We start from the raw sequence: 72,089 nt of genomic DNA, 5'->3' as shown, positions 1-72,089 counted from the left end.
GAGAGTTTAGAATATGTAATCATCTTTGGATATAAGCATATAGTGTGTTCGCACATTCCAAAACCGGGAACCAAATGTATGCATACTTGTGTGTGTACTAAATGGTTGATGGAGATTGGGTAAGTATGCGTACCCGTACGCATACTGGCGGAAGTTCACGACCGTGAATTTATGCTGAGTTTGGAAATCAAAACCAACTCAATCAGGTTACCTAAGTATGCGTACTCGTACGCATACTAGCGGAAAGTTAATGTCCGTGAATTTCTACTGAGTTTGAAAACCAAAACAAACTCAAATCCGGTTACTTAAGTACGCATACCCATACGCATACTTAAGTGTGTTACTTTATAATTGGTTAGTTCATGAACTAAAACATTTATATAATAATGAATGCAATTTTCAAACTGTGGGCATAATGTTCATGAATTGATTCGAGTTAATCAAAACCAATTTTGCTTCGATTATGTCTTGTATATTTCTATAAGATCTAAACAATTGAACAACTCTCAAACTAGTTCATTTGAGTCATTTGGACTAGTTATGATGAAGATTAATATGGTTGATATGAAAGTACCCATATGGCTAACCATTCGGTTAACTACTGTTGAACCAACTAGGTGTACACGTTTAGGTACGGTTACACAAACCTAAATGAACGTGCATTTCATTTGTGTATAATAAGCTAGAGTCGATTCTAATTTAACCTTAGGTTTATATCGAGACCCTGTAGGTTAACGACTTGAAGACTTCATCGGGATATTGAAGCCAGACCCAACTATTTTCTCTATAGTTGCGTGATTTAATCTTGTTGTTTCTATCGTATTGAGTACAATTGTAAAATTGGCTTGAGATTAATTTCTCCGATAGGAAAGATAGAAAAGTAGTCACAAACATCTTCGTCTCATCGTTTGTGATTCCGCAATATCTTATTTCGCTAGTCGATTAAGATTATTGTGAGGTGATTGATAATTCTAGTCTGTTCTTCGGGAATATAAGTCCGGGTTATCGATTCGTTCCTGTTCACCTTGATTTATCAAAAGACGGAACAAAACGCGTAGGTATTTCTGTGGGAGACAGATTTATCTATTCATGTAGACTTTTCTGTGTGATACAGATTTGTTTATTAAAGTCTTCGACTTTAGGTTTAGCAACTCTTAGTTGTGGGTGAGATCAGCTAAGAGAATCAAGTGCGTAGTATCCTGCTGGGATCAGATACGTAAGGAGCGCAACTGTATCTTGGATCAGTGTAAGATTGATTGGGGTTCAACTACAGTCCAGACCGAAGTTAGTTTGGAGTAGGCTAGTGTCTGTAACGGCTTAATACAATGTGTGTTCAATCTGGACTAGCTAGGTCCCGGGGTTTTTCTACATTTGCGGTTTCCTCGTTAACAAAACTTATGGTGTCTGTCTTATTTCTTTTCTGCATTATATTTTTGTTATATAATTGAAATATCACAGATTGTGCGTTGAATCGATCAATTGGTAAATCCAACCTTTGGTTGTTGATTGAAATTGATTGATACTTGAACATTGGTCTTTGGTACCGTTCAAGTTAATTTCTCTTGTATTCAATTAGACTCGCAGATTGCTATTTGCTTGAGTAAGAATTGAATTGAGAAATTGAGATATAACTCCTTGATATACTTTTCTTAAGATTGAGTCTGACTGTCTAGTTGATTCTCTTGAAAGTTTATTGGAGTTAGTCCATACAGATTGCTAAGCGAATTATTGGGTGAGGTTGTTAGACCCCCACTTTTTCAATTGGTATCAGAACATGCAAACACGTTTAAGACCTCATAAGTCTGTGTTTGTAGCAATCTGACTCTATGGATAGTAAAGTCGTTATAAACGCTTCACCAGGGATAAATTCTGATCATAGAGAAAGTTCTGAAAAACTAGTTATTCTCCAGAAAAGGTTGGATGAACAAATCCGGATCAACTCCGATCTAGTTGCAGAAATTGCACTGTATAAGGATTTGAAATCTGTCAAAACTCCTTCAATGGATTTGAATAACTTTGTTTATTTTTCTTCTCTGAAGAATGGTCATAAGTCATATGATAAACAAGATCTAGGCTTTGTGAAACCTGATAGGACTCAGAACTACTCAAACGAGATTAAAGATGTTGGTCCATGTATGTTCTGTGACTCTTACAATCACTTTCAACATACTTGTATGTCCTTCCGGAAAATCCTAAACATTGCAAGTAATCTTCATAAGAAAGCTGAACAACTGTTTGTTTCCCTAAAAGGATGTAAAAAACTAAACAGGATAGTAGTGTTAGTATGGGAGCTTTTGCCTTAAAATCAACATCGCCCTTTCAATGGTTTCTTGATAGTGGATGTAGCCGACATATGACAGGTGATTTCACGTGGTTTGTTTCTTATAACGACTATGAAGGAGGTCCCGTGACATTTGGAGATGGGAGTTGTTGTTACATAAGCAAGAAGGGGACGATCAAACTTCCCGACGTACCTGAAATCCATGATGTGGTATACGTAAAAGGTATGATTGCAAACATTCTTTCTATTAGTCAAATTTGTGATAAAGACCATAGAGTTGTCTTCAATGCGAATGGATGTGACATTGTAGACAAAACTGGGAAAGTAATTTTTCAGGGAACTCGTGATAAAAACAACTGTTATCTTCTGGATACTCAATTCAGTAACTGTTGCAATTTGACTAAGGTGGAATCTACACATCTTGGCATGAGCGTTTTGGTCACATAAATTATCGTCTTCTAACTAAGATCATTACTAAATAACTTGTTAGAGGTGTTCCCAAAATCAATGCAAAAATTGATGGTGTATGTGGTGCCTATCAAAAGGGTAAACAAACAAAAGTTCACCATAAATCATCTCGAGATATCCTCACTAAAGCTCCACTTTATTTAATTCATATGGACCTCTTCGGACATATTCAACAACCCACGGTTGCTGGTAAGAAGTATGTTTTAGTTATGGTAGATGATTACACCAGATTCACTTGGGTTGCATTTCTATCTCATAAGAATGAAACACTTAATGAATTCAAGATTATTGTTAAGAGAATCCAAAACGAACAAGGTCGCAAACTAAAGAAAATTAGAAGCGATCGTGGAACTGAATTCAAGGACACTAAGGTGTTTGAATTTTGTTACGAACTGGGGATTATGCAACAATATTCACCACCAATTACTCCTCAAGCTAATGGAGTTGCAAAAAGAAAAAACAGGAACATTCAGGAAATGGCCCTGGTAATGCTCCGTAACAAAAACTTACCGTTACGGTTTTGGGGAGAAGCTGTCTTCACAGCATGTTATTTGATCAACCGTGTCTACCTACGGTCTAGAACCCTAAACACTCCTTATGAGTTGTGGTACGGTAGAAAACCCAACTTGCACTATCTCAGAGTGTTTGGAAGTAAGTGCTACATTCTAAAAGATCGAGAACAGATAGGCAAATTTGATACTAAAAGTGATAAAGGTATCTTCCTTGGCTATGCCTCTGATAGTCGTGGTTTTCGAGTGTTTAATCTCAGAACCCAAGTTATGATGGAGTCTGCTAATGTTATTATCGATGATATTAGTAATTTCCATCATGATAATCCTCCTGATGAATTGCCTCCAACTGAGACGATTGAGAAAGTCAAAGAAATTCCAGAATCAGTTGAAGTCATTCCAACTATTATTGATCCTGATATTTCTAGTGACGAGGAGAAGAACACTGATTAGGCTACTCCTATTGAAAAAGAGTGTGTACCTCCTCGACACCTCTGGGTTCAAAGGAATCATGATCCCAACAGTATTATTGGAGGTAGAGATTCTACTGCTAAGACAAGAGGACAACTTCAAAATATTTGCAATTTTGGTTGTTATCTTTCACAAGTAGAACCGAGAAATATTAATGAAACTCTTAGGGATCCCTTTTGGGTGAATGCAATGCATGAAGAGTTAAATCAATTTCAAAGACAAGACGTATGGGAACTAGTACCTTGTCCCTCCAATATCAATATTGTTGGTACCAAATGGATATTCAAGAATAAGTCTGATGAATTTGGCATAATTGTCAGAAATAAAGCCAGACTTATCGCTTAAGGACACAGATTGAAGGTATCGACTTTGACGAAACCTTTGCTCATGTGGCACGCCTTGAGTCCATTCGGTTGTTATTAGCTCATGCTTGTTTTCTTAAGGGTAAGCTGTTTCAAATGGACATAAAATCTGCGTTCCTAAACGGAAAATTAAAGGAAGAGATCTATGTCGCTCAACCTAAGGGTTTTGAAAACCCTGATTTCCTAGATCATGTTCTTAAGCTTAAAAAGGCATTATATGGGTTAAAACAAGCGTTTCGTGCCTGGTTCGAAAAACTTACCACCCCTCTTCTTAGGAAAGGTTTTCGAGAGGCGGAGTTGATAAAACCTTGTTTACCAAATGGAGTGGGAAAGATGTTTTCATTGCTCAAGTTTATGTAGATGATATCATCTATGGTTCAACTTCTGAGAAACTTGCAAAATATTTCCAAGTCTCTCTTGGCAAAGAATTTGAAATGAGCAATGTTGGTGAATTAAAGTTCTTCTTAGGATTACAAATTCAGCAACATAAGGATGAAATTTACTTATCTCAAGAAAAATACGCTAAGGATCTTGTCTCAAGGTTCGGTCTGGATAAGTCAACTCCAAAACTGACACCTACGCCCACCACTGGTAAACTACATAGAGATGAGAAAGGAGTAAATGTGGATAAAAAACTGTATCTATCTATTATTGGTAGCCTTTTATATCTTACAACTACTAGACCTGATATTGCTTTTAGTGTTGGCTATTGTGCTAGATTTCAGGCTAACCCAAAGGAATCTCATCTTGCAGATGCAAAAAGGATCATACGATATGTGAACCACACAGTCAGGTATGGTCTATCTTACACTTTTGGTACTAACACTGATCTTTCTGCTTATTCAGATGCTAATTTGGCAGGATGTGTAGAAGACGTAACAAGTACATCAGGGGGTTTCTACTACGTAGGACTGAATCTTGTAGCTTGGCATTGCAAGAAACAAAATTCACAATCCATGTCCACATGTAAAGCAGAATATATTGCTGCCGGCTCATGTTGTACTCAACTTATCTGGATGAAACAAATGTTGGATGATTATGGAATTGATACTGGAATAATGAAAATCTTTTGTGATAACTCCAGCTCGAATCACTGAGAATCCCGTTGAGCACTCAAGAACAAAGCACATTGATATAAGGTACTATTTTATTCGAGATCTCTATGAAAATGGTATCATAAATATGAAATTTGTCCCTTCCAAACAACAGTTGGTTGATATTCTTACCAAACCATTAGATACCGCTACATTTCAACACTTATGGCTGTCTATTGGTGTTGTTTTGGTTCATTAGTTATTCCTATTACTCTTGCCCCTGTGCTTATCTCGATCTTTTGGGAAATTGAGTTTGGAACTCCAAAAGTGTTTACTTCAAGTCTGAATTTGTTTCAGTAAGTTGATTTTTCAGTCAGGTTTCTTAGTGTAATTTCCAAAGAAATCCTTCTTTTCTTGTGAAAGTAAGGTCCTAGTTGTTCTTTCGGGAATGACATTTTATGGGGGAGAATTCTTAATTGAACTTGTGCTTAATTACCAAATCTTTGTAGGGAGTGCGGCTGTGGAATATTGTAGGGGTTATCTTATATCTTTATAAACTCCTTGATGAATGCATTTAGTTTCGGCTATATGATTGCATCTAAAAAGTTGATATGTGCTTTCTTTTGGTCATGAAATGTCTCTATGGAAATTTCATTAGGATCCCACTAGTTTTCGTACCTTTACCAATTTTATTGACAAAAAAGGGGGAGAATTAATGTGTAGTTCACACTACAAATACATATGGTTTTCGGATCATTATGTAAGGGGGAGTGGTTTCCATGTGAGATGGAGTATTGACTAAAGGGGAGTGATACATATCACCATAGTATTGTTGTCAAATTTGTGATACAATTGAACTTTGATACTGTGTAATGATACTATGACACTGTGTAACAATGATTGAGAGCTTTTGTTTTCTCATTGTTATGGCTACGGATCTTCAACAACGCTGATGCTGCATTGAATATCTTTGGAATCATTGGAGTACTTGGAAGTGACGAAGATTTCGAGTAAAGTTGAAGAACCAAGGAGATCATGCATGTGGAAGAGAAGCTGCAAAGTTTATTTATTTTGTATTTCATATGTATTGATAGTTTTTTCACTAAAATTGACAAAGGGGGAGATTGTTAGAGCACTGCTCAGTCGAACTCGCAAGCGTTGCTATCTCAAGCTTGTTTGTAAAGTTTAGTTGCCAAAACTATAAGTCTTGATTTCTAGTATACTTATAGCTAAGTCTCGGACTAGGATAGAAAGTGTAGTTGAGCTTTAGACTCCACGGCATTCATCATACAAAGACGAATAACTACTCAAGGAACTGGTGGAACTTCATCGACTAAAAGGTATGTGGAGACTTGAACTTATCTATCACTCAAAAGTTTATCTACTCTATCTCCTATCTTGAAACAAAAGTCGTATTGTTATATACACTTCGATTATACACATTTGCTATTTCGAGCCGAGTTTATCTCGCTTATCTATTTCTCGAAATATGTGTTGGTAAGCTTTCTCTTTGTCCAAGTTCATCTTTACAAGTAACGAAAGTCATGTTGATTGTTTCAATATTTTGAAAATTACTTTGATGAAAAATAGTGTGTGAATAACCGTTATATAACATCCTTTAAGAATGTTTCAATGATTGAAATAAAGAGTTTAGAATATGTAACCATCTTTGGATATAAGCATATAGTGTGTTCGCGCATTAGTGTATAAGTCCAAAATCGGGAACCAAATGTATGCATAATTGTGTGTGTACTAAATGGTTGATGGAGACTGGGTAAGTATGCGTACCCGTACGCATACTGGCGGAAATTCACGACCGTGAATTTCTGCTGAGTTTGGAAATCAAAACCAACTCAATCCGGTTACCTAAGTATCCGTACCCGTACGCATACTAGCGGAAAGTTAATGTCCGTGAATTTCTGCTGAGTTTGAAAACCAAAACAAACTCAAATCCGGTTACTTAAGTACGTATACTTAAGTGTGTTACTTTCTAAAATTGATTTGTTCATGAACTAAAACATTTATGTAATAAGGAATGCAATTTGTAAACCGTGGGTATAATGTTCATGAAGTCGTTTCAAGTGAATCAAAACCAATTTTGCTACGATTGTGTCTTGTATACTTCTATAAGATCTAAGCAATTGTTGAGTCATTTGGACTAGTTATGGTGAAGATGAATATGGTTGATATGAAAGTGCTCAGATGGCTAACCATTTGGTTAACTACTACTGTTGAACCAACTAGGTGTACACGTTTAGGTACGGTTACATAAACCTAAATGAACGTGCATTTCATTTGTGTATAAAAAGCTAAGATTCGATCTAACGGTTGAAAGATATTAGCTTGAATCTAATTAGGATTTTATCTAACGGTGAATATTGAATGCTTTGTTACCATGGTAGCATCGATTGCAAACCCTGATTTGAAGACTATATAAAGGAAAACTCTAGCAACTAAGAAACCTAATCCCCACACCTCATGTGTGATACTAGGTGTATAAGCTAGAGTCGATTCTCCTTTAACCTTAGGTTTCTATCGAGACCCTGTAGGTTAACGACTTGAAGACTTCATTGGGATTGTGAAGCCAGACCCAACTATTTTCTCTGTAGTTGCGTGATATGATCTTGTTGTTTCTATCGTATTGAGTACAATTGTAAAATTGGCTCGAGATTAATTTCTCCGATAGGCAAGATAGAAAAGTAGTCACAAACATATTCGTCTCATCGTTTGTGATTCCACAATATCTTGCTTCGCTACTCGATTAAGATTATTGTGAGGTGATTGATAATTCTAGGTTGTTCTTCGGAAAGATAAGTCCGGGTTATCGATTGGTTCCTGTTCACCTTGATTTATCAAAAGACGGAACAAAACTCGTAGGTATTTCTGTAAGATACAGATTTATCTATTTCTGTAGACTTTTCTGTGTGATACAGATTTTTTTTATTAAAGTCTTCGACTTTGGGTCGTAGCAACTCTTAGTTGTGGGTGAGATCAGCTAAGGGAATCAAGTGCTTAGTATCCTGCTGGGATCAGAGACGTAAGGAGCACAACTGTACCTTGGATCAGTGTGAGATTGATTGAGGTTCAACTACAGTCCAGACCGAAGTTAGTTTGTAGTAGGCTAGTGTATGTAGCGGCTTAATACAGTGTGTTCAATCTGGACTAGGTCCCAGGGTTTTTCTGCATTTGCAGTTTCCTCGTTAACAAAACTTCTGGTGTCTGTGTTATTTCTTTTCTGCTTTATATTTTGTTATATAATTGAAATATCACAGGTTTTGGTAAATCCAACCTTTGGTTGTTGATTGAAATTGATTGATACTTGAACATTGGTCTTTGGTACCGTTGAATTTAATTTCTCTTGTGTTCAATTAGACTCGCAGATTTCTATTTGCTTGAGTAAGTATTGAATCGAGAAATTGAGATATAATTCCTTGATATATTTTTTTATTAAGATTGAGTTTGACTGGCTTATTGATTCTCTTAAAAGTATATTGGAGTTAGTCTATATAGATTGCTAAGCGAATTATTGGGTGAGGTTGTTAGACCCCCACTTTTTCACAAATAACAATATAAAATTTAAATTTTTAATGAAAAGAAAGTCGGAGGGGATTGTTCTGTTAGACATAAATGTTGATTAGTGGAAGCATAACATGTTATGCAGTCTCAAAATAATGTTGTGCAGCAACCATAATGGACGCATCAAAAAACATAAGGATGCATATACAGTACGCTAGCATATGCATCACCTATTGCGTGTTATGCAACCACTTTATCCGAAGAAAATTTGTTAGTAGATGAAAAGTCATTTTGCTAAAATGACTATATAAATGTTATGTCGCCATTTTCTCAACCGCATAACATATTATGCTGTCATTTTTATAGTTGCATAACAAATCGATTTCAGTGCTGATAAAAAAGTGATTGCATGATGCAACTATTTCCTAGACTATACAACAGGTTATGCAACAATTTTTGTACCTGTATAATAAGTTATATAACTATTTTCACGACTGCAGAATAGGTTATGCAACCATTTTTGTAGCTGCATAACAAATTATGCACCCATTTTTTAGTTGATTTCAGTGGTAATACTGAAAATGCAGGGGTACCAAAATACACCACCAATTTTTTCTTAGGAAACCTGTATGGACAAATTTAAATAAAATTCTGAGAGTTCAACTTAATGAATCTCAATCAAGGACTAATATTTAGAGTTATATCTATTTCTCTCATAATCAAAAAGTTTACAGAGATAGGTCCATAAACCTTATTTACGTGTGAAAGTTTTTGGGAGATTCCAAAGATCAATATCCAAGAATCAATCAAGTGGTATCCAACAAACAAGGATGGATGTATCTGAAAAAGTGGGGGTCTAACAACCTCACCCAACATTCGCTTAGCAATCTGTATGGACCAACTCCAATATACTTTTAAGAAAATTAACAAGACAGTCAGACTCAATCTTAATAAAAAATATATCAAGGAGTTATTTCTCAATTTCTCGATTCAATACTTACTCAAGCAAATAGAAATCTGCGAGTCTAATTGAACACAAGAGAAATTAAATTCAACGGTACCAAAGACCAATGTTCAAGTATCAATCAATTTCAATCAACAACCAAAGGTTGGATTTACCAATTGATCGATTTAATGCACAACCTGTGATATTTCAATTATATAACAAAATATAATGCGAAAATAAATAAGACAGACACCAGAAGTTTTGTTAACGAGGAAAGTGAAAATGCAGAAAAACCCCGGGACCTAGCTAGTCCAGATTAAACACACACTGTATTAAGCCATTACAGACACTAGCCTACTCCAAACTAACTTAGGTCTGGACTGTAGTTGAACCCCAGTCAATCTCACACTGATCCAAGGTACAGTTGCGCTCCTTACGTATCTGATCCCAGCAGGATATATACTACGCACTTGATTCCCTTAGCTGATCTCACCCACAACTAAGAGTTGCTACGACCCAAAGTCGAAGTCTTTAATTAAAAAATCTGTATCACACAGAAAAGTCTACAAAAATAGATTAATCTGTCTCCCACAGAAATACCTACAAGTTTTGTTCCGTCTTTTGAAAGATCAAGGTGAACAGGAACCAACCAATAAACCGGACTTATATTCCCGAAGAACATCCTAGAATTATCAATCACCTCACAATAATCTTAATCGACCAGCGAAACAAGATATTGCGGAATCACAAACGATGAGAGGAAGATGTTTGAGACTACTTTTCTATCTTGGCTATCGGAGAAATTAATCTCAAGCCAATTTAACAGTTGTACTCAATACGATAGAAACAACAAGATCGGATCACGCAACTAAAGAGAAAATAGTTGGGTCTGACTTCACAATCCCAATGAAGTCTTCAAGTCGTTAACCTACAGGGTCTCGATAGAAACCTAAGGTTAAAGGAGAATCGAATCTAGCTTATAAAACTAGTATCACACAGGAGGTGTGGGGATTAGGTTTCCCAGTTGTTAGAGTTCTCCTTTATATATTCTTCAAATCAGGGTTTGCAATCAATGCTACCTTGGTAACAAAGCATTTAATATTCACCGTTGGATGAAAACCTGATTAGATTCAAGCTAATATCTTTCAACCGTTAGATCGAATCTTAGCTTGTTATACACAAATGAAATGCACGCTCATTTAGGTTTGTGTAACCGTACCTAAACGTGTACACCTAGTTGGTTCAACAGTAGTTAAACAAATGGTTAGCCATATGAGCACTTTCATATCAACCATATTCATCTTCACCATAACTAGTTCAAATGACTCAAAAGAACTAGTTAGAGAGTTGTTCAATTTCTTAGATCTTATAGAGGTATACAAGACACAATCGAACCAAAATTGGTTTTGATTCACTCGAATCAATTCATGAACATTATATCCACGGTTTGCAAATTGCATTCCTTATTATATAAATATTTTAGTTCATGAACAAACCAATTTTAGAAAGTAACACACTTAAGTATGTGTACTTAAGTAACCGGATTTGAGTTTGTTTTAGTTTTCAAACTCAGCAGAAATTCACGGACGTGAACTTTCCGCTAGTATGTGTACGAGTACGCATACTTTGGTAACTGGATTGAGTTGGTTTTGAATTCCAAACTCAGCGGAAATTCACGGTCGTGAACTTCCGTCAGTATGCATACGGGGACGCATACTTACCCAGTCTCCATCAACCATTTAGTACACACACTAGTATGTATACATTTGGTTCCCGGTTTTGGACTTATACAATAATGTGCGAACATACTATATGCTTATATCCAAAGATGGTTACATATTCTAAACTCTCTATTTAAATCATTGAAACATTCTTAGAGGATGTTATATGGCGGTTATTCACACACTATTTTTCATCCAAGCGATTTTCAAAAGATTGAAACAATCAACATGACTTTCGTCACTTGTAAAGATGAACTTGGCCAAAGCGAAAGCTTACCAACACATATTTCGAGAAATAGATAAGCGAGATACACTCGGCTCGAAATAGCAAATGTGTATAATCGAAGTCTATATAGTAATACAACTTTTATCTCAAGATAGGAGATAAAGTAGATAGACTTTTGAGTGATAGATAAGTTCAAGTCTCCACATACCTTTTAGTCGATGAACTTCCACCGGTTCCTTGAGTAGTTCTTCGTCTTTGTATGATGAACGTCGTGGAGTCTAGAGCTCAACTACACTTTCTATCCTAGTCCGAGACTTAGATATAAGTAGACTAGAAATCAAGACTTATAATTTTGAAAACTAAACTTGATAAACAAGCTTGAGATAGCAACGCTTGCGAATTCGACCGAGCAGTGCTCTAACAATCTCCCCCTTTGTCAATTTTAGTGAAAAAACTATCAATACATATGGAATATAAAATAAATAAACTTTGCAGCTTCTCTTCCACATGCATGATCTCCTTGGTTCTTCAACTTTACTCGAAATATTCGTCACTTCCAAGTACTCCAATGATTCCAAAGATATTCCATGTAGCATCATCGTTTTTGAAGATCCGTAGCCATAACAATGAGAAAACAAAAGCTCTCAATCATTGTTTCACAGTGTCATAGTATTATTACACGGTATCAAAGTTCAATCATATCACAACTTCGACAACAATACTATGGTGATATGTATCACTCCCCCATAGTCAATACTCCATCTCACATGGAAACCACTCCCCCTTACATAATGATCCGAAAACCATATGTATTTTTAGTGTTAACTATATATTAATTCTCCCCATTTTTGTCAATAAAATTGGCAAAGGTACGAAAACTAGTGGGATCCTGATGAAATTTCCATAGAGACATTTCATGACCAAAAGAAAGCACATATCAACTTTTTAGATGCAATCATATAGTCGAAGCTATATACATTCATCAAGGAGTTTATAAATATACAAGATAACCCCTACAATATTCCATAGCCGCACTTCCCATAAAGATTTGGCAATTAAGCACAAGTTCAATTAAGAACTCTTCCCCATAAAATGTCATTCCCGAAAGAACAACAAGAATGACCTTACTTTCACAAGAAAAGAAGGATTTCTTTGGACAACAATAAATCACATAAGAATATGAATATATATCCAAAAACTCAATTAAATTAACCACAAGAGAACACATGATTAATTTAATCGGAAATGGTCAACATAAGAGAACTTACGGAGCCGCACAGTATATACATAAAATATGGATCAGGGAAGATCAATACTGCAGAATAAACAAGGATTCATTCTATTTTCCATCACTATTTGCTCAATGACATACAATAGACATAATCCTTGTAAACAAAAGTTTTATCCTTCTTCCATCAAATAATGACATAAAAGGATTTAACTTTTGTTTGTCAAAAGTCCATTCAATCTTTTATCAATACTTGCATATCGACATACGACAGACTTAACTTTTGACCACGTATGGTACAATCATAGTTCACGGACGCAAACACACATATCCCACAACAATTTGCAATATATAGAACCATAAAGATTAATACTGCAAAAATCATCTTCCGAACAAACTTTAGAATTTAAACAAATAAATCTAAAAAACATTGAATATGAAAATCGTTGGACATAGCTATGTGTAATCACAATAATGGCTATTCCAAACTCTAGTTATTCTTCCTAAAAACACAAGAATAAAATTCTCATAAGAAGATTTCCTAGATATTGAGACCTCTGAAAATTTTTTTATCATCCCCGAACTCCTTGTCATCAACAGCCATGGAAACATATGGTTCATGAAGAAAGGAGTCAATTCCAACAAACCTTCTAGTCTGAAGATGTCGAACCAGGGCCTTCTGAATTTCAAGAGTTCTCAAAACGCAAGCCTTTATTTGTTGAATCTCCTTTCTTGTCTCCTTCAACTCTTCAAGAACATCAGAAAACTTCTGAGAATTTGAGGAAACATCTCTTGGCTTCCTCACATTCCTTCTTTTTCTTTTCAAATTTGGAGGTAACGGAGATCTTTCTATTTCCTTCGTGATTGATGGATTAACAATTATATTAACATCTTTTCCATCAGAAGACATGATGCTTGGAGTATCCATAAGCATACGAATTTGTGAGAGGAAATTACACTTCAACAAGCAGCCTTAAGTTAAAAAGAGTTTCAGGGAAGGAAAAAGGAATGTAGGGTTACAGAACCTTTATACTTCAAAGGATTCACGTACGCATAACTCATACCCTATAAAAGGCTGAATTGTCAATTTTAACCCTCTTTTATTGATTAACCAGGGAAGACCTTTCCAATATCAATTAGATATGGAAAAATTCCAATCTTGCAAAACAATAAAGCTCAAAAAGAAAAGAAAACAAATTTAAAAACATTTTTCTTTTTCTAAAGCCTGATATGTGCAAAATCTTGTCTCTTTTAATCAGGCACGTGAGACAAGATGCATTACACAATTTAAGTTGTGCTGGGATGAACAATAATCTGTCCATCATATCCTTTTTGATCGGAATTCATAGAACCCTATTTCTCATACCTTTTAGACCATAACTTTCTTTCCAATGGTCTTGTCTTATCCTTGGAAACTAACTTCTTTGACGAAGATAAAATCTTACATACCTCTGCGATCTTTTGAACAAGTTTAAGCTTGTTTGCTAATCGATTTGCTCTTCGTTGAAGTTTGTTGACATGTCTCATTTTGTGTTTGTACATGTAACACTTTGATTGTTCATGACCCTTGAGTGAGAAATATGAGCATGTCAACCTGGAATATGATTCAGGTATCCGAGATGTGCAAGATGCTAGACACACAGTAGAACCTGAAAAATTATAAAGAGAGTTTCCAACAGAAAGGTCAATTTTTTCTTCCAGATTGGTTGAGTTCTCTTCTGAAAGAATATCAAGATTGATGTATGTATTGATACACTTATCAAAATCAATATTTTCACACAAAAGTGCAACACTTGATTTTTCGTCTTCATTAGAATCATAGTTGTCAGACATTTCATCAAGAGTTGCAGCAAGACCTTTGTTCCCAGTGTATTTCTTTCGATTTGGACACTCATTTGCAAAATGACCAAAACCTTTACACTTGAAGCACTGAGGCATATCCTCGTCATCAGTCTCATCATTATCCCTTTTTTTAGGAGGAACACAATTATGGGGCTTAACTGATGACCTTGATTTATCTCTGGAGAACCGTTTACTTCTCTTCAAAAAAAGATCCCTAAGCTGTCTAGTGATCAACGAGACTGACTTGTCAAGATCTTCATATGATGAATCAGCCTCAGAAATATCATCTTCAGAGATGCAAACACTTTTACTTTTATCAAGTAATTTAGTGGTCTTTTGTGCATTGAAAGCAACATCCTTCCCAGATTTGGATGTATGCTCATGATCAAAGATCTTTAGCTTCCCAACCAGAGTATTTATGGAAAGTGTTGCGAGATTATTTCCTTCAACGATGGCATGCTTCTTAGAATCGTATCTAGATGGCAGGGATATGATAATTTTCATCACAGTGTCCTTTTCAGGAATAGTCTTACCCAATGCAAAAGATGCATTAACAATTTCAGACACTTTGTGATAAAACTCATCAAATGAATCTTCATCTGCCATACGAAGGTTTTCCCAATCAAAATTTAGGTTTTGAAGCCTAGCTTCTTTTTCACAGGTATTCCCTTCAAATACGGTTTCTAAGATATCCCAGACTTCTTTAGACTTTGTGCACGTAGTCACATGATGCTGAAGATCTGGGATAATGACATGTATGATAACATTTAAGCTGTCAGAATTTTGTTTTGCAGCAAGGATTTCTTCTGGACTATATCTACCAATATCCTTAGGTATAGATACATCTCCTTCTGTATTAACAGGAGGATCATATCCATTAACAACACATACCCATGTTTGAAAATCACGAGCTTGAAGAAAAGCACGCATCGCGATTTTCCATCATAAGTAGTTTGAGCCATCGAAGACTGGTGGTACGTTTATGGAGATAGAATTTCTTTCCATAAAGTCAGATCGCTACACACACAGACTTATAAGGTCTTAAAACGTGTTTGCCTGCTCTGATACCAATTAAAAAAGTGGGGGTCTAACAACCTCACCCAATAATTTGCTAAGAAATCTGTATGGAGTAACTCCAATATACTTTTAACAGAATCAACTGGACAGTCAGAATCAATATTAATAAAAAGTATATAAAAGAGTTATATCTCAATTTCTCGATTCAATACTTACTCAAGCAAATAGATATATGCGAGTCTAATTGAACACAAGAGAAATTAACTTGAACGGTACCAAAGACCAATATTCAAGTATCAATCAATTTCAATCAACAACCAAAGGTTGGATTTACCAATTGATCGATTCAACGCACAAACTATGATATTTCAATTATATAACAAAATATAATGCGGAAAATAAATAACACAGACACCAGAAATTTTGTTAACGAGGAAACCGCAAATGCAGAAAACCCCCGGGACCTAGCTAGTCCATATTGACATACATTGTATTAAGCCGCTACATACACTAGCCTACTACAAACTAACTTCGGCCTGGACTGTAGTTGAACCCCAATCAATCTCGCACTGATCCAAGGTACAGTTGCGCTCCTTACGTCTCTGATCCCAGCAGGATACTACGCACTTGATTCCCTTAGTTGATCTCGCCCACAACTAAGACTTTCTATGGCACAAAGTCGAAGACTTTAATAAACAAATCTGTATCACACAGAAAAGTCTACAGAAATAGATAAATCTGTCTCCCACAGAAATACCTACGAGTTTTGTTCCGTCCTTTGATAAACCAAGGTGAACAGGAATCAATCGATAACCCGGACTTATATTCCCGAAGAACAACCTAGAATTATCAATCACCTCACAATAATCTTAATCGACTAGCGAAACAAGATATTGCGGAATCACAAACGATGAGACGAAGATGTTTGTGACTACTTTTCTATCTTTCCTATCAGAGAAATTAATCTCGAGCCAATTTTATAGTTGTACTCAATACGATAGAAACAACAAGATCATATCACGCAACTACAGAGAAAATAGTTGGGTTTGGCTTCACAATCCCAATGAAGTCGTTAACCTACAGGGTCTCAATAGAAACCTAAGGTTAAAGGAGAATCGACTCTAGCTTATACAAATAGTATCATACAGGAGGTGTGGGGATTAGGTTTCCCAGTTGCTAGAGTTTTCCTTTATATAGTCTTCAAATCAGGGTTTGGAATCAATGCTACCTTGGTAACAAAACATTCAATATTCACCGTAAGATGAAAACATGATTAGATTCAAGCTAATATCTTTCAACTGTTAGATCGAATCTTAGCTTGTTATACACAAATGAAATGGACGTTCATTTAGGTTTGTGTAACCGTACCTAAACGTGTACACCTAGTTGGTTCAACAGTAGTTAACCAAATGGTTAGCCATATTAGCACTTTCATATCAACCATATTCATCTTCACCATAACTAGTTCAAATGACTCAAAGAACTAGTTAGAGAGTTGTTCAATTGCTTAGATCTTATATAGGTATACAAGACACAATCGAAGCAAAATTGGTTTTGATTTTACTCGAATCGATTCATGAACATTATAGCCACGGTTTGCAAATTGCATTCCTTATTATGTAAATGTTTTAGTTCATGAACAAAGCAATTTTAGAAAGTAACATACTTAAGTATGCCTATGGGTATGCGTACTTAAGCAACCAGATTTGAGTTTGTTTTGGTTTTCAAACTCAGCGGAAACTCACAGACGTGAACTTTCCGCTAGTATGTGTACGGGTACACATACTTTGGTAACCGTATTGAGGTGGTTTTGAATTTCAAACTCATCAGAAATTCACGGTCGTGAATTTCCTCCAGTATGCGTACGGGTACGCATACTTACCCAGTCTCCATCAACCATTTAGTACACACACAAGTATGTATACATTTGGTTCCCGATTTTGGACTTATACACTAATGTGCAAACACACTATATGCTTATATCCAAAGATGGTTACATATTCTAAACCCTCTGTTTCAATCATTGAAACATTCTTAGAGGATGTTATATAGCGGTTATTCACACACTATTTTTCATCAAAGCGATTTTCAAAAGATTGAAACAATAAACATGAATTTCGTCACTTGTAAAGATGAACTTGGCCAAAGAGAAAGTTTACCAACACATATTTCGAGAAATAGATATGCGAGATAAACTCGGCTAGAAAAAGAAAATGTGTATAATCGAAGTCTATATAACAATACGACTTTTGTCTCAAGATAGGAGATAGAGTAGATAGACTTTTGAGTGATAGATAAGTTCAAGTCTCCACATACCTTTTAGTCGATGAAGTTCCACCAGTTCCGTGAGTAGTTTTTCGTCTTTGTTTGATGAACGTCGTGGAGTCTAGAGTTCAAATACACTTTCTATCCTGGTCCGAGACTTAGCTATAAGTATACTAGAAATCAAGATTTATAGTTTTGGCAACTAAACTTGACAAACAAGATTGAGATAACAACGCTTGCGAGTTCGACCGAGCAGTGCTCTAACAGTATCTACTTTGATTGATTTACGTGCAACCTGTGATATTTCAATTATAAGATAAATGATATAATGCGGAAAATAAATAATACAGACACCAAAATTTTTGTTAACAAGGAAACCGCAAATGCAGAAAAACCCTGGGACGTAGTCTAGATTTGAACACCAAACCGTATTAAACCGCTACAGACACTAGCATACTACCAATTAACTACGAACATGAATGTAGTTGAAACCAAATTAAACCCTCACAACATTCAGTTACAATCACGCTCTTTAAGCCTCTTGAAATCCCAGTGGGACTCCGCGCAATTGATTCCCTTAGCTGATGTCCTTTATAGCCTAAGAGTTGCTTCAACTCAATTGAATACTTTAAACCAATCTGACTCCCACAGATAAGCCTATATGTGTGATTTCCTTTTTGATCATAGACCAAAGTGAGACTGGAAACCGATAGCAATAGAGAAAGTCTAGCTAACCTCAAAATCCAGACTTATGCTTCCCGAAGAGCAGCCTAGGTTATTATTCACCTCACAATTATTAAACCTGTGGAATCACAAAGTCTGAGACGAACACGAACTATCAAGATAAAAATAGTTGGACTTGGCTTCACGAATCCCTATGTGAAGTCTTTTTTAGTCGTTAAACCCTAGAAGGGTTTTAAGGAGAGGACGACTCTATTTTACAATTAGGACACCCAAAGATAGTGTCAGGGATTCAAAGATCCCAGTTGCTTGAGGTTCCCCTTATATAGACTTTCAAAGTATATGCTGCTTTGGGTTTAAGCTAAGATAGCTTTGGAAGCAAGTAAACAATATCCATTGTTAGATGAATCTTTGAAATGATTAACATATCAAGATATACACTCTGGTTAGGATGAACCGTAACTGAAACGTGTACAAAGACATTGTTCATGGACGGTTAGCCGAAACTAGCCGATTGAACCATAAGCTTAATCATTTTCATAAACACTTAAGACTTTTGAGATTGAGTCAGAACCATGGGTTATAATGTGATCAATCATGTTTATATAATATTTTTGAAGATTTATTAAAATGCTAATTATCTCACATAAATAATTTTATATGCATCTGAAAATATTCAACAAGGCAAGTACGTGTACCACGTACATGTACTCTACCTTGCTCGTGACTGTTTTTGTCATGGTAGATGTATGTGTACCCTTAATACAAAAATAAGTTTCGGATCTTACAGAACTTTTCCGGTTTCCGTACAGGATATGGATACCACACCGGTTTCAAAACCAACAGTTCTTTTTCGGTATGCATACTAGGTATGCGTACCAGTCCAGGTTCACGAGTTCACATACTTTTTGTGGTATGGATATCGAGTATGGGTACCACTAAGTCGATGTCAACATATAGCTACGCCGGTACGTGTACTGGGTACATGTACTACGGCTCCGGACCTATAAAAGTTTTCCTAGTTTGTGAAACTGGTATGCATACTGTCATGTATCTAGATTTACAGTATTTCTGTATTTCTCTTTAAATCAATTCGAAATATTCCCGAATAACATCAATGACACATATCACTGTTCCGGGATATTTTTGAATGGTAATCTTGAATCACGATATAGATTATGAATAATAAATTGTTCTTAACCGAAATTCATCAAGTATGAACAAATGTTCATTAAGCTTAGTCATATATATTTAGAGAACTAACTACCAAGATAAACTTGACTCGAGATTCTTGATATGCTTACAATAGTCTAATTAGTCACGTGACATCGTCTCGTACATAGAAGGATGAATATAACTTGAAAAACAGGAGTCTTCACTTACCTTTTGTTGAAGAAGCTCTCCATAATCTTCGATTGATCTTCGACTTCAAACAGTAGAATGCAGTGATGTCTAATTCTCAACTATACTTCTATCCTAATCCGAGACATAACTAGTCGTAAACTAGAAATCAAGATATAGTTTTGATCAACCAGATTTGACAACAAGCTTGATATAACAACAACACTTGTGAGTTGGACCGAGCAATACTCTAACAAACACCATCGAGGTATAATGAATTGCTGAAAATAAAAATCTAAGGTTCAAAACGACAAAAATCAATAAAAGGGTATGCTTATTTTGTTTGTGTCGCAATTGCCTTCACTTTAAATGAATATGCGTGAATTTTGTAATGTTTATACGACGTAAAGAAATTAATTACATATAAAAGAAACGTGTATGTACATGAATTCATAGGATAGCTTCCTCCGAATAATGTATACCATCACGAATAATATGTGCCTATGGATTAGGACAAGGCCTGCTATACACCATCCATTTTTCTTAACCTTCTCACCAAAGCTTACATGAACAACATCATAACTTCCGCGATAAAAATCAAGAGGGTCAACAAAATCTGCACTCATTATTGGTTCAAGGCCTTTGGTTTATATCAAACAACCACTATACATACTCTAACCAGCAACCACTATAAGTATGCTACAGTACCACCCATCTAGCAATTAGTCATCAATCTTTGTTAAAGTAAAGTGCTACATTTAGGTTTATAATTAGTTTTTATAGATATGTAATATTATGCAGTCATTTTTTGGTTGATTTCAGTGCTAACAGAAAAGTGGTTGCATAAATTTTCTCAACTGCATGATAGGTTATGCAGCTATTTTTATAGTTGTGTAACAGGTTGTGCAACCATTTCTGTAGCTGCATAAGTTACGCAACCATTTTTTGGTTTTTTTAAGTGCTAATAAAAAAATATCTACATATCTCGATGTATAACATCTTATGAATCCATTTTTGTAGATGCAAAAAAGGTTATGCATCCATTGTTGCAGCTGCATAATGCTTTACGCATCAATATTTTCGAATGCATAACAAGATATGCAACCATTTTTCTAGATGTATCACAACTCATGTAGCCATTTGTATAGTTGCATACTTTTTAAATAAATAAAAAAGTAGTTGCATAATACATTTTGGATCTATTTAATCGACTGCATAACATGCTATTCAACCATTTTGGTGATTGAACATGTGATAACATAGAAAAACCTTAAAAATAAGAAATTGAAAGGAGAAATTTCCAACAACAACAAAACCCTACATTTACAATAATAATAAGTTTTGTAATTATAGCAATTAAGTCTCCACATCCAGATGTTGTATATACCTTTCCAAACACAAGAGAACGGTAAAATAAAATTTAAGTGCAACAGAGATGCTTAGTTACCTTATCATCTGAGTTTGTAAGTGCCCTCAAACTATAAGCGAACATAGACAACCATGTATAACTATACCTTTGTAACAAGTGATACAGAAAACATGCCATTTAACACTTTCTAATTCTAGTTTAAATAAATTAAAGAAAAATCAGTTTCTTAATTCCATACTCCTGACAAATTAAGACATTCGTAATAAAAAAACCACGTACTGAAAAAACATACTTTTTAACAGGATGACTAAGATGCCAAGAATGAACGGAATATTTGCATTAAGGTACCAACGCATATCATCAAAAATTCCAAACAAAAACATACATGTTCACAGTTACCTATAAAAATAAACAACTTAAACGTCACTGCCAAGTACCTTATAGCTTTTGCAAGTGCCAGATACAGGGAAAAACAACAAGAATATGGATTCAATCCCAACAATTATAACCTCAACCTTAAAATATAAATAATTCAGTATCAATTAAGCATGAATGACTAACTAGTTATACCTTATGAATATCATGGGTCTGCTCAACATTTGTATATCTTGGCATCTTGAAATGAACAACAAAGACTAATATTTTAACAAGATTAATTCCAACCATTTGTTAAAAATGAGAAGTTATGGCTTCGAAAAAACCTAAAATGTTATTCAATTCTCAACATTATCCTCACTACATATTATTCATTCCTACAACCCCTAAAACAGAAAGAAACAAACAGACAAAACTCAACCCAAACGACACCATTTACACTCAATCGGTTTACGTAAAAAACCAAATTTGTATCATGAGTCCGTTCATATCTCAATATAAATATGAAAACCAATAAGATAAATAACAAAAAAAAATTAATACGTCGACCCTAATCAAACTTTAATAACACGAACAATGAGATAAATGACAAAGTATTTCATTCAAAACCCAAGAAAACAGATAAGGAACGTATAAACCAATCAGGAAAACAAAAAAAGTGACTGAAGGTAATCGAATCTATGATTTGATTAAAGAGATGGAGCGCGTCTTCTTACTTGGGGAAGATTCATTCTTCTTCTTGCGCTTACCTCTGAGAAAAATAAACAAGATTAGCTAGAGAGAATTTCAGTTGATTCGAAATTAAATTGAACTCTCAGCTCCTCCGATAGAGAAAATCAAATACCTGAAAGCTAAAAAAGAGTAACAAAGACAAACATAAAAGAAAGCATAATTTCGAAAATATGGGTGTTTGAGAAAAAAAATCCTCAAAAGGGGTGCGCATAAAGTTTTCTGCCTCTGGGTTTCTGGAGAAAAGATCTGGAAAAATGGGTCTGACAATAGTTTTCACATCTAAAAATAGAACAACAGTTTTGAGTTGGGGTGAAAATTAGGCACGGAATCCGCAGATTTTACCCGGCCCAACCGCATTTTTGTGGATTGGTACCCAAACCTTCACTAGTGGGTTGGATGGGGATGGGTTTTCAAATTACAGATTGGGCCTAGGTGCAATCAAATCCGTTAGACATCCAGACCCATTAAATTTACAAAGAGTCAAACGTGAGATGTGATAGCTTCTTTTCGATCCCAAATGCACACCCCTAGCCATAGTCCCAACTCCAAAAGTAGACGCCTTTTTCATTACTTAATTTGTTCTCTAGCAGACTTGATTTCAGTGTATATTGGATATTAGTTGCCAACGCGAAAGAGTTATACAGTGCTAGGCCCTTTCTAGTCAGGTCCTAAGTTGTCCATATTTCGACATATTGTATTGTGTTGATGTCTATTGAGAGCAACAAAGAAACAAAGAAAGAAAAAAATACTATTACATCTCAAACTTTATTTCTCTATTATAAGTTCTAATCATAAAAAGATCCATTAGATTATCGCATCCAGTCTTTTCACCGTGCATCCATTGGATGCTGAATTGAACGTGGATGTCAAATTTGAAATTCAGAATGAATTGGATCGGAGGCGGACGAGGTGAAAACAGGTCCATACCGGCCCATGCTCAATCCCAGTTTTGAGTACACTGTAGACCACGAGACCTGATTCTAAATGAAAGTTTCAAACCTTGTAAGCCCAATTATGATTAAGGTTTGGATATCGAGCCCTCCCAATTATCGGGCATTTGTGTCTAAAGAAGCAGTAGCAAGGCTCCTCACCTCCTCCTTCACTACTTTCCTCACCAATCCACCATCACCTCAACCAACCTTACACCAGCAGCAGTGCGGCACCACCTTACCAAAGTAGAGAAGTCTTCATATCATCATCTCCAAATCATCCTTCTATTTCGAATCGGTAATTTCAATTTAAAACCTTAAAAATTCATATTACTTTTTTGTTTGAAGTTGATTGTTTTAGGTTTTGATTTGAATGTATGAATGAATCGATTTAGTTCTAGCGCAATGTATAATGATTTTGAATTGTTACGAAATTTTGGTTGTTGAGCATTTAAACAGGGGGTTTGGGCCTTTGGGATTAATTAGAACAATTGAGATAGTGTTATGAATTGGGTTCACCTTAATATTGAATTTTTGTTAGGGTTTAATTGGTGAAGTTTGGGAGTGAAACTTTTGGGGTTTAGAAACTCTGTGCATCTGATGGCAATAGGGTACTCCAGTAGTTGTTACTTGTTTGCACTCTAACACCTGTTAACTCAGATATCTTTTTCTTCTTTGGTTGTTTCCTTTTGTTTTATATTTTTCTGTTAACTCTCACGTCTTGTTTGGTTTATATAGGATGCAAAAAACGGCATGTCATGGATCTAGCAGGCGAAGTTTGCCGAAGCATTTCAGAGCAAGAGCTGATAGCTTCATCATGATTTTCCAGTGAGGTTGAAATTGGTCTATCTTGTTGGTTACATACATTTACCACCTTGAAAAAATTAATTCTTCATGCAATTCTAAATTATTGAGCCAATTGATACTTGCGTATTTTAGAAATGACCATGTTAACTCTACCTTCTTAAGCTTCATGTTTCGTCGTGTCTTGTATTTTTTCAAGTTTAATATGAACTGGTTAGGAAGGATGTTGTTTGGAGTCTCCTTACAGAGCACTGAGTACGCCTGCCATGCTTTAGGGATGAAATTTTAAAAAATCTGAGTAGGGTTTTTCATTTCATCTGGTAGGTGGTTTAAGAAAAACACTTAAGAATTAGATTTTGAAGAGCAAAGGGTAATCTGTCCTTTTCTTTGTTCCTTAATGATTTTCCTTTATTTGGGTTTTCTGTACAACTTGCTGTGAACCTGTGACCTTGTCTAAAACTCGTTCTTATGTTTGATTTTGGTTCGCTTTAAGAAAATTCCTAAAAAATTTGCGAACCTACACACACACAAAAGTGAGAACCTGACACTCACTGTTTGACGAAATGCTCTAAAGAAACATGTTTCTGTTCATCTTCATTTGCTTCACATATTTTTACTTGTTTTCTTGAGTCATCTTCCTCTTTGTATTCTTATTAAACATCACTAATAGATTGTTTTGGATGAGTTGTTGCAGTTGTTATTGTTCATGGCTTTGAGGCAAAAACTGAGGCGAAGTACTTCGGAAGATATCAGCGTTTACATCAAGGGTTATCGATGTTATAGCTCAAAGTTGGACTGGAACAAGCTTAGGCCAATGATACTTAGAAGAATAGAAAAGAGGGGTAATGACCATCCAGTCAAGAGTATGATTCCTGTTGCTGAAGATGTTATTATCAACCGAGCACGTCTATTCGAAGGTGTTTCCACACTCCTCGGACATTACCCTATCAAGGCCTGTAAGTAAGTCATAAGCTAATTGATGAATGAATTTGTACTTTACATTATGGATCAGAAGCTTAGTACTTGGGAGCTCTGGAAATTGGTTTTAAGTGTTAGTTTCTTTTTCACAAGTTGAGCATTCTTTAGGTTTTAACATAAAAATAGCTGAAAAACAATCAAACCCAGACGTAATCTTGAATAACCTTGGGTGCGCTCTAGCAGTGCAGTAATGAGTTCATTATTGTATACCATTTACACTCGATTACACAGCAGTCTGTATTAGGGTTTAACTTGCCTGATGCACAATTTTGTGTTTCTCTAATTGTTAAAATTTGGTTGTAAACATATGGGAGGACTAATTTGGGGTAGATAGATTGTGGTTGATGTACAAATGCTTTTGTATGTCCCGTCTCTGTTTCTGAAGTGAAAAATCTTGCAGGTTTTGCCCTGAATTATACATAGGCAAAGAAGGGCATCTTATTAAAACTTGCCATGGGTACAGGCGTCATATCAAGAACCAGGTTCATCACTGGGTTGATGGTACCCTTAATGATATTATTGTTCCTGTTGAGGCCTTCCATCTAAACAAGTACCCGGATATAATTAAGCATGATCAAAGATTCGATTTTGATCGCATCCCTGCAGTACTTGAGCTATGTTCTCAGGCAGGTGTCGACATCTTTGATCAAACATTGCACTCCATTGGTAAAGATAGTTTGTCTTCTGATGTGTCTACTTCGCCCTCAGATCTTACATATTTGGCAGTTCGAACTTTAAAGGCATGGGAGGATATGAGAGAAGGAGTGCAGAAGTTGTTGTTGGTTTATCCTGCTAAAGTTTGCAAGTTTTGTGACGAAGTTCATGTTGGACCATCTGGGCATAAGGCTAGGCTTTGTGGGGTGTTCAAATATGAAACTTGGAGAGGAGCCCATTTTTGGAAGACAGCACGGGTTGACGACTTGGTCCCTCAGAAGATTGTATGGCGGCGGCGGAATCAAGATCCACTTGTATTATTGGATAAGGGGCGGAATTTTTATGGGCATGCTCCTGCAGTTGTTGAGCTATGCATTCAGGCTGGAGCGCATGCCCCGAGCAAGTATATGTGTATAATGAAAGCAAATGGTTCATCTCCAGCCCTTCATTAATTTTGAAGTTTGGCCGTCTGATACCACCAAATATGCTGTCCTCAAATAGAATGCTGTTCTCAAACAGAATCACAGATTACTTGATTAGGAACTTCTTGAAGTCAGAGGTTTCTAATTTCTATGGTTCGAGTTTCATGGAGCTGACTTACTCAAGGCTTGGATTAGTATCGGTACGTCTTACGAACTTAATTGCAATTTATCAATCACAAGCCATTAGATTGTTCTTTTACTTTGCTTGCTAGTTTTTGTAATAAAGTGGGTTTTCTGAGTAGAAATTCTACCTAATTTTAGTTTCATTTTTTTTTTTTTTTTTTTTTTTTTTTTTTTTGAGATTATATAACCTAAAATCTTGTATAGTAAAGAAAGGAAGAAATGTGATTTAACAGAGTCTCTTCAAGTCATTAATATGCAAGTATTATAAAAGGTTATTTACTTTGTAGGTTCTTACAATGCCTTAATCAGGTAATGATACGTGAATATAGATATATCTTCGAAAACAAAGCTAATTGCCGATTATAATTTGATAGTACTTAAAATTTCTTTCTAGTGAAGACTCAACTTATCGACTACCTACTGACTGTTTCACCTCATCAACTATCATTGCTTAGTCGAGAAATACTTCAACTATAGAATCATCAGTAACATAATAGGCAGATATATTGTACATGTCTTCCATTTCGATATCATGGTGGTAGAGTTTCATGCCAGCAATAGGCATGCCCATGGCGAGTAAATCATGAACTTCAATTGAGCAACAGTAAGGCTGTCGTGTACATCTATGCAGTAAGTTGATGTAGCACAAGTAGCATAAACCATAGTTTGAATTTTGAATTTCTGTCCTGGTTTATGTACAGGTGCAACTGTGAGACTTACAGATGTTCCATTTTTGAGCTCATAAAATTCGACGGTGTAATCGTTTCTTAGCTCTAATCCATTCAGCCAGAAACTTTGTCTACCAACTTTCACACCTGTTAACTTTTTAAACTTCTTCTTCACTTGAAGAAATGTGTCAGTAGACAATATCCAGTGGATACTTTTGAAACTCTTCCGTTTCTATAGTGATTCTAACCTTCATAGTAGAACTCATCTTGGTGATTGCAACTTCAGATCCTTCAATTTGTATAAAACAACTTGATTGGAGTGAATTGATATGAGAGTATTTATATTTAATTTTGTGTATGAGAAGAGTCCTGCAGAAAGGGATTAAAAGTTCTGTAATTCTGTTGTTCACTGCAAAGTTGTTTTCAACTAAAATTGAAGAAGTGTGAATAACTTTTTAGATAAATATTCTTTGAGGACCCTGACTCTCTCACCTTCAAAACAAATAGTTGTGTGCTTGTAGATTTTTGAACTCCACAACTCTACTGCAGGGAATTTCACCTGCTTTGTATGTCTATAGAGGCCTATGGCACCTGTTGATGATCCTGTTTGTTTTTCAACTTTTTTAGCAAATAACATTTGATGTCGCGACTTTCTTTTTGTCCATGTGTTAGAATTGTTTCTCAATGACGCATAATATTAATGTAAATGAAGGCTCGAAGTTTCTCAATTTAAGTATATCCTAATATCATAAAAACAATGACAGATATTTCATACTATAATATATTTCTGATGAAGGGGCATGGCCGGCATAGGCATGCCTTAGAAAACCAGAGTCACCATGGTGACTAATAGATTCCACCTAGCCATATGCCTGTTCAATTCGCTAATTAAAATGCAGGAATATGTTGATTAGACTGACATATGATAGGTATCTTGCATTTCTTTGAAACGATGAAACAGTCTCATAACATCCATAGCAAATGAATCTTGAACTTCAATTGAGCAACAATGTCATAGAATTAGACCTCAGTGATATTAGTATTATCACTTATTAGTGCATGATGTACCACTAACTTTCGAAACTTTCGATCCAGTTTACAGGTCAATTCTTTCGTAGGTTTAACCTAAGACAGTGCTTTCGCAATGTTTACGCCTACCATGGTCTCGGCCAAACAGGACCATGGTGTACTAAATAAAAATGTAACATGAGGAAAAAAGTCCACCACTTCTATATAATATTAATATTAAAAAATAAATAAACACCATTTGATTTAATAACTCAATTAAAAATCATGGAAAAGAATTGAATCGACAAACAATTAGATCACTATAACTAGGAACCACCAGTAACACTACCATGGAATATCTCAATTGTGTCACCTTGTCTAACTTCATGTGACTTGAAAGAACGATCTTCATCCATAACATTTTGATTATATATGAAAAAATACCCATCGCTTGGAAGATTAAACTGAACCCCTCTTTGATTCAATTTCTGCAATTCTTTTTTCAATTCTGGAACCTTATCATTTCCATTCACTTCTACTTGAACTTTTTGTGTTCCACATTTTGGTAATACCATTAATTTCAGTCTCTTGTTGTTGGAAGCCGGTGATGAACCTGAACTCATACTACATCCTCCTCCTCTACCACCAGACGTTGTAGTAGTCGTGGGCATTGAAGTAGGTGGTAAACTTTTCAGTGTGACCGTAATTTCAGAAAGATCAACAATGCCATAATCACCCAACGTTCTCTTATCATCGATTAGTTCGTTATTAGATAAAAACAATGCTAACCGGTTACACGGAATACCTTGCTCCACTTCATGAACTTTATCTCTTAATTTACCAACCGTGTCATTTACATCAAAACCTAAAGAAAATTGTTTTTTTGATACTAAAATCTTTATTAGAAGTTGGATTCTTGACGTAGAAGATGTTGATGATGATGATTCTTCAATCTTTACCTTGGGCGAAGCAACTGGCAACATGGGTTGTTGATAGTGTTGATGAGGAGATGCATCGATTTGAAGATGGAGACGAGAACCTTCAAGAACTTGATAAAACTCAGTATCGTGCTTATCTGACATAATCTGACCATTGAGAATTAGGGTTTGTCTTGAGATTGGAATACCTTCGTATTTATGAATCTTTTCTTTCATTTCCAAAACTGTATCAAAGTAACCCACTTCAATTTTAAAGACTTTACCTATTGAGGTTTCAAAAATCACATCCATTCTTCTAAATATGATATCAAAGAAACCTACTGTGTCTCTATCTCGTACTTAATTTTAGACGAGAAGAGATCCTTAATTTTAGTTCATTTTAAATATTAGGGTTTTGTAGCTGGTAATTTTGTTTCTACATCTCCGTTTAAGCCCATTTTATGCGGATCAGTATAACAGATCAATCATATACGTGGCGCTCAAAAGTATTTCAAAATATAACGGTCTGCACTGCACCGTTATCACTTACATTTTCATATATCAGCGTTCCCATTATTATATTTTAGCAAAGTTTTCTCAGTAAAAATAGAAAAAATAAAGTGAGAATTAAGTGTTTGGCCCCTCTCCCTTTTTTTTATTCTCACAGCATCTCCAATAGAGGGTGGAAGTTTTATTTTTTCTTGACACATAGGATTTTAGACCCTCATTTAGATTAAATTCATCTCCAACAGTAGGTCCTATAAAGTAGGAAGGGTATAAGAATAAATATGAAGGTCTTAGAGAAAGTCTTATTTAGACCTTGGGAATGACCTCCATGTCATCTTTTTGATTATATTTTTGATTACTATTATTAAATAAATTTTTCTAAGCCAATAGAAAAAGGAATCATTTTTATCTTTATCTAGTGTAGATGGTGGATTTTCAACAAGGGCTAAAATCGTAAAATCATGATTATACGAGCCTCTGATCCAGCAATCAGACATGAGTATCGAGGCACGGGTCTCTCATCGAATTCTCAACGGAGAGTACTTTCTCTCAGAGTACATGTAGATATGTAGTCTCATGACTGGACAACGACATATCTCATGAATACTGAACACTTTCAGTGATTATTTCTATATAGTATCACGAGATGGACGGCTCCTAGACAGCTTGCTCTGCTAGTATAGAGCGATAACGTCTTCAGGAACAAACAACGAGTTTACTCTGACTATATAAATGATATGACTTACCGACAAGCTCATATCGGGATAATTAATGCTCCTAGACAGCTTGCTCTACTAGTATGGAACCACAAAGTTAATTATTCCTAATTAAGATTAATTCTGCCATGACATTCACTACTGAATTCCCAGAATAATCTATTATTGCTCCTATTCCATGGTCGAATCCACGACTGGTCCCATGGAATGGCAATAACAATTGCTCCTATTCCATGGTCGAATCCACGACTGGTCCCATGGAATGGAAATAAACAATTGTTCTGATTCTATGATTGAATCCACGACTTGATCTCATAGAATAACAATAACTATATTATCTCATTACTCCGATTTCATGATCGAATCCACAACTAGTCTCATAAATGGTAATAGATAAAACTTAATTACTCTGATTCTATGGTCGAATCTACGATCCCATGGAATGGTAATGCTCACTTTATTATTCTGAATTCGTAGTCGAATCCTCAGCTGATCTTATGAATTAATAATAAACATCTTATTACTCAGTTTTCTGAATTATTCTCCACCGAATTCCACAATTAGTAATAAATAATCAACAACCGGGCGTCTGAGCTACCTCTAAGTAAGCCCCTATTCAAATGGTGAAGGTGTATTCAATGACAATACACTAACAGTCACCGCACGAACGAATATTTCAAAATACAACGAAACGATGAACCTATGCAAAATAGGGAGGAAAATAATAAATAATTAAAAATATTGACCAGGGTGTCGGGAGCATGGACACACGACCGACCGATCGTGTCGTGGTCAATCCCACGCCAGTTTTATATTTTTAATGCATTTTTATTATTTTCCATGATTTGATGAAAATTCTCTCATTTTATCAAATCTCCTTCGTCTCGAGGAAACTCCTCGGCTTCATGGTGTTTTCATAAACCCAAGAAAATAATATAAAATTAAGGAAAAATAGTGTGGGGCGTGATCATTGGCCAACCGGCCATGCCTTGGTCCCAGCCGGCCCCACACCTTATGGTTCCTTATTATTTTATTATTATTATTATTATTTCTCTGATTTCATGAAAAAACTCCTTGATTTTATGGTATTTTGCAAAAAATTAGGAAATAAATAATATAAAATTATGAAAACTTGTGGGACCGGGCCCTAGCCGGCTGGCCATGCCCTAGCCGGTCCCACACGCCCCTTTATTTTATTATTATTTATTTTCCTTGAATTTATCAAATTCCTTGATTTCATGGTATTTCTCTCAAATTATGAAAAATTCCCTCAAATCATGAAAAATACATTAAAAATATATATAAAATTATGAAAACTTGTGGGACCGGGCCCTAGCCGGCCGACCATGCCTCCCACTACCCCACACGCCCTTGTTTTTATTATTTTAATATTTTTGCTCCCTTGAACTCATGAAAACTCCTTCACTTCATGGAAACTCCCTAAATTCATCAAAACTCTTTAAATCCATGATATTTTCATAAAATCATGAAAAAATATTATAAAATTAAGGGAAAGGCACCACGAGACCGTGGTCACGACTGGACGACCATACCTTGGTTTCACGGTCCCACGCCTCCTCATTCCTTTATTTTATAATTATTTTCCATCATCTCATGGTGTTTTCCTCAGTTTCAGCGAAACCCTAATTTTGGCATATTTTCTCGAATGGACGCTCAATTGCACGTCAGAAAATATCAAAATTCTCAGAACTGAGACATGGACGTCTTGGGGACATGAGCATGTTATATTGATCGACCAAGATTGTCTCTTTGGTTTACAGAATCCGGTCCCATCAATTTTCACAGTTTTGACCTAATTTGCACAATTGCACGTATTAGGTCCAAGACTCTTCCAAACACTTTGGATTTTCATGAAGTGATCATCAGGCGGTCACGTGACTACCCAAGGAGGGTTTCATAACCCCATGGTCGGTCCCTCACTCCGTCATAATTAATTAGGTTTTCTCACCTAAGGCTCAGACGAGCATTTTGGAATAAATGATTAAACCAGCATTTAATCATTCTTTCACCAACAAATCGTCAACTCTTTAGGAGTTCTTTGTATTTGCTCAGGTGAGCATACGGACACTACATGGTTGATCCACGGTCCCATGTAGTCGCTCCCTCCTTCGTCCCATGGTTAAACTTATGACAAACCATGATCATCAATTGATCAAATTAGGGTTTCTGAATCCAAGGATCATCATTCCAGATTTCAACCTTAATAATTTTACGACGAACTCATGGTCATTAATTTTATTAATTATGCTCGGTTCAACGACCAATATTCTAATTAATATTTTTGGTACGCTGCTAATCCATCATATGAGCAACACATGCTCAGACGATCAAATATTCAACAATTCATCACATGAGCAACACTTGCTCAGATGATAAATATTTGCTCAAACCAAGGAATATTGGTTCAACAGTCAATATTCAACAATCCATCGAATGAGCAATACTCGCTCACTTCATCGTGAGAACTATACCTCTGTCTCATGACATGTTCAATTCATGAGTTTCAGAACATCATGTTCAACTTAGCAACTACATGGACTCATCGTCCCAACAAGCCACGAAGTCATCAATTGACTAACATACTACGGGACGTCAATCGTGTCACTTTGGGGGGATATCACTTAGGGTTTTGGTCTGGCGGTCTACGACACGTGTGTTCAAACACACGATAGAATGTGAGCAAGTCGTGCAATCAGTTGAAGGAATTCACGAGGTAGTGGGTGAAAAATCGACCAAGTCTCCACACGTTGAGCAACCGGTTTCAAATACGATCTCCACTTCCCCACTCCTTGATTCCATCAACTGTCACACTTCATGGGGTCATGGTGTCTAAAATTCCAGCAATATAAATAAGTCTCTGAATCATGATTGAAGGATCAACACAAACAGAACATCATCAATCTCACGTCTCATCGACAACACGAGATCATCAACTCATCAATTGAGCAACTACTCTCAATTGAGCAATTTCAATCATTCAGAGCTTATCATATTCAGAATTCAGACACCCGTAATCGTTGATTACCAATTCCAAACATTTCCCAGCTTCCCTCCTACAGATCAACCCATCCTCTCTTGTGACCGAATTTACTCTGGAACGGTCATTGTCCTGATTTAGGCCGGAGTACTACAGATTGATCTCTTGAATATAAAGCACCCCCTTTGCAGCGGTGCATCTGTGTGACGTTTAACATTTCGCTCGGTTCGAGGAGTCTCCTCCGTACGGTCGTCTCCTAAATTCCTTAAAAATCAGCAAATCATTTTTCCCCATCTACAGATTGGCGACCACAGTGGGAGATCATTCTCTCGGTTGCGATCTCACAATTTCACAAGATGGTTGATCTCAGGTCAGGATCAGTTACGAATCCTAACACAAACCATGCTAGCACTAGCAACAACAACAATCATAATATCCCGGAGACAATTCCGACCTCCAACACTTATGGTGGTGACATTACTCCTCCTCACGTCGAAGGTCATCCACTGTCTGGACGACACCCTGAAGAAGTCAGAGGAGATACACCACCTACCATTGATGATCTTATGAAAGCGCAGGAGACTCTTGCAAAGAATCAGACTGACATGGCTTCTACACAGAAGGAGATGTGTAATTATCTTAAAAATCTTACTGACAAGATGTCAAAGAAAACTCAAGAAAAGGGAAAGGAGAAGGAGAAATCCTCAGACGACGATCCTGAAGTAATCCCAATCCATACAGTAGAAGACAACGAAGTCCGCAAAACTTCTGCAGACAACTCATCAGCGAAGGGATCATCGAATTTCATCACTCGCGAGGATCTGGAACGCCTCTTGGAGAACCGTGGAAAAGACAAAACATCGCATGTCCATCGTCATCAACCTCCTTATCCTGCCGCTACACAGAGGATTCCACTCCCCAAAGGTTACGTTTCTCCAACCTTCACCTTATATGATGGAACTGGCAATGCTCGGGAACATGTATCTCGTTTTCTCGAATCCCTAGGAGAACATGAACATAATCATGTCGTTCGTCTCAAGGAATTCTCAAATTCTCTGAAAGGCAGAGCATACACCTGGTATAACAACATCGCACCAGGGACTATCAACAATTGGGGAGAAATGGTTAACACATTCTACAGGAAATACTTCTTCGTGTCAGAACAAGTCACCCTCTCCGACCTTGGAAGAATGTTTCAGAGGTTCAGTGAAAATCCCAATGATTATGTGAAAAGGTTCAGAGTCCAAGCCCTGGATTGTCACGACCCAAACGTCACGGAGCAAAAATTGGTGGACTTGTGCATCAATGGCATGCTCCCGGTCTACAGGGCCTTGCTGGAGAATCTTCGATTCCAGACTTTCTCAGAGCTTCACGAAGATCGTTTGGAAAGAACAAAGTCTACAAAGACTGAGGATTCAAAAGACACTCGAGGAAGCAGGCGTTTGATCAACAAACAATACAACCTTTAACCTTCAACAAATGTTGTCGCAGAAGGGAGTAAGCGAAAAGCAGAACCACAACACAAGCAGACTTCCTCCACCCCTTCAAAGGCACACAAGAAGGAGAATTCGAAAGTCCCTCCTCAGCATACGGAAGATCCAGAAGCACCTGATTTTCCTGTTCAATGGAAAAAGTTAATGAACTACTCGATGCCTGGATCCAATATGGGGGAATCAAATTTCCTTATGTCAAGAAGGAACCAACTGAAGAAGCCATGGAAAATCCTCGGTATTGCCGCTTCCATAGATATGTCAGCCATCCCACAAGTGATTGAAAAATTTTGAAGCACATATTAAAAGAAAAGGTAGAATCAGGAGAGCTCAACCTGGGGACTGAGGGAGTACACAAAAAACCCCTCCCAGTCAGAACTTTTACCATCTATGAACCTCCTGTCAAGGAAGCGGTCCAATCTCTGATCGAACATGTCTGCGAGTTGTTGTATCTTTCGAAAGCTCAAAGGAAAGACATGTTTGATACACTGAACCACATCGTGTCCGGAAAACGTCTGCTGATCCAAGAGACCACCTCCGAACCTTCAGCCACCGACAAAGAAATGTATGACTGGGGACTGCTCACCACAGTGCACATTAAAGGAAATGAGTTCAAGAGGGCGTTCGTCGATGTTGGTACCGCTGTCAACATCATCTCTTTGAAAACTCTTAGAGCTGCTGGTATTAATCGACAGGAAGCCATCCACGCTCCCATAGCAATTAGGGACCACGAAGGAATCTCCAGAGACGCATAAGGCTTCATCACTCTCAAAGTTACGGAAAGATTGATCTGCACTGAGGCCAAGTTTTTCATAATCTGGAAAGACCCTGGATACGACATGGTCCTTGGAAGAACTTGGATTCATGCTAAAAGGATAACGATGCCTTCAACACATCCTGTCATCGACAAGGATTCCGAGTCGGAAGACGAAGCAGAGGACGCACCACCGTTTGAGCATATGGAAGAAGTAAAAACTCTGATGGGACTTACGCAGGAACTTGGAGAAAATCCGCACACCTTTGTCAGAAGGTTTCGAGCTCAGGAAAGTCTTATTCCTCCTCATGCTCCAATATTACCAATGTTCAGATACGCTACTATGGTCCAGGGACTTCTCCCCATGAACAATTTAGCAGTCATCAGAAGCTACGAGTGGGTAACTTCACCTCAGCAATATTACACCCAATGGTTGGGTTCAGAACTTCTTCAAATCGGTCAGTCCATCGAGAGATTTATTGTTGAAGACCTGGCTAAGCATGATCAACAATATGCTGGATACTCTCTTCCGCGCGAGTGTCCATATGTGCCACAATCGTGGAATTCCGTCAAACAGGGAATTCCGAATCAGCGGAAGATATTCAAGGCACGATCGACCAAGCCTAACAAGTTTCATGAAGGGGACCTGGTTCTCAAAGCAGTTCAGCGCGGTCTTCATTCTACAAGGAACTCCAATTGGGAAGGACCATTCATGGTCGCTAAGTCCGTGGCCGGAGGATACTACAAATTGATCAACACAGATGACAGAACCCTGCCAGTAATTCACGAAAATTGGCTCAAGGCGTTTATCTGAAATTATTGGACATTTGAGGTATTGGGCGTTCGAAGCATTCATGGCGTTTGGATTTTCTTTCATTGGTATTTCAATTCCTCCAAAAAATTTGAAATACTTGCAGTTAGTATTTGAATTCAGCAATTTATCAAAATTCAGTTCATATTTCGTAAAAGAAAATCTCTATCAAATCTACAAGAAAATCCTTAACCATCAGTCAATCCAAAACCATCTAAATATCAAAACCCAAGTATAAACCTCACATCTCTCAGAAGTTCAGAAGTCCAAGAGATAATCAAAGGAAATCATCAAGAAAAGGCTTTCTCTCATCAACATCCTTCAATATTTGCAAAGCCGCCCTCTCCTTGTTCAACTCCTCGGTCAGCTTGGAAATCTTGTCCTCCTTCTCCTTCACAACATCATTGGTAAAGGGTATGTTCTTCTCACATGAATCCTTGATAACGTTTATTTGCTTGCGAAGCCATTTCACGTTGAGGCCAAGTCTCTCTAAATTCTCCAAGTTAAACTCCCAATCAAAGAGTATATCTGGAGTCACAATATTCCTAGGTCTGGCACGCATATCACTCACGACACGCAAGATAACGCCTACTTGCATGGTTAAAGCATAAGCACGCCCGGGATTCCTTTCAACGATCATGTGGCCAAACTTCTTCCATATTGTCTCGTACAAGCGTGCATATCCAGTGGGAACGTTGAATCCACCGATAAATTCATGATATGGGAGTGAAGTGTCAAATGGAGGATCAAAAGCAAATCCTGCAGTTGGATATTCATACACTATTATACAGTTCTCAGTCACTGGAGCGGCTTCCACAACCAAAGCAATAATTCCTTTGGTATTCTCCGCTGCTGTCTCGGTTTCTCCTATCACTGAGGCAACAACTATCTGGGTTTCCATAACGTCAGTAGCGACCTTCTCATGGCCTTGAAGTGCATGGATGGTTGTCTCTTCATCAATAACTCCAGAATGGTTAGAGTTATCATCGTTGGCTCCAGTTTCCTCAACTTCGGTATTTAACACCTAATACGAAGATTACATGAGGTTAGAGTCACGAATCCAAAGGATATTATGAAACACAGTATACCATCAAGAAAACATCATCAAGTTTCATCATAATACATTCAAGGAACAAGCAAATAACATAAAAGTCATGAAAATACGTTTTACGATGAGTCCTTCTGAAGAAACTGAACTCTGCTCTGTATTAAGAGATGAACTGGGAGCAATCTACAAGGGATTTGAGGATGGGTCATATACCATTCTCTTCGTATGGATGTCCTATACTACATATCAGAATTTCATGACAATCCGATGACCGAGCAAGTATATGTGGCCAAAATATCAAGTGATGCGCAATCTGAAAAAGTCTTGGAAGTCTCCTGGAAGTTTACTATTTCGCTCTTTTCAGGCCCTGAACGTGATCAAAACTTAAAAATATTCTTCACAAAAGCTTGGAAATTTTCCGGGCTTGAATTTGCACATGCAGATCATCAAAATCCGATTTCGGACGAAGATTCTACGACATTTCTACTAAAAAGCTGGGTTCTGAATTTTCTGACGACGAAATTTGACTGAGTTTTCATATATGCACATGGATTCACATTCATTCATTCAAAAATCAGCACTTTTATACTTCTATGAAGAAGGTACAGGGTATATGCTTACTTGAGAGGTATCCAAAGCGTTCAAGGATTTGGGATTGTCCGTGTCAACGATGGGAGGATCATTACTTTCATTCGGCTCCAAACCGCCCGTGTCTCTATTCTCAAGAGACGGTCGAGTAGCATCACTCTCCATTTCCATAACGACATCCTCCTGGACATATTCTCAAACAATTAGCGTTTCATCAATAAAGCATCATAATCGAACATGTGAAGAGATACTTACAGCTTCTTCTTCATCGCTCAAGTCAAGAATTGCTTGCTCAGAGACGGAGAACCGAAGACCATCAATACTTGATGGAGCAAAATTCTGCCACGGAATAACAATATCGGTTTCAAGATCCTAATAATATGGGCGAGAAAAAGTCACAACGAGGAAAATATTGGAAACTCACCAAAGCACCAACTGGGGACTTTACGGTATTAGGTAACATCTTATAACCTTTATGCCTGCCTTCTCCTCCATGAATAACCGCCTCAGTCTCTGAGAAATATACACCGATTCGAGGTCGTACGTTACGACCGTCCTATGGTAAAATTCAGTAATACAATCAGAATTCAGTTCTCATAATTTCATGAAGATTATATGAAGAAACATACCTGAGAACATCCTGGAGACGACTTTCGTTTATCACCAGAAAGATACTTCAATCTTGGTCGACTGGAAATCATCTCAGCTGAAGGAAGATCCTTGAATGGAGGTCTGGGAAATCTTACAAAGCCATGCAAACGCCCAAGTTGCTGATCCCAGAATTCTACATAACTTGGGGTTACATAGGCGAATCTATCAGAACCAGGAAACCAGTAGCTACTCCCTTCCACGTGAGTATGATCCAATGAGTCCTGAGTTGCTCAACTGATGGCTTCTTTCTCCGTATGGTTGGAACACACTGATCCATACCCATTTTTCGAGCTGCTTTATCAATATTATACTCCTCCACTGAAAGCTCTCCAAACATGGCTGATAGCAAATGACCAGGGGTGCAACTCAACATGAAAGGTCTTTCTCCATCACTCAGATGCGCACCAGACGTCAAACTCGTGATTTCTCCAGTATTGAAAGTCATCAGCTGAGAAACATAATCAGGGACTGACACCCACGGGCGAAAATTGAACTCAGATTCTTCATCTAACACATCAATGAAGCGTATTTTAGAATGAGGCTGCTTTGTGGACCAACGCATGATCATTATCTTTCTCAAGGAAAGTATGGCGCGCATCAGTATTCGGTCCTTGCAGAACATTACGTGGAATAGGTGCATAATTCTTAAAGTGATCCCACATCAAAGCTTGAAGAAACATCGTGTTCGCATAACACTCAATCTTCATAGAGCCGTTCGACACACTGGAGTCTATAATCAAGTAGTCCAGGTTGTAATACAAGGAGCCTAAGAATAAACTACCTATCGGAAGTTTCTCACCTTGATCCATCTTAATAGCAAAGGGAATCACAAAAGTCTTCAACAAGTTTCCATTGTCTTCAAAAACGTCTCTGGACAACCATAAAATTAAGAAAGCAGCAATGGGTTACCGTCGATGGGTTTATTAGAAACCTCGTCTTTGGGCCACCAGTGTGTCGACCAGGAAGCATAACATCCTTTACTACCAGCCTTATTCGCTTTCTCCATTGCAGCTGTCAAGACATGAGAAACGGAGGTCTCCTCATCTGAAAGATCCCCATGAAGATTGCCCGTGATTGGGAGATGCATCAGAGCTACCACGTCTTCCAAGGTAATGGTAAACTCCCCCCCTCTACATATGAAAGTGTGAGTGGGAATGCACCAGCGAGCAAACAGAGCCACAATACCACTTGCATCATGATAAATGAACAACTCTCCAGAATCTTGAATAGCTCTCGTCACCTGCGCCTGGTCGAGCATAGTCCTCACATGAGGAAAACCCAACATATGCCTCGCCCAGCCGGAAAATTTCTCCAAAGGTCGTCGAGAAAGCTTAAACTCTATAATTGATGAGGTGAAGATCCCTCGTTCAAGACAAAATCGAATCACTGTTTTAGGAGTTACCAATTTCTTCTGAGTAATAGTTCTGGGATTTATCAAAAGACGATACACTGGGGATTTCAAATGTTGCTCAGCTCCTGGAATATCTTTTTCAAAGAATGCATCATCTATGTTCGGGACATTCTTAATCCAAGGGGTTTCGTCTTCGTATCCCCCAACAGAAGTTTCATCCATGCATGTCTCATCTCTAGAGATATCATCATCAACGCACATCTCTTCCCTCGAGGCGTCGTCAGCTTGGGAATTGGTCATCTTTGCTGAGTAGCTGAAAAGGTTCACACTACATTCTACTTCAGTATGCCGTCCAGATATAAATCAAGGAAATACAAGAAAATATTTGGAACTCTGAACTCTTACCTCTTTACAATTCTACTGATGGTAGTAGTTATGCCGTAAGAGTTAACACATAAAGTTAGTTCGTTTTCTAAAACCTGCGATAATGAACGAGACTTTATTAATTCCCGAAACTGATTTTCATGAAATCGCGAAAACAATTTTCATAATGTGAACATTCACACAACTGACCTATGAAGTTTATAACAATAAAATATTTCATAATAAATATATTGTCTATCTTCGAAGGTTCCTCAAAACACACGTTTTGATTTTTTTCAAAACAACAATTAATGCATCGTTGCTCAGATAAATTCTCAAAGATTTTATCTAATTAAAAAAAACTCATGCAAATAAAATATACCATCATATTTTGCACAATATATGTCACGACTACATATAAAAAAAACAAACTATTTTTCCTTCGTATCGTCGTTATTTGTCTTTAAAACGAAGGTTTATTTCAAAATACTGTGAAAGCTCACATCTCATACATATGATAAAGTTTTGTATTTACATGAAAGCTCATAAGCAAAATTTTATCACTGGACACAAGTTCATCATATGAATTTTCCTTCGAGTCGTCGTAATTTGTCTTTAAAACAAAGGATTATTTCGATTTCGTGAAAATTTACTCCTTTTATGATAAAACCGTGGTACACATGAAAGCTCATACACTAAGTTTTATCACTGGACCTAGGTTCATATACTAAAAAAAGAAATAAAATCTCTCCTAAATCAGGGATTATAGTTAGTTTTCAAAACTAACGATCGAACGAACATACGTTTTCAAAAACGAGGATTTTTTCATAAAACTCACACTAATATACACACATGTATATAACTTCATCATGATCAAAGCATGAACAACCCATGATACTCATGGACATCAACAACAAAAAAAAAACACCTGGGCGAGTTGGCCGGAATTTGGCCGCCGGCGGCGGCGTTGAGTTCAGGAAATTTTCTCCTGTTCGTGAAGGTGAGGGCGTGATGGAGAACTGGTCGTGGAGGAATAAAAAAAAGGATTAATCCCTTTTATATTAGTTTTTATTTCCAAAACCTAATTTTCTAAGGATTTCCTTATTGGGCCCAACCCGCGAATCCTAACCGACCATGGACTAGTCGTCCAAACCAGCAGTTTCACACCAATTTATGCTCATCAAATGATGCTCTAATCATGACACTGAAGCCTTCATCAAGTCATAGTTTGCTCATACTCTCGAAATTCGGTAATGTCCTAACTTACGACTAAGTTCAATTACTTGTATAATTTACGACCGGAAAATCACCATTTAATGCTGACTCAGGAACATGGCTTTCCTCAGTAAGCAGGGGACTTAATGTAGATGGTGGATTTTCAACAAGGGCTAAAATCGTAAACTCATGATTATACGAGCCTATGATCCAGCAATCAGACGTGAGTATCGAGGCACGGGTCTCTCATCGAATTCTCAACAGAGAGTACTTTCTCTCAGAGTACATGTAGATATATAGTCTCACGACTAGACAACGACATATCTCATGAATACTGAACACTTTCAGTGATTATTTCTATATAGTATCACGAGATGGACGTCTCCTAGACAGCTTGCTCTGCTAGTATAGAGCGATAACGTCTTCAGGAACAAACAACGAGTTTACCCTGACTATATAAAGGATATGACTTACCGACAAGCTCATATCGGGATAATTAATGCTCCTAGACAGCTTGCTCTGCTAGTATGGAACCACAAAGTTAATTATTCCTAATTAAGATTAATTCTGCCATGACATTCAATATTGAATTCCCAGAATAATCTATTATTGCTCCTATTCCATGGTCGAATCCACGACTGGTCCCATGGAGTGGCAATAAAATTGCTCCTATTCCATGGTCGAATCCACGACTGGTCCCATGGAATAACAATAACTATATTATCTCATTACTCCGATTTCATGATCGAATCCACAACTGGTCTCATAAATGGTAATAGATAAAACTTAATTACTCTGATTCTATGGTCGAATCTACGATCCCATGTCGTGATAAATCCCACACAAGTTTTATATTTTTAATGCATTTTTATTATTTTCCATGATTTGATGAAAATTCTCTCATTTTATCAAATCTCCTTCGTCTCGAGGAAACTCCTCGGCTTCATGGTGTTTTCATAAACCCATGAAAATAATATAAAATTAAGGAAAAATAGTATGGGGAATGACCATTGGCCAACCGGCCATGCCTTGGTCCCAGCCGGCCCCACACCTTATGATTCCTCATTATTTTATTATTATTTCTCTGATTTCATGAAAAAACTCCTTGATTTCATGGTATTTTGCAAAAAATTAGGAAATAAATAATATAAAATTATGAAAATTTGTGGGACCGGGTCCTAGCCGGCCGACCATGCCCTAGCCGGTCCCACACGCCCCTTTATTTTATTATTATTTATTTTATTTTCCTTAAATTTATCAAATTCCTTGATTTCATGGTATTTCTCTCAAATTAGGAAAAATTCTCTCAAATCATGAAAAATACATTAAGAATATATATAAAATTATGAAAACTTGTGGGATCGGGCCCTAGCCAGCCGTCCATGCCTCCCATGGCCTCACACGCCCTTGTTTTTATTATTTTAATATTTTTGCTTCCTTGAACTCATGAAAACTCCTTCACTTCAGGGAAACTCCCTAAATTCATCAAAACTCTTTAAATCCATGATATTTTCATAAAATCATGAAAAATATTAAAAATTAAGGGAAAGGCACCACGAGACCGTGGTCACGACTGGCCGACCATACCTTGGTTTCACGGTCCCACGCCTCCTCATTCCTTTATTTTATAATTATTTTCCATCATCTCATGGTGTTTTCCTTAGTTTCAGCGAAACCCTAATTTTGGCATATTTTCTCGAATGGACGCTCAAATGCACGTCAGAAAATATCAAAATTCTCAGAACTGAGACGCGGACGTCTTGGGGACACGAGCATGTTATCTTGATCGACCAAGATTGTCTCTTTGGCTTACAGAAGCCGGTCCCATCAATTTTCACAGTTTTGACCTAATTTGCACAATTGCACGTATTAGGTCCAAGACTCTTCCAAACACTTTGGATTTTCATGAAGTGATCATCAGGCGGTCACGTGACTACCCAGGGCCGGTTTCATGACCCCATGGTCGGTCCCTCACTCCATCATAATTAATTAGGTTTTCTCACCTAAGGCTCAGACGAGCATTTTCGAATAAATGATTAAACCAGCATTTAATCATTCTTTCACCAACAAATCGTCAACTCTTCAGGAGTCCTTTGTATTTTCTCAGGTGAGCATACAGACACCACATGGTTGATCCACGGTCCCATGTAGTCGCTCCCTCCTTCGTCCCATGGTTAAACTTCTGACGAACCATGAATTGATCATCAATTGATCAAATTAGGGTTTCTGAATCCAAGGATCATCATTCCAGATTCCAACCTTAATAATTTTAAGACGACCTCATAGTCATTAATTTTATTAATTATGCTCGGTTCAACGACCAGTATTCTAATTAATATCTTTGGTAAGCTGCCAATAATCCATCAGATGAGCAACACATGCTCAGACGATCAAATATTCAACAATTCATCACATGAGCAACACTTGATCAGATGATAAATATTTGCTCAAACCAAGGAATATTGGTTCAACAATCAATACCCAACAATCCATCGAATGAGCAATACTCGCTCACTTCATCGTGAGAACTATACCTCTGTCTCATGACATGTTCAATTCATGAGTTTCAGAACATCATGTTCAACTCAGCAACTACATGGACTCATCGTCCCATCAAACCACGAAGTCATCAATTAACTAACATACTACGAGACGTCAATCGTGTCACTTTGGGGGGATATCACTTAGGGTTTTGGTCTGGCGGTTTACGGCACGTGTGTTCAAACACACGATGGAATGTGAGCAAGTCGTGCAATTAGTTGAAGGAATTCACGAGGTAGTGGGTGGAAAATCGACCAAGTCTCCACATGTTGAGCAACTGGTTTCAAATACGATCTCCACTTCCCCACTCCTTGATTCCATCAACTGTCACACTTCATGGGGTCATGGTGTCTAAAATTCCAGCAATATAAATAAGTCTGTGAATCATGATTGAAGGATCAACACAAACAGAACATCATCAATCTCACGTCTCATCGACAACATGAGATCATCAACTCATCAATTGAGCAACTACTCTCAATTGAGCAATTTCAATCATTCAAAGCTTATCATATTCAGAATTCACACACCTAGAATCTTTGATTACCATTGATTCCACACATTTCTCAGCTTCCCTGCTACAGATCAACCCATCCTCTCTTGTGACCGAATTCACTCTGGAACGGTCATTGTCTTGATTTAGGACGGAGTACTACAGATTGATCTCTCGAATCTAAAGCACCCCCTTTGCAGCGGTGCATCTGTGTGAGGTTTAACATTTCGCTCGGTTCGAGGAGTCTCCTCCGTACGGTCGTCTCCTCAATTCCTTAAAAATCAGCAAATCGTTTTTCCCCATCTACATCTAGAAAAACAAATCCTAAAACTAACACCCTACACTACTAGAGATGGTTTATGAGATAAGTATTATTCTTTTTGCTACATATATATAACCCCACAAATAAGGATCTAAATAAAAACTCCACATAGGATTAGTAGCACCCACTGTTGGAGATGCTCTTATGGTTTTGGGTTTAAAGCCCATTTAAAAACTCTTTAACCTATTTTATTGAAATGACTCTTAAAAAAGAATGAGGGTCATATGACTAAAGATGTTAAATGATGTTAAAATTTGATATGAACTCTATTCTTTACCTGGCTAAATTGGGGCCTATACCACTTAATTAGGACCTATAGCTAGATGACAAAAAAGGTCATTAGAAATCACCTACACACCACCCCTTATCAAAATAATTATCTAACTACCTATTTTACCCCTGATTAATTAGCACTAATTAATCGTATTAGGAGTTAATTTTATTTTGGATGTGAGATTAACTAATGTTAGAGAGTTCATCAAAACATCAAACATTTTGATTTTTTTTCGTAAACAGTACCCAAAATCAGTTTACGTTCATTCACTTGTAAATCGATTCTGGATTGGTGTTTACGAATTAACAGAGGACATCCATAATCGGTTAACTTTGACATGTTTATAATCCAATTCTCTAAATCGGATTTTACTTATGATACATATAAACCGATTGTTTCCTTTCATTATCAATTTTCATTCATTTCATTATTATTGTAGGATGCGTTTAGCATATGCATCAAGCCTTTTAACCCCTAGGCGACCCTAGTGGACGAGTTATAGTCTCGTGAGGGTTTACATTGAGGTCTACCCACAAAACCTATACAAAAACTTCTAAATCCATCAATCTTCCTCCTCCGAAGAAGACAATACAACATCCAAGTAGGCCGGGTTATCCTCCGGGATTCTTTGTGCCAAGAAGTGATAGCTTGCATCGAAAGCGAATGCTTCCCCCTTTTCCTCCAAGTAGCGCGCTTTCACGACTTCGTGCTACAAAAACACAAAACAAACTTACATTTGTTAATGGTGTTTCATTGGAAGATAAAACAACATGGGTTACGTAAAACAAACCACAAAAATACTCACAAATTGTGAAATGGACAAGGTGAAGGGGCGAGTGTTAAAAATCTGAGGTTGGAGATCCAAAAAAGCAAGTATCGCATTTTCGATGACTTGGTTCCTAGCGTGCTCTTGCGTTAGGATTCCCAAACTCTTGGCTAAATTTGTTGCGTACCCTAGCCCAAAAGGTTGTGGAATCCACCCTTTCGGAGGATTGACGTTTAAGTCGATTTTCTGCATACCATGCTTTGGTGATTTCCAAATCTTCGATTGAATCAAGTGAAGCCATTTCTTGTATGTGGATGTATGAAATGAGTAGTTGTGGAGTATATGGAGTGAGGGGGAATAAAATGATCAATTTTGGGGCAAATGGGGTCCAAGGGTGAGGTCTCTATTTATACATAAAGTCCCAAACGACTATTTTTTTTTGAAAAACGTGAAATAATTTGAATTAATCGGTCTTTTAGAAGGACCGTAAACCCCGATTGCCACAAGGAATCGGACTTTCTTGCGACCAACGTAAACCGATTTAAAAAACATCAGGAATCAGTTTATATATATTCATATGTAAACCGATTCTAGCTTGGATGAAAAACATCCAGGAAGAATGGCTTGCACAATCGGTTTATGTTGACATATCGAGTAAACCGATTGTTGGCATGTCAGGCTAGAATCAATTTAAACATTAAGTGCATTAAGTTCAACATAAGATCATCCAAAATAAAAATATTAACCACATAAATATCATCCAAAATATAAACATCAACCATCCCAAAAGACTTAAAACAACCACAAGTCTTGTAAACTTAAAGTTTTAGTATTTAAAAGTTAAACTAAAAAACTTAAGGAGCACCAGGAGCATTTGCAGGAGCAACAACATCAGGAGCAACATCACCACCACCAGCATCAGGAGCAGCAACAGCACCACCAGCGGCAACATCATCAAGAGCAACAGCTTCTGCATCATCCATGGCTATATGTTCAGCCATTTCTTCAAACAAACCTTCCAATTCTTAGTGGCGATCCCTCTCAGCTGATATAATGTTTCTCCTCATCCTAGCGAACCTCATGACCTCAACAAGCTCTTCCAGTGCAATCATATCAATCAATGCGAGGGCTTGTTCAAGACGGGTCTCATCTCCGAAAGCAAACTTATATAGGCTTCTCTCTGGCACTCTTTGTGGTTTGCTCAGAACATCCTCCAAGGTTACCTCTCGATTGTAAAATGCTAGGTGTGTGAAGTCCATTCTACATAAAAAAAATAAAAAAAAAATAAAAAAACAGGTAAGAAATCGGTACATATATAAACATAAGTAATCCGATTCTGAAGAGACTCAAAGAATCGGTTATGTGGTACATGTATAAAACCCGATTGTGGAAAGGAATATGAAAAGACTACAATAATCGGATTATACATATTACATATATAAACCGATTCTGGTGATGTATTTTAAATATTTCATTTCTACCACAAAATCGGGCTATGTTAATCATCATGTAAACCGATTACTGTGCATGCTCTTCATGGACGAAAACAAAACCCAGAATCGGTTTATTCGATAGGTCAATAAAAACCGATTCTGGGTGCAATCAGAATTTTGATTTGTCAAAAACGAAGATTTAAACATGTAAATCAACAAGATATGAAGAATCATAGATTGGGTTGATGGAGATTTACCTTTTTCTTGTGTGGATAGTAGATTCGTTGGAGAAGAAGATGAAAATTAGGGTTTTGAGAATTTGGAAAGATTATGATGGAAATAGAATTTTTTTTTTTAGGTTTAGTTTTTTTTGTTTTTGGATTTACTGAAAATAGAAATATTAGAATTTATATGAGAGAGTTTTAGTAATTAATGTGGGGGTAAATTAGTATTTTTTAGAACTTTGGGTGCCTATAGTAATTTGGTGGTGTGGGAAGGAAAATTTGATAGGACCCAATTAAGTGGTATAGGCCCCAATTTAGCCAAGATTCTTTAAGGGTATGATTGTCAAACCAACTTCAATATAACATATCTCGCAAACCATACGTAGGAACTTGACAAATTTTATATATTTAGAAAGGTTTTTGAAAGACCAATCCAACGAGCGTAAATACAAATATCAAATTATTCGTATTTTCAGAAATTTTTATCCTTAAATGATTTTTATTTATTTTTTCTTATTTGTGTGTAGATACTATTCACAGAATTTTTTTAAAGTATAACTATTATTAAAGCATTTGTTTTAGTGTGCAGATATTATCCACGACTTTTTTTGGTGTGCAGCTATTATCCACAGTGTTTTTCTAGTGTGCATCTATTATCCACAATGTTAATTAACCTTTCATAATGGTTTATACAATGTTAATTAACTTTTCATAATGGTTTATACTATAATATGTACATCAAATAAGTTTATAAAACCGATTTTTAAAGATGAACAAACACATTAATATGAAGTTATGTAGAAAATATCCACGACTAGAATCCGTGCAGGAAATATGCACAGCTAGAATATGTGCAGAAAATATTCACAGTTGTTTCAGGGCCAAGAGAATAATTTGCATAATTATTTTTATGACCCAGGGCCAAAAGAGTAAGACACATGTTTTCTAGGGTCACAAGAATAATTAACCCTAAAATCAATTAGGAAAGTAGTAATTAACGAGTTATCTATTAAAAAAGAAACCTTTATGGAAAAGGCAAATACCTCAATTTGTATTAATATTAATATGAACATCTTCTAACAATATTACTATATCAATAAAAAGAATTAGATAAAAAGTGCATATTTACACAATTGAAACCGGAAAAGAAAAAGACGAATTATGACAAAAAATACTTGAATACATGGACTGGTAAAGAATTTAATGTTTTCCTAATGGTTCAATACCATTGTAGTTGTTGATCGCATAATTTAGATGCTTCCACAGAGAGGAAGCAACATTCCTAAATTATTCTAATCAATTTCGATGATTGTTGGTCTTGTTTCCATTTTTTTTATTCGCATGTAGTCGAAATAGATCGTCATTGGTAATATATATGCAGTCGAAATGGACTGTCATTGATAATATGTTAGGTGATAATGCAATACCACCAAAATAAACCTCTAAGGCTAATGGAAACTACTTAAACAGTGTGTTGGAAATCTGAATAACAGTAATACGGTCTCCACTTTTATTTATTAGTGATATATATAGAGAGATCCTAAACCAATTTACCTAGATCTTAACAAAATTGATCCAATTAATACATGGTGGATGGAGATTGAATGAACCCCCTAGATAGACAAATGTAGGTGTTTCCAAGAAGATTTATTTTTTGTTGGTTGTTGACTCACAAAAAGCATGGGAGTTCCTTAACTTCTTGCTCGAGTAGAAATCTTGATTTACATGAAGAATATAAACCTAAAAGGTTTTTGAAACAATGAAAATGGTTAAAGGAGAGACATTGGATGAAGACAACTGAATGAGGAAAAAAGGAAAAAAAAAAGCGAAAATCAGTGGGAATAAGGTATGCGATAACCGATTACAAAAATTCGATCCAATTATCTCTAAATCGAAATGTTTTGGTGACGTCTCCTTTTTTTGTTCTCTCCAAACCACCCAAAAAAGGAAAACCCAACTGCTCATTATCTTTTTTCACTTTTTGTTGAATTGATCTCTATCTGTATGATTTCATCTGAATATTCAGATCTGTCACGCAGATTTGAGTATATTATTTCATATTTTTATGTTTTTTTAAATAAAGCGGTCACTATCTCGTGTGCTCGTAAGAATATTTTAAGGTTTTCTTTTTTAGTTTTGATTTTAGTAATTTGTTCAAATATCCTGAAGGAGTTATATTGATTTTAACAATTGTTTCAATTGAGTGTCGAAGACGATTTGCACCAACATGATGCAATTCCATTTATCTAATAAAGACTTATTCACCAGCCTCAAGTTTTTGATGCAAATGCCATCTTTTTTCTTAAGCCTACAATCTTTCAGCCAAGCAACCCAACTCATCTTCTTGTTATCATCATTATTCCCCCAAAAAACTTTCTCATTACTCTATTAAGATTTTTTTTCTTCAACTTTTAGTCAAAATAATTCCCTCTGCTTTGTTTAGGAATTTGTTTTCCAAGGAGCTAGCCTACTTTTGTTGTATTCTCTCAACTAAACTGCCAGACTTCTTCTAGTTGCACCAAATGGCATGCCTAAATAAGAAAGGGGGAGTGAGTCAACCTTACATCACACTTTAAAGCCAAATCTCGTACTACTTCATCATCTGACCCTATACTAGTCATTGCACTCTTCCCTGAGTTCAGTTCAAAGCTATTTAACACTTCAAAAACCATCAAAGTAACATGTAGTCTCCTAGCCTCAGTCTTGGAAGCATTTAACAATATAATTGTATCATCAACAAACTGTAAATATAAAATGGTATATAGTGTCTGCCTTCATCTGCCACTTGAAAACCACCAATTCATTGCTCCATAATAGCCTCATTAAGAAGTTTAGAAATAATTTCTACCACAAAGAGAAATAACAAAGTTGATAAGGAATCACCTTTTCTTATCCCTTTAAAAGCTTCAGCATTAACAAACACTGAAAAGTGAGCATCAGTGACACATCCGTGAATCCATCTTATCTATTAGTTTGTTGCCAAAACCATTTATCCTCAAAATAACAAAAGGAAACATTCCAATTAACATTGTCCATTGCTTTTCCATATCAATATAACATAGAATACCATGCCTATTTTGTTTGAGTTTGTATATATACACTCATTTTTCACCAAAATGATATTCAAAATTTATTTGTCATTAGTGAAAGCCCCTTGAGCATTATCAATAAGAGTTTGCATCACCACCTTTATCCTCTACGCCAGTACCTTTGTGAAATGATGAGGATAAAAAGTACACCACAATATTTTCGGTATTAACCTCGACAGACACACCTTGTGCAATTCTGCCAAAACAATAATGGTCAAGGACCTACTTCAACAAGATGTAACTTGGTATATAGTTAAAGTTCATAACAGGAATTAACTAGGGATTGCACCAAGGGGCTTAACATATAAGTACAATTACTTATTTATAAGTATAACAATGATTATAATATGGAGAGTTATGTACACACAATATTTTGTTGACGAGGAAAACTGCTTGGCAGAAAAACCCCGAGACTTAGTCAAATTTTGAATATTCTCATAATAAGCGGCCACACAAATTGACAAACCCAACTTCCTGTAGTTGAGACCAAGTAAACACTCCTTTGTTACTCAGTTCCTTTAGTATCCTTACGCCTATAACCCATCTGTCATACATACGTGAATCCCAAGACAAAGTCAACTATCTTGATTTGCTTCACCTACCATGAAGACTTCCAATTTGAATTCCTTTGGATTGGAACCTGAAACAACAAAAGACTAAATTTGTTTCGGTAATCAAGTCACTTACCAATCTTCCAAATCAAGATTTAGTTCAGAGATACTGTAGAGCAAAGGATCTTTTGTTTGATTAATATAAATTTCTTTAGTCAAAGATCAAACCAAGATAGTGATATCAAAATAATCAATCTCAGTAAACAAGCTATACCGAAGCAAGTCAAGTCTGTTGTTACAGAGAAGAATAGGGGGAGCTCTTATTTATGTATTCATGCTCATGTTGGAGCAGTACAGAGAATAATTTTGTGGGCTGAGATGGAAGCAGTTAGTGAATTAAAACTTTCATGGCTTGCAATTGGTGACTTTAATACTATCACATCTGCTGAAGAAAAAGTTGGAGGTAGACAAGCAAACAGAATAACAATGCTTGAATTTACTACTTGTTTAGAAAAATGTGAATTGCAACAAGCTCCAAAGACAGGTCTTCAACATTCTTGGTCTAATTGCCAACATGGTACAAGCAGGATTTTATGCAATTTCGATAGAGCAGCTTACAATAATCTTTGGATTCAAAAATATGAAGGATGGGATTATAAAGTTGGTCTTATAATTGCTTATGATCACTCTCCTCTTTTGGGTGGTAATGTAAGTATTCTTAAACCAAAAAATGTGCCACAAAAATTTCAGAAAATTTGGATTAAACATCCTGGATTTTTAGAAGTTGTAACTAATTGTTGGGCTGAACAAATATTGGGAGATCCAGCTTATGTTTTTCAAAGTAAACTTAAGAAGCTCAAGAAAGTTCTAGCTGACTGGAACTGGAATGTTTTTGGTAATGTTCATGTGAAGATCAAAGAAGCTGAAAAAAGAGTGCAAGATTCTATTGAAGCTTCTGATCAAGATCCTTTTAATGGGGACCTGTTAAACAATCTTGTGGAAGCAGAAAATGAGCTAAACTCCAAGGAAGTGCAGTTAAATACAATGATGAAAATGAAGGCTAGAATTAAATGGGTAAGGAGGGATATGCAAATACAGGTTTTTTCCATACAAATTTTAAAATCAGGCAAGCCAAAAATTTTATTGGAGAATTGGAGGATGGTAACAATAACATTATAACTGAACAAGGAAAAATTGTTGAGGTTCTTATTAACCATTTTGAGCAGAAGTTTTAATTTAAAGAAGTGGAGATAACATATTCATTACTTGATGTGATACCAAAGATTATAACTGAAGAAGATCAAGAAATGTTGGATGTTATTCCATCAGCTGAGGAAATCAAGAAAACTCTATTTGAAATGGACCCTGATAGCTCTCCAGGACATGATGGGTACTCTAGAAGTTTTTACAAAGCTTGTTGGCACATAATTCAAGATGATGTAGTGAATGCAGTTCAATTTTGCTGGAGAAGAAGATTCATTCCAAAAGGCTTAAACTCTAATTTCATTGTTCTGCTTCCTAAAGTTGAAGGTGCTAGATCTCCTAATCAGTTCAGACCAATTGGGCTCAGCAATGTAAGTTTCAAAATCTTTACTAAGATCATTAATTCAAGAATGTTTACTTTGATGCATAAACTTATTTCTCCCCAACAAGCTGCCTACATTAAAGGAAGAAACATTCAAGATCAAATTGCTCTAGCTTCTGAGATGGTAAATGAAATGAAGAAGAAAATGAGAGGAGGTAATATTTGGCTAAAACTGGGTATTTCCCAAGCATATGATTCAGTCATCTGGGACTTCTTATGTCAAGTGTTATTAAAATATGGGTTTTCAGAATCTTGGTGCAAGTGGTTGTGTACTCTGTTTGAATCTGCTAAGTTATCTATCATGATTGTAGCTGCAGGAAATCCTACACTACACCCTTCATACGATTTCATTGTTGATCAGCTCATTTTTAGGTTACACTCTCAATTTTATTGATTAATTTTTGAATGTTTTTACAAGAAAGATAAAGAAGTCAAGAATGATCTCTGCTCTGAACTTTCTCTCTCCTATTTACTTGTTTCTTACTCAAAAAAGATCTCCCCTTCCTTTACAACTCGAATGACTATTTATAAGGAAATACATAGTGGATGACAGCTAATCTGTCCTTTATTTTCGGATATGGTTTGCTACATTCTCGCAACCTTACAAATGTTAATTTCGCAAGCTCTTTAATTTTCGCAGGACTATCACATCTTTCTCATGATCCTTGCTGACGTCGTTTCTGAAATTGTTCTGCGACGCTATTGTGCTGTACCATTGATAATTTCGCTGAGACATAATTGTTGCGAGATTCTGATCCTACAATGATTAATGGAGGGCCAAATGTCTTCTTTTCAGTTGGAAGGGGACTTAGACAGGGAGACCAATTATCTCCAACTTTGTTTGTTCTCATGGAGGATGTACTTAGTAGGAATATTTCAAAAATGGTTGAGGAAGGAAATATAGCTCCAATGGTGATCAGAAATGGAATTCATCCCACCCACATGTTCTTTGCAGATGATGTTTTCATTTTTTGCAATGGAGCAAAGAAGAGTATTGATAATTTAATGAAGTTGCTAGAAAGCTACCAACTCAGTTCAGGGCAAGTAATCAATAAAAGCAAAAGCAAGCTATTCATTGATGGCACTACTGAAGAAAGGAAGAAGTACATTCAAAATTTGATTCAAATGGATTTAAGTACTTTACCTGACAAATTTTTGGGAGTTATTCTTCATTCTGGGAGAGTTAGAATTTCCACCATTTGGCCCATGGTTGAATTAATGCAGAAAAAGCTTGCTTCTTGGAAAGGAAAGCTACTATCTTTTCATGACAGGTTAGTGTTAATAAAATCAGTGTTATGTAGTGTTCCCATCTACAATATGTCAATCTATAAGTGGCCCTCTTCAGTGATTAAGACCTGTGAAAAAATTATAAGAAATTTCTTATGGTCTGGAGATGGAGAAATTAGAAAATATACAATTCTTTCTTGGAAGAAAGTGTGCACTCCTTATAGTGAAGGTGGCTTGGGAATTCAAAGGTTGGAAGTACTCAACAAAGCTTTGCTTATGAAGTTATTATGGAGAATCATGAATTCTGATGCAGAGTGGGCATCATTTATAAAAGCAAAGTATCAAGATAAGCATGGACTATGGAAGAACAATTGGCAATTATCTTCCATTTGGCCAGGGCTAAAATGGGCTTGGGATCATCTAAAGGAAAATATTAGATGGTATTTAGGTGATGGAAGAAAACTATCATTATGGTTTGACTCTTGGATCAATGATACCCCTCTCATTGAGGATATTGGTTACACAGATTATGTTATAGAGCATATGCATATGAAAGTTGCAGATATAATTCTTGATGGAGATTGGAGCATATCTGGAGAAATCAGTCAAATTCTTTCATCCTACAATTTGCCAGAAATTGGAGCAGAGCATGACCATCTTATTTGGAGAGTGGCAGGCCTTGAAAGGGTGTATAAATTAAGCGCAATGAAAACGGGGGCCTACAGTAATACCGCAAGTGCACGGTCGTCGGTTGTAGCTCGTGCAAGTACGGGTCGATCCACAGAGATCGGGTGTGTTTGGAGGTGTTTTAGCTAATTGGGTTCCTAAATTGCTATTGGGCTATGAAGCCTTTTGGCTTAAATTGGGCTTTGAGTGCTAATGGGTTTGTTCACAATAAAATGAACCGAGCTTGGGCTCAGTTGGTCTTTGAAGTGTAATTGGGCTTTGGCCTTTGATTGAGCTTTGGGCTCAATTTCACCCTAACAGTGAAATGGTCTTTCACAGTAATTGGGCTTTGGGCTTCTGGAATGAAATGTATTGGGCTTGGCTATTGAACTAGGCCTTTGGGTTAAACAACTGGGCTTTGGTTAAGCCTGAATTGGATTGGGCTCAGCTTGATGGGCCTTTGCTTGGCTGCAGGAAGCAGCAGCAACAACAGCAGCAGCAGCACAAGTGCTGCACAGCAGCAACAACAGCTTGACAGAGGAAGAGAGCAATGCAGCAGTAGTGCTGCAGCAGACAACAGCAACAGCAGCAGCAGAAGGGCAGCTGCAGCAACTGCAAGGGAAGGAAAGGCAATGCAGAACAAGTGCTGCACAGCAGCTGCAGGGCAGTGGAATAAGAGAAGCAAAGCAACAGAAAATTCAGTGGCAGTGAGCCAAAGGCAATGAAGTTAAGAGGCAAAGAAACAAAGAAAATTCAAGAACAATTTAATCAAAACATGGAAAAGAAATTGTGGATGGGAAGTGCAAGGAGATGGATGAGAATTCCCTTTACCTAGCCAGTTCACCTAGGTTAAGTTTTTGTCAAATGTCTAGTTAACCAACCTTACAGCCTTAGCTAACCCCTAGTATTGGCTGTCTGTTTAAGGCACAACCAATCACAGACTAACTAGGCAGTGGCTTACTAACTAATGTAGCTGATTAATTCCTTAGAGCCACCACTGACCCCTAGCATTAGTGGTCTTCTTACAGCACCACTAATCACAAATCAGTTGGGCTTTTAGGAGTCTAACTAGCCTAAGCTATTTTAAGCTCAGCAAAAACCATCCTAATAGCTAACCATCATGGTTCAGTTGTTTTCTCACCCTAGTGGGGAATTAGAACATGTTGCAGTTAAGAGTCCTCATGGTTGTCAAGCATTAAGACTCAGAATAAGAACATGTGAGTTCAACAGGGGACTTACAGGATCATGTGTAGAAACAAAACACACAAACTAGTTAACACAAACATAACATGGATAATACAATCACACACAGAACACAAACAGGAGACAACATAACATAACAATTAACATTAACAGGACATGAACTGAAATTGAGCTTGTAAATTAAAAATTAACAGAACTTGAAAGTTCTGGATGCAGGCTAATCCAGGCATGTCTTTAACACAACCCAACAATACATATTTATACCCACAGACCCAAATTCCCAAAACTACAAAATTAGGGTTCTTCCCCAAAAATCAGTTGAATTAGGGTTACCTAATTTTTTGAAATTGATCCTTGAAATCGTCGACCCATGCCTTGTAATTGTTCCCTGACCTCTTCTCATGCGCCAATTGCAACTCTAGGTTACCTAATTCATCAGTTTTTCACGCCTAGGGTTTCAGACAAAGAAGCGTGAAAAAGTGAGAAAATAGGGAACTAGAGGGCTAGGGGGGAGATGGGTTTTGGTTGTTGGTTGATAGGGTGATGATGGTGGCGGAACTAGGGTGGTTGTGGCAGGGAGAAGGTGGTGGCGACAGTTGCAGGGAGGGGTGGTTTTGCAGCAGGGTAAGGTGGAGAAGAAAGAGGTCGACTAGGTTCTGGCTAGGGGTTGTTTGGTTTGTGGGATATACACTTAGGTGTTTGAGTGTTGAGCGGGATCATCGAAGTTTGATGTATCGCGCTATGGTCTGTGGGATGTGACGATGGTAGGTGGATCCAACGGTGAGATGGGAGGCTGTGGGTAGCGACCGTCGGATGGAGGAATGCAACGAAAAGGACGGCCCAAGATGGAGATGGGCGTTGCGATGTAAAGCGGGAGCTTCGGAGTTTGATGTGCGATGATGGAGCGACCGTAGGATGCTGAAATGCTTCGATCTGACGGCTGAAATCCGAGACGGGCTTGGATAGTGGAAATGGGTTTGAGAAAGGGATTTGGGCCTTGGGTATGCCAATCCCATATCTTCTTTAAGGACAATTCTTCTTCTTCAAGCCCATTCCTAGCCTCTTGGTCTTATGCACAACGTTCTTCGCGGCTTCCTTGCGTAACTCCTCCCGGCTTTTCACTACTTTTCTGCTCTATTCCGCTCCGCAATTCATCCATACTTTATTTATTACCTAAAAATGCAAAATTAAGTAAGAAAAATATTTATTCTTGAAAACAATGAAAATACAGAATATGGGATAAAATGTAGAATTAATGCACAAAAGATGAGTTAAATGCCAAGAAAAATATATAAAAATATGCACTTTTTAGCACTCATCAAATACCTCCAAACCTGAATTTTACTTGTCCTCAAGTAAAACAAAACTAAGGAAATCCTAACTATACCACTGTCGCTGGTCTCTCGAATGCATTTAGCGTATGCACTAAGCCTTTTAAACCACTAAGTGTCCCTAGTGGACGAGTTGAAGTCTCGTGAAGGTTTGCTAGAGGTGTGCCTACAAAACCTAAGAACAAAATATAAGCTCATATTCCATCAAATGTGACATGTGCAAAACAGTTTAAGCTCACAGCAAAATGGAGATGTCAACCTAGCTATTAAAGGCACAATCCTAGCACTGATAACAAAAAAAGACATGTGATAAGAGTGTAAAGTGTATCTACACATGTGTAAAGAAAGATCTGAAGTCATGACTACTAATCACCAAGAGATAGTTTCTCAGGCTAAGAACTGAGGTCGAAATCTAGCTAGCTGTCCGGACTTTACGAGAATTGTGAATGAGTTGGAGGTATTTCACAATTACTCGCGTTGTACATCAATGGCATACACCCTCCTTGCTTATTACAACAAAATGACTAATTACATGACTCTTATTTACATTTACTATTCTCTTTTTTTTTTGGAACAAGATTGATTTGATAAATACTTATTTTTTTTTTTTTTTTTTTAGAACAAGGAAACACTTTTGATACATATACAAAAGGAAACAAAATTACATGACACTTTGCAAGAGGTAGCCCTTTTTGATGCACCCAGTTAAATTCGATGGTTGTCTTTCTTAATGTAACCTCCACCTTCTATCCCAACCAACCAAAGAACAAGCTAGTCAAGTTTCGTTCAGTATTCTAAAGTGATTGGCAATCGTAACTTCCTATCAAACACCTTGAAGATCGAGGCCATACATGTATTGGTAGATCGTGCGCGTGCAAATTTCTTATCACTATGTGAATTGTGCTAGAATCAGGGTGCCTAAATATCTAGACTAAGACTCCTAATAAAAATACATATTTGCACAAGAGTCAACATTTCAAGGTAAATGAGCTCCATTTTTTATGATTTTTCATTTTTAATTTTTTTTGAATTTTTATTTTTTAATTTTTTTTTTTTTTTTTTTTGGAATTTTTCAATTTTTTCAAAAAGAAGGAGTTTTGTTTTCAATTATAGCATATTATCGTGGCATCTACTCTATACCCCCAAACCTAAACTAAACATTGTCCTCAATGTTTCAAAATATGGAAAGAATTAAAATGCAACATATGGAAAGGGACATGCTGAGTAGAGTAAAAGGAGAGAGAATACCCGATTTCGGCGAAAGCAGAATTAAAACTCCGTTATTCAAGGCAAAAATCCAACATATTTCAGCCGAGATCATATTGGATTAGCAAAATATATACAAAAGGAACAAAAGGGTTTTTAAAATTTTATCTACTACTGGATTATATACAAAAAATTCACCATACACTAACAATCTAAAGAGTTGAGGATCAACCCAAAAGACAAAGTGTAGACATTTCAACAGCTTCACACAATAATATATGGAAGAAACGCAAGTGAAACTGTGAAACAAAATGAGCTACCCCCAAACCTGGATTTTACAGAAGATATTTTGAAAACAAAATCGCGCAGTTTCGGGGGTTCATCATGCAAAAGGTCTAGCTCGAAATGAACTGTGCTAGGGACGGGCAAACATGCTAATTCCAACTGTGGTTCCTCAATGTATTATACTTAGAAGCAAAATAGTCCAAGAGGACTTGGGAAGCACACAGTTCCAAACCTAGGTTGGGCATTTCAGAAAAATTGGTTTTACAATATTGGTACAAACCAAATCTAGGTTGGGTGGAAGGCCAACAGATTGTGACTCGTGTAGGAGGATAGGCACATCATTACTAATCATCAACATCTCCTAAGTCTCTACAATGTCACAACATGCTCACAATCATCAAACAGTTTAGCAAGTTCACACTCAGAATCATCAACATCATCAAAATTCATTCTCATGCATTGGCAAATCAGGAGAAATATCACAATGTGACCTAGGTAGAGAATCAGACACATCAAATATATTTTCATGCATATTAGTGTCTACAGAAGATTCAACTATTCCTATGTCATGTTCATCTTCACAGAATAATTGTACGAATCCCATGTCAATATCAAAATCATATGAATTACAATGAGTATTAGAAAAAACAACATTCATGAAGGTCGAGGGCGAGAAGCCATATGTTTTGAACCAACAGGTTCCACAATATTTTCATGTTCTTCTAACACATCATCATAATCATCATAATCATCATCATGGTAGCATGCATATTGGTCCTCATTAAAAGTGGTGGTGTCGTTAGTCATTCATGTTCCTCTAAATTAGGTTCATATTCAACATCATTTACATGAATGGGACTAGACACTTCATTAGGGACAACATACATTTCCTCATGAATTGCCTCCTTTTGTAGGTGAAGCAAAATCTGATCTAAATATGCCTGAATTCGTGATGTAGATCTATCGAAGTTTTGCTCACTAGTCTTAAAGCTTCTGTGGTGGAGTCTAAATTCATGGGAGTACAAAATTCTTCATGTTCAAATTGTGGTGATGGTACATGTATGCATGGTCATTAGGGTTACAAAATATTGATCGCAACCCTCAAAGGATTGATTATGGTCCCAATGACTACCATTCTCACAATTCATGGGCATTTCATACATTGGATTTTCTCTAGATTGCCTAAAATTATGCAAAATATGAAATTCTCAACAGGGTGGTCTAAACTACCACATGCGGGACATGCATAGATTTTAGGTTGCCTAAGAAAATTAGATGTGACAGATTCCTCATGTGATTGCATTTCTAAAGCTGCGATCCGAGCTTCTAATTGATCCACAAGAGATGATTGTGTGAGTGAGGCACTAGCAAAATGTTCATTTTCACGTTGTGGCAAACGATGCATGTGCGAATAGTCATTAGGGTTCATGTATTGAGGCTCGGGACTTTGAAAATGTCCATAATAATTCCTATAACTATTGACATCATGGTCTGTGGGAGGTTCATAACGTGAAGTTTGTCCATACGCAAGTTCTCTAAGGGATTCGTTGTATTCCCCAACTGTAGAAAAAGATCTAGACATGATTGGGCTCAAAGGCTAAGTAAAGAGTTTACAAAGCTCAAAATTTGGTTTTTAAGGGATTGGACTTTTTGGAAAAATTTGGTTTTGTTGGGAAAAAATTTGGTTTTGGCGGGAGACATTTGGTTTTAATGGGAAAAAATTTTGGTTTTTAATGTGGGAGCAGAATAAAATTTGGTTTCAAAATCTGGGAGCAAGTAAATTTTTTTTTTTTTTTTTTTTTTTTTTAAATAATAAAAAGAAGAAAATAAAAATTTGGTTTTTGAAATGGGAGCAAGCCCACTGTGCAAGCCTCTAATGAAATGAAGGCTGCGGCCTACGAAAATCCAAGTTTTAATTTTGAAAGTTTAATTTGGCCCAGTTGGTTAAGGCCCGACGTTTGTTTTAAAACTTTGGTTTCGAGGTCCACTTTTGAGTGGAATACAAGTCCACAATCAGTTATAAGCTCAGCTGGGTTTAAACCCAGAGTCCAAAATACAAGTCCAATGAAAGAATTTAAACAAGCCCAAAAATAAATTATTACAAACCCAAAATAGAAAAATAAAAAGCCCAAAAAATTGGGTTAATTATTACAAGCCCACAATTAAAAATTGGAAGCCCACAGGTTGGGTTCTCTCAATGGAATGGGTTTAGGCTTACCTTTTTAGCACAGCCCAGCTGCTCTGATATTGTTGCAAAAACCCAGTTGGGTTTTGGTTCTTTTCCTTGGTGGCGTCCCAGCAGAGGAAAAACAGGTTCAGAACGCAGGTCCAACATCAAATGAAATGAAGCAGATGCAGATGCAAATGCTATGCATGAAATACAAAAATAGCTAAAAAACACAGATAAAACACACACACCAATCCCCGGCAGCGGCGCCAAAAACTTGGCAGGCCTTGAAAGGGTGTATAAATTAAGCGCAATGAAAACGGGGGCCTACAGTAATACCGCAAGTGCACGGTCGTCGGTTGTAGCTCGTGCAAGTACGGGTCGATCCACAGAGATCGGGTGTGTTTGGAAGTGTTTTAGCTAATTGGGTTCCTAAATTGCTATTGGGCTATGAAGCCTTTTGGCTTAAATTGGGCTTTGAGTGCTAATGGGTTTGTTCACAATAAAATGAACTGAGCTTGGGCTCAGTTGGTCTTTGAAGTGTAATTGGGCTTTGGCCTTTGATTGAGCTTTGGGCTCAATTTCACCCTAACAGTGAAATGGTCTTTCACAGTAATTGGGCTTTGGGCTTCTGGAATGAAATGTATTGGGCTTGGCTATTGAACTAGGCCTTTGGGTTAAACAACTGGGCTTTGGTTAAGCCTGAATTGGATTGGGCTCAGCTTGATGGGCCTTTGCTTGGCTGCAGGAAGCAGCAGCAACAACAGCAGCAGCAGCACAAGTGCTGCACAGCAGCAGCAGCAGCTTGACAGAGGAAGAGAGCAATGCAGCAGTAGTGCTGCAGCAGACAACAGCAACAGCAGCAGCAGAAGGGCAGCTGCAGCAACTGCAAGGGAAGGAAAGGCAATGCAGAACAAGTGCTGCACAGCAGCTGCATGGCAGTGGAATAAGAGAAGCAAAGCAACAGAAAATTCAGTGGCAGTGAGCCAAAGGCAATGAAGTTAAGAGGCAAAGAAACAAAGAAAATTCAAGAACAATTTAATCAAAACATGGAAAAGAAATTGTGGATGGGAAGTGCAAGGAGATGGATGAGAATTCCCTTTACCTAGCCAGTTCACCTAGGTTAAGTTTTTGTCAAATGTCTAGTTAACCAACCTTACAGCCTTAGCTAACCCCTAGTATTGGCTGTCTGTTTAAGGCACAACCAATCACAGACTAACTAGGCAGTGGCTTACTAACTAATGTAGCTGATTAATTCCTTAGAGCCACCACTGACCCCTAGCATTAGTGGTCTTCTTACAGCACCACTAATCACAAATCAGTTGGGCTTTTAGGAGTCTAACTAGCCTAAGCTATTTTAAGCTCAGCAAAAACCATCCTAATAGCTAACCATCATGGTTCAGTTGTTTTCTCACCCTAGTGGGGAATTAGAACATGTTGCAGTTAAGAGTCCTCATGGTTGTCAAGCATTAAGACTCAGAATAAGAACATGTGAGTTCAACAGGGGACTTACAGTATCATGTGTAGAAACAAAACACACAAACTAGTTAACACAAACATAACATGGATAATACAATCACACACAGAACACAAACAGGAGACAACATAACATAACAATTAACATTAACAGGACATGAACTGAAATTGAGCTTGTAAATTAAAAATTAACAGAACTTGAAAGTTCTGGATGCAGGCTAATCCAGGCATGTCTTTAACACAACCCAACAATACATATTTATACCCACAGACCCAAATTCCCAAAACTACAAAATTAGGGTTCTTCCCCAAAAATCAGTTGAATTAGGGTTACCTAATTTTTTGAAATTGATCCTTGAAATCGTCGACCCATGCCTTGTAATTGTTCCCTGACCTCTTCTCATGCGCCAATTGCAACTCTAGGTTACCTAATTCATCAGTTTTTCACGCCTAGGGTTTCAGACAAAGAAGCGTGAAAAAGTGAGAAAATAGGGAACTAGAGGGCTAGGGGGGAGATGGGTTTTGGTTGATAGGGTGATGATGGTGGCGGAACTAGGGTGGCTGTGGCAGGGAGAAGGTGGTGGCGACAGTTGCAGGGAGGGGTGGTTTTGCAGCAGGGTAAGGTGGAGAAGAAAGAGGTCGACTAGGTTCTGGCTAGGGGTTGTTTGGTTTGTGGGATATACACTTAGGTGTTTGAGTGTTGAGCGGGATCATCGAAGTTTGATGTATCGCGCTATGGTCTGTGGGATGTGACGATGGTAGGTGGATCCAACGGTGAGATGGGAGGCTGTGGGTAGCGACCGTCGGATGGAGGAATGCAACGAAAAGGACGACCCAAGATGGAGATGGGCGTTGCGATGTAAAGCGGGAGCTTCGGAGTTTGATGTGCGATGATGGAGCGACCGTAGGATGCTGAAATGCTTCGATCTGACGGCTGAAATCCGAGACGGGCTTGGATAGTGGAAATGGGTTTGAGAAAGGGCTTTGGGCCTTGGGTATGCCAATCCCATATCTTCTTTAAGGACAATTCTTCTTCTTCAAGCCCATTCCTAGCCTCTTGGTCTTATGCACAACGTTCTTCGCGGCTTCCTTGCGTAACTCCTCCCGGCTTTTCACTACTTTTCTGCTCTATTCCGCTCCGCAATTCATCCATACTTTATTTATTACCTAAAAATATAAAATTAAGTAAGAAAAATATTTATTCTTGAAAACAATGAAAATACAAAATATGGGATAAAATGTAGAATTACTGCACAAAAGATGAGTTAAATGCCAACAAAAATATATAGAAATATGCACTTTTTAGCACTCATCAGAGAGGTGATATAAAAGGTATTTTTTCAATTTCCTCAGCAATAAACATTATCAGAAATAAAGAACCACAGTACATGGGCATAATTTTATATGGAATTCTTATCTTCATCCAAGCATTGCAAGCAATTTGTGGAAAGTAGTTCAAGGCATTTTTGTTGATGACCTAAAAATGATTAAAAATGGATATGATATGGTCTCAAGATGCTGCATTTGTGAAGAATCTCAAGATAACATGAACCATCTCTTATGGGAGTGCAAATTCAGTATTAAGGTCTGGAATTGGACATGCTTTGTGTTTAACTTTACAAAACCAAAATCTTTTGAAGATGTGTGGAGATGTGCTAGAAACAAAAGTCCTCTGGTTAAAGAATGCTGGATCACTACAGCCAGTTCAATTATCAAGGAGCTTTGGTTTAAAAAAAATAAAAAGATACTTGAACAAGTCAGTCCCAATATTCAAAATTTTAAGTGCAGAATCAAGAAAACTGTATGTGAAGGAGGACTTAGAATGAAGGGTAATAAATGGGATCAAGCTTATGACAATCAGATAATTCTATTCTTTAATTTGGGTCCAAGGATGATAAGATTTCAGAACATTAAAACTTTTTATTGGATTCCTCCAAAAGATGGTTTTATTCTTTTTTGTTGTAATGGTGCTTCTTTTGGGAATCCAGGGGCTGCTGGATTTGGAATTGTAATTAGAGATCACCTTTTCCAAGTACTAGGAACCATCTCTGGTGGAATTGGTGTTGCATCCAACTACATAGCTGAAGTATATGTTGTGATCTGTGCAGCTGAGCTTGCAGTGACTTGGGATTTGAAGAATATAATCATTAACTCAGATTCTAAAACACTAATCACTGAGTTTGCTGAGAATAAGATGCCCTGGTTTGTCAGAATAAGATGGAAAAAGGCTGTGAAGAAACTCAACTCAATAACATTCTGTCACGGTTTCAGAGAAGTTAACTTCTCTGCTGATACCACTGCAAAAAGAGGTGCCAAACTAGCAGCAGGGCAAAGGCAACTGCACTATGGAAGACCTAATTTTCTGACAAGAATTGAAATGCCAAAAATTGAATACTACAGATTTTGTTAGTTTTAGCTAGTCATGCTTTGCTTTTTTTCAGCCTATGAAGTTGGCTTTTTTCTGATCTACTTTTAATCTTGTAACTTTCCCAAATTTTCCTTTCTAATAAAAAGTTTAAATGATTCGGAAAAAAAAAAGTTTGTTGTTACTAACCTAACTAAAACATGATATCTTCATTGTTTCCAAGACGCCTTTAGGTCCATGAGTAGAAAAACCTTATCTGAATATTTCTAAATTCCTAGTATAACCTAAAGAAGTTCACTCTAGTAATCAGATTAAGCGACTCCTAGTTTTAGAACTAAATTTGGCAACCAAACTTGACATACCATGCTTAGTGGGTTCAACTAAATATTAATTCTCTTAACACTTTTAACTAACTTAATACAAGCTCCAATCAAAATTGGAGGCATGTAGTCTTTAATAATTGTAGAATCGTTGTTTAATCCAGTATGGACATGTTTAATCCAATGTGGACATATTTTGCTCGTAGTAGTAAAGAGCTGAGAGTAGCAATGTATAATCTAATTTTTAATCACTTTCAAATGGAATACATCACCTCATTAACCTCTAGCTTTAAAATACATCTTCTTATCCTCTTTGTACTAACATTAAAATTGATGTATTGAGTGTTTCTGTCACGATCTGTAAATTTTAGCTTAGCTATGTTTGAAAAGACATTCTAGCCCTTGAAAGCTTCACTTCAGTTTGAGCCCTCTCAACAAGTTGAGAATTTGAAAAAATATATGATTCTTCAAGAGAATATTCATTATACCGATACTCTTCTTTATCTCATTCTCTTTCTTTTTAAAAATTTCAAAAAAATTCTACCCAAGGCTTTCAAGAAAAATTTCAAGTTTTATAATTTTCTGAAATAGATATAACTTGGAGTGCCAGAAAAGCTCTTAACATTTCACCAGGTTTCTACCTTCCTGTAAAATTTTTTATGTCATTGATGTTCCACATTAAAGTTTGACTTAGAAGATATATTGGGATATAATTCTAACAGAGGGTTATGATCTGATATATTCTTTATCAATGGAATTTGAGTTGAATTATTGAAATGAGAATCAATAGAATAACAAAGAATAAAAATTTATCCAATCTGCAGAGTAATGGATCCGCATGATTGTCAGACCATATATAAGAACCCTCATTTAAAGATAGGTCCACCAACTTCTCATCCACAATAGAGTCATACAAAAATTTCTTGTTTCTTGGATCTACACCCTCTTCATTTCTTTCAACATATGTTTTAAATGCATTTATCATGTCCCCTATCAAACACAAAGCTTCATTATTCCACATTATAATTTCAGTTGCATCCCTTCAAAAAACCTATATTTGGAGTCACAAGGAGATTATGCATTTTTTAATCCACCAAGGTCCTCCAATAAGCCTTCATTTGTTGTTACAAACTTAAATCCTATAAGTTTAACTCAGAAGAAAACATAAATTATCCTTAATGATTCCATTGACACATTAAGAAGGTGTACATCCCCATTCAAATCATATACCAATACTCAACTATCTAACAAACTATATTTGAACATGTAGATTATCTTAGTTCCTTCGATAGTTCAAGTTATGCGTTTATAAATATTGATCAAATCCTTAATGATAAGTTATTTACCAAAGGCATTTGGTCCTCTTATATTCCAGTTTAGGATTTTAGTTCCCATTATTCACCACAAACACCCTGGAGCTAACTTATACAACAATAATTGAATTTCCAGAGTCAGTGTTGCAGCTGCTATTAAAATTGTCTTGGATTTTTCAAAGAAGTACATCTTTCTTTGTATATCTGTAAAAACTTTTAAATATTGAAATTTTCTCCCCACTTCACGTTCTCTTCTTATATTCCGCATAAATCAAACGACCTCGAGTTTTGGAACTAAATTTGACAACCAAACTTGACATACCAACGCTTAGTGGGTTTAACCGAACAATGGTCTAAAACTTTGAAATAACTTATAAAAGCTCCAATCAAAGTTAGAGACATGTAATCTATAACAATTACAAATACGATTTTTTAGTTATGAGCTTAATGAAAGACATTTTTAGTCTCTAGTGTCGACATACATTTCTCGTAATAGTACAGAGCTGAGAGTGATACTGTAAAGTATCATTCTTAATTATTATCTAATGAAATACATCGTTTTATTAACCTTTAGATTTGAAATGCAGACTTTTATCCTCTTTGCATTTACGATAAAATTGAAGTATGAGGGGTTTTGTCACCATTTGTAAATTGTCTTAGATATGTTTAAAAAGACATTCTATCCCTTGAAAGCTTAACTTCAGTTTGAGTCGACCTCTCAACAAGTACATAACTTGATAGAGCAGATGATTCTTCAAGAGGACTCAGTATATCGGTACACTCATTTAGCTCACTCAATTTCTTTTTAAAATCTCCAAAAATAATTCTACTTTAGGCTTATAAGAAAATTTTCAAGTTCTGGAGTTTTTTGAAATAGATATAACATGGAGTGCCAGAAAATCTCATAATATTTCACCAGGTTTCAGCTTCCTACAGAAATATTCATGCCAATGATATTCCACATTAAAGTTTGACTTGCAAGATATACTGGGAGATAATTCTAACATATGGTTACGATCTGATGTATTATTTATCATTGTAATTTAAATTGCATTCTTAAAATGCGAACCAAAAGAAGAACAAAGAAGAAAAATTTGTATACGTTAGAGCATTGCTCAGTTGAACCCACCAAGCGTTGGTATGTCAAGTTTGGTTGTCATATTTTAGTATCAAAGCTCAGTTAGAGTCGCTTGATTAAATGTACTAGAGTCAACTTCGTTTAGGTTAGATTTGAAAGTCTAGAAATGTTTAGATATACAAGTATTACCTTGAAGACCTGAAGATCGTGAAGACGTATCGATTACAATGAAGACATCATCCTTCCACTTGAGGTATAATGATACTCACTTGACTTGTTTCCATTCCTATCGTTGCTTTTAAGTCGTTTAAGATTGAAAAGATAACATGCGAGGTTATATTTAATACTCTAGTATTGTACTTGGTCATTTAGTATGATCAAAGTGTCAAAGAAGAATATTTGATTAGGAAGTATAACGTTTTTCTTTTGAACTTCCTAAATGTGACATCGACATAATCTGTCTAACTCGTTACTTGATTGTGTATTGGATATAGGTGTGATTCATCCTAGAAAACTATGTTTAATTACATATGGTTAAAGGAAGTACATATATAAAACTTGTTTCGTAATCGAATGGAAATCAATAGGTGTCTTGGTCCGATTTTCATTGAAAATCTATTGGATGACCACTTCGAACCTAGAACTTTGGTAGAACCGATCTTGACTTATGTTGAGAGTCTTGGGAGAAACAATCCTTACCTTTTTTGGGATACATGATAGAACCGATCCTAGCTATTGTTGGGAGTCTTGGTAGAACCGATCCTTATTTATATTGGGAGTCTTGGTAGAACCGATACTAGATATTATTGGGAGTCATGGTAGAACCGATCCCTACCTATATTTGGAGACTTGGTATAATCGATCTTAACCTATGTTAGGAGTCATGGTAGAACCGGTCCAAGAGAAAAACCGATCCTCTATATTCACATACTATTTTACGATTTTGTGTGAGTTTGGAATTAGGTTTGCTAAATAGGAAAGTTCCAGATGTCGACATAATTTGGACATGAGTATAATTCTTATATTTTATTGTCCAAAGATATTTCTTGATACTCAAGGAGATCCTAATCCGAAATATTGATAATCTTTTAATTGAGATTTTCGATTATATGCTTTTAGTTTTCCTGCTAATCAAAACATATCTCTTGGAAATTTATATTAGTTAAGTGTTAAACTAATATTAGATATTTTCTAATGAGAGATTTCGAAATTACAGGTTGGATATTAGTTGGAAATATGAAAACCAAAATTAGGTACTTATTGAATATCTTGAGAATATTTTCGGTTTTGGAATTTCCTTGTTGTCCAAACAACCTTGGTCTATAAATAGTTGATTTTGCATTTCTTGCAAACTATCTGTAGAGCCAGGAAAACTTCATTCGTGTTGTTTCTGGTGGTGTCGTCTATCCGAAGAGGAAATTACCTTAATTAGGCGAAATCTCTTACGACCACTCGTTTAAAGACTTTTGTGGGATCGAGAAGCTCTATGAGTACCATTGTGGGAAACTAGATAATTGCATTGTTATTCAGATTTTGATTATTAATTTAATTGACTAACGGTTGTTGAAACTTTGATTGCACCTAGTTTGATTATTCTTGAGAGCCTTATCTTCTGACATAAGGGTCACTCAAACTAGATCAAAGTATTGACGGGATCTTTGGGAACTTTATTCAGATCTAAAGACAACTTGTGATCATCCATTGTTAACAGACTCTGTTATGTGGGTGATCGATGATAAGTGGATTCAAGTTTGTGGTGTGAAGGTACATAAGAAGGCAATTGAAGATTTGAAGAACAAGAAAATTTTTCTTATTGGTTTTTGTATCTCGTGATATATGCACACATCTTGATCGTCTAGGATCCGACTTAGATCTGATTTGTCTTTAATAGATTTGATCATAAATTCGAATAGATCGTAAACTACCATTTGGTGGTATTCTTCAGTATCCGAATCTGATAGTTGTCAATTTGAATCCGAGTTACTGCTTTTGTTAGAGCATAGCTCGGTTGAACCCACCAAGTGTTGGTATGTCAAGTTTGGTTGTCATATTTTAGTGAATCAAAACTCATTTAAAGAATCGCTTGATTATTTACTAGAGTCAACTTCGTATAGGTTAGCTTGAAAGAATTAGGATATGAGACATTACAAGTATTACATGAAGACTTGAAGAATGTGAAGAAGTAAGGAACTACAACGACGACATCATCCTTCCACTTGAAGTTAGTAATATTTGACTTGAACTGTTTCATTACCTAACGTATCTTTCAAGTCGTGCATATTGAAAACATAACTGCGAAGCTCTGAATGATTATACTCTATTTAAACATAATATTAAGGAATACAATACGAAATATAATGCTTATCTTTTGAACTTCGTATATAAGACATCGACATAATCATATGAATGCTATTGTGATTATGTATGGGTATGGGTGAAGATTTCGTCCTAGGAAACAATGTTTTACATTCGTTTGAAGGAAGTAAATTCATAAACTTGTTTTGTGAATCGAAAGGGAAGTCGATAGGCTTATTGGTATTGCTATTCATTGCAAATATTTTGAATTACCAATATGTGTGTTTAGTATAAGCGCTCATAACTTGTTTATGTACCTTGGTAAAACTATTCACAAGGCCTGACTTTTATATTGGTATGACTTTTTAGTGAAACCGATCTTAAGTAAACACCTGAGATGGTAAGATCGATATCTTGAATTTGGTGTGACTAAATACTAGCCATTGGGTAACCGATCCTAGTAAGAGGTATGACCGATCACAAGAGAGAGTGTAATCGAACCTTGTAAGAGGTTTAACAAGTTTTTAGTAAGTTGGTGTAACCGATCCTATAACTTGGTCAACCGATCAAAAGTTTTACCATAAGAAGTGGTAACCGATCCTAGTACTTAGTTAGACATTTTATGGTAACTAGTGCAACCGATCCTAGTAACCACTTGGAGGTAGAACCGAAACTTTATGTTGAGGTAGAACCGTGAAACCCATTAATGGTGATTTGATAGTGAAAAAGCGGGGGTCTAACAACCACACCCAATACTTCGATTAGCAATCTGTATGGACTAACTCCAATATACTTTTAAGAGAGTCAACTAGACAGTCAGACTCAATCTTAATGAAAGTATATCAAAGAGGTATATCTCTCTTTCTCGATTCAATACTTACTCAAGCAAATAGAAATCTTCGAGTCTAATTGAATACAAGAGAATTCACTTGAACGGTACCAAAGACCAATGTCCAAGTATCAATCAATTTCAATCAACAACCAAAGTTTGGATTTCCCAATTGATTGATTCAAACGCACAACCTGTGATATTTCAATTATATAACAAAATATAATGCGGAAAAGAAATAACACAGACACCAAAAGTTTTGTTAACGAGGAAACCGCAAATGCAGAAAAACCCCGGGATCTAGTCCATATTGAACACACACTGTATTAAGCTGCTTCAGACACTAGCCTAATACAAACTAACTTCGGTCTGGACTGTAGTTGAACCCCAATCAATCTCACACTGATCCAAGGTACAGTTACGCTCCTACGTCTCTGATCCCAGCAGGATACTACGCACTTGATTCCCTTAGCGGATCTCACCCACAACTAAGAGTTGCTACGACCCAAAGTCGAAGACTTTAATAAACAAATCTGTATCACACAGAAAAGTCTAAGGTAATAGATAAATCTGTCTCCCACAGAAATAACTACGAGTTTTTGTTCCGTCTTTTGATAAATCAAGGTTAACAGGAACCAATTGATAAAACAGACTTATATTTCCGAAGAACAGCTTAGTATTATCAATCACCTCACAATAATCTAAATCGTATGATGGCGAAACTAGATATTGTGGAATCTCAAACGATGAGACGAAGATGTTTGTGACTACTTTTATATCTTGCCTATCGGAGAAATCATTCTCAAGTCAATCCTTACGATTGTACTTATTTCGATAGAAACATCAAGATCAGATCACACAACTACGAGAAAGTAGTATCAGTCTGGCTTCACAATCCCAATGAAGTCTTCAATTCATTAACCTACAGGGTCTCGATAGAAACCTAAGGTTAAAGGAGAATCGACTATAGATAATACAACTAGTATCACACAAGAGGTGTGGGGATTAGGTTTCCCAGTTGCTAGAGTTCTCCCTTATATAGTCTTTCAAATCAGGGTTTGCAATCTATGTTAGCTTAGTAACAAAGCATTCAATATTCACTGTTAGATGAAAACCTGATCAAGCTAATATCTTTCAACCGTTAGATCGAAACTTAGCTTGTTAAACACAAATGAAATGCACGTTTATCAGGTTTGTGTAACCGTACCCAAACATGTACATCTAGTTGGTTCAACAGTAGTTAACCAAATGGTTAGCCATATGAGCACTTTCATATCAACCATATTCTTCTTTACCACAACTAGTTCAAATGACTCAAATGAACTAGTTAGAGAGTTTTTCAATTGCTCAGATCTTTATAATAGACACAATTGAAACAAAAACGATTTGATTCACTCGAATCAATTCATGAACTTTATAGCCACGGTTTGCAAACTTGCATTCCTTAGTTTATATAAGTTTAAGTTCACGAATAATCGTTTTTAGAAAATAACCAACTTAAGTACGCGGACTGGTACGCAGACTTAAGTACCCGGAATAAGTTTGTAATTAGTTCACAAACTCCAGCAGATTTTCTCGGAAAGAGAACCTCTGACAGAACGCGGTCTGGGT

At 36.6% G+C, this 72,089-nt stretch overlaps 3 protein-coding genes across 4 annotated transcripts; 2 read left to right on the top strand and 1 right to left on the bottom strand.

Annotated features, from left to right (window-relative positions):
- The first annotated feature begins 23,451 nt into the window (after positions 1-23,451).
- On the top strand, positions 23,452-27,401 carry LOC113304452 (APO protein 4, mitochondrial-like). 2 transcript variants are annotated; one of them, XR_003338209.1, is made up of 5 exons: positions 23,452-23,611; positions 24,052-24,146; positions 24,812-25,077; positions 25,496-26,371; positions 27,056-27,401. XR_003338209.1 is itself a non-coding variant. In XM_026553579.1 (4 exons), exons 3-4 carry the CDS (start codon positions 24,824-24,826, stop codon positions 26,199-26,201), a joined length of 960 nt encoding a protein of 319 aa, XP_026409364.1. In that variant the 5' UTR covers positions 23,452-23,611; positions 24,052-24,146; positions 24,812-24,823; the 3' UTR covers positions 26,202-26,476. The 2 variants fall into 2 exon arrangements, 1 of the variants encoding a protein (XP_026409364.1); XM_026553579.1 differs by lacking the exon at positions 27,056-27,401 and having other exon boundaries at positions 25,496-26,476.
- A 955-nt stretch (positions 27,402-28,356) lies between these two features.
- On the bottom strand, positions 28,357-29,259 carry LOC113333502 (ubiquitin domain-containing protein 7SL RNA2-like). The gene has a single exon (XM_026579951.1). It carries the CDS (start codon positions 29,257-29,259, stop codon positions 28,357-28,359), a length of 903 nt encoding a protein of 300 aa, XP_026435736.1.
- A 22,251-nt stretch (positions 29,260-51,510) lies between these two features.
- Positions 51,511-64,688, top strand: LOC113352290. Its single transcript, XM_026596130.1, has 4 exons — positions 51,511-52,230; positions 52,416-52,872; positions 53,466-54,633; positions 64,067-64,688. Exons 1-4 carry the CDS (start codon positions 51,511-51,513, stop codon positions 64,686-64,688), a joined length of 2,967 nt encoding a protein of 988 aa, XP_026451915.1.
- Positions 64,689-72,089: the final 7,401 nt, after the last annotated feature.

Source organism: Papaver somniferum, chromosome 1 (assembly GCF_003573695.1).
Source record: "Papaver somniferum cultivar HN1 chromosome 1, ASM357369v1, whole genome shotgun sequence".
In the NCBI taxonomy this organism is placed as follows: domain Eukaryota; kingdom Viridiplantae; phylum Streptophyta; class Magnoliopsida; order Ranunculales; family Papaveraceae; genus Papaver; species Papaver somniferum.
Note: the sequence above shows the minus strand (reverse complement) of the source record. Positions and strands in the feature narration are given on the sequence as shown.

Excerpts from the sequence above, each read along its gene's own strand:
- LOC113304452 (XM_026553579.1), top strand. The coding sequence starts at position 24,824 with ATGGCTTTGAGGCAAAAACTGAGGCGAAGTACTTCGGAAGATATCAGC. Across the intron at positions 25,078-25,495 it reads TACCCTATCAAGGCCTGTAA|GTTTTGCCCTGAATTATACA; the intron begins GTAAGTCATAAG and ends AAAATCTTGCAG.
- LOC113333502 (XM_026579951.1), bottom strand. The coding sequence starts at position 29,259 with ATGGATGTGATTTTTGAAACCTCAATAGGTAAAGTCTTTAAAATTGAA.
- LOC113352290 (XM_026596130.1), top strand. The coding sequence starts at position 51,511 with ATGGAAGCAGTTAGTGAATTAAAACTTTCATGGCTTGCAATTGGTGAC. Across the intron at positions 52,231-52,415 it reads GGAGGGATATGCAAATACAG|ATTATAACTGAAGAAGATCA; the intron begins GTTTTTTCCATA and ends GTGATACCAAAG. Across the intron at positions 54,634-64,066 it reads GTGGCAGGCCTTGAAAGGGT|AATCAAGAAAACTGTATGTG; the intron begins GTATAAATTAAG and ends TTTTAAGTGCAG.